Consider the following 72089-nt stretch of genomic DNA (forward strand, 5'->3'; position numbering starts at 1 on the left):
TTGATTGCTGACATCCAAAGCTAATGAGCTTTAGGGTTTAATTGTTTCTTTCAGAAGTTTTATTCATGTTATGGTGATACTTTCCTTATTACTTTCTAGATCACATTTAAAAGACAGCTGACAGAAAAACTGCCTTGGAATCGGAAAGAGTCCATGGCTTGCTCCAACCAGATTGTCATTACCTTTCACTTTGCGGCATTTCTTTCTCTACGCGATTGTTAACTGCGCGTTTCTAACTCTTCATTGCAGTTGATTGTGAACTGTTGATTTATACTTCGGCGTTAAAGACTGGTTCATTAGTGAGTGTTTTTTTTTCTGGAGAGCTTTCTACAACAGCCGTTGAAATTGCAAGAATGGTCATTTTAAGACGCACTCTTTGGCGTTCTCATCTGGAGACGAGGGTAAATTTCCCCAAAAATGGTTTAATGCCCCCTAAGAAATTTCAGTCTCGACAACTCCATGTGATACTCAATCAGAATAGATTGATATTCTACACCATTATGCTGAATAATGACCTAAATTGGCTTTGTTCTCCGAATCCAATTCTCCAAACAGAACTGTATTTTTGCGCCGTAATTGCAACTTTGTGTGGGAACAAACAAATTATTCAATTAACGTAAGAAGTCGTTAACATTTAGACCATAAAACAAATTAGGTCAAGTACTGCGAGGTCGGATATGAGTACCATATGAGACTCCAATTCAATTCAGTATAAAAAATTGTAGTTAAGAGCATTTTGGGATACGCAATTTGCAAGAAGATCTGGGTGAAAATTCAAATATGTGAAACAAAATTTTTTCATAGAAACATCTAATTAGGCTGGTGGACTACGTCACACAGCGTGTAAATACTAATAGTCTCAAAATGAACTCAGAAAACATCCTTGTGTGTTACTTGCCCCTTTTCAACTACCAAATAAAAAGGGAGGACCGCTAAAGAGTGTTTGCAAAATTTTCCAGGTCTACAAAAGACGAAAATCTGTTTCTTTAATACTAACTCTCCACCTGAATAAAAAGACTGAACATAAAAAATGCATTTTCTAAGCAAAACTATAAATCTTGAAAACTACCAAAAAATAAAAATCAAAATCTTTTCTTTTTGCGTATATCGTTAACAATTAATTTTCCGACATTGAAGCTTCGGTAGATAACCTTATTATAACCTTAATATACGGTTTTATTATTCCGGTTATAATAAAAGATAACATTATTATACGGATTTAAGAAAGAACATTATGAAATAATTTATTCTATAAGTTTAAATCACATTCAAGTCAGACTAAAATAATCCTCATCAACTTACGGAGAAACAATTGAGTCTTTTTTCAATCAATGTTTAATCGAATTGTCCAAAACGTTGAAAATCTGTTGAAGCAAAGAATTAATTAGATTGTTTACCACAAAAGCAATTTAATATCTTTCCTTGAGATGAAACCAAACATAGCTGTCAAAATGCATAAAATAGCCGCAATTGCTAAATAGATCTACAGTCCAAAACATATAGTAAAAGAGAGACCAAAAGGACACTTGTTTTCATTTAAAACTGAGATGTTATATTTTGATTCAAAATCGTATTAATTTCTATTAGCTGCCCTCAAATACCCCTCAATTAAAGTGACGCCCGCTCACTTGACCTGATCTCTTTGAATTGAAGTAAAGAAAAGGTCAATTCCAGAGCGAGGAAAAAATCTTTGAGAGTGAGTAAGTCACGTGTGATCAAAAAATAAATAACGCAAATGAACGAAAAACTATCTCTACTAAGAGTGAAAACCGCCGTCATGCACGCAATGCAGTTGAAATTGCATGAACGAACGAACAAAAAGCAGATTCGACGTGATTGTGACGTCATGTAGTCAACTAAATCGAGTCCCTCCCAATGTACCCCCCCCCCCCATATAAGTGGTCAATTAACCTATAGACCCCCAATCATGGTAAACATGCATACAAGGAGGGGCTATAATTTTTGTGGGGGGCTATAATGGGAAAGACCCCCAAAATCTTGACGACGATATGAAAAGCACGGCTGGTAGAATTCCGGAACTCGAATAGTCGGAACTTCACCAGCAAAACCATATCCACAGCTGAAACCATTGTTTTATCTTAAAAATGTTATTCTTTACCGCACCAGATTTAAAGAAACATGGTAAAAAATCTCTACCTTATAAAGAGAAAAATTGTGAGTTCTGACACCAATGAAAGTAGCTCGCATAAAAACAAGTACAAACTCATTTAGGAGTCATAAAAAACACTCAAAAATTTAAATTTAAAGACATAATTTTGACAGACGACACCCACTTGATACCGCAAACTTTCACCTTACTGAAAACGTATCTGTTGTCGTTGAAAGCTGGCCAAAATTCTTAGGATGGAGAAAAATTAATAGTCTCAAAAAACTCACAGGCTGAAAATTGTCACAAATAATGATGGTTCTTTTTTGAAGTCGGAGATCCGTAATTAACTCTCCGAATTAAAAGACACAATCGTAAATGATATTGAGGGTATCATTCTTAGAAACCAAACTGACTTAAAAACACAGCTCTTGAGAATTAGGGCAAAAAATCTTAGATTTCTCTATAGTTGCAGACAAAATGAATTCAAAACTATTTTGAATTTAAATACCTTGAAAAAGAAGGAACAGATTAACTCTCAAAAACAAGACATGATTTATTACAAACCTAGCATAACCTAAAATTCACATTCACAAAAACTAAATATCAGTCAACGTCTCTAAATTAATTCCAACAAAGTCTAGGTGCTACATTATATACGGAAGCAATCACAAACCAACAACAAATTTTGAAAAAAAATATCACAAAAGATATGTAAATATAAAATTATAACGAATAAAAATTAGTCACAATAAATATTTAGGTCCGAAGAGAATGCTAGAATGATACATGCTGGATTAAAGATAGTAAAAAACATTGCAAAACAGCAGAAAAAGCCTACTTTGTTATTTTGAAGAATGGCTCAGAAGAAAACCTGATCTCTTGTCTCAATGAAAAAAAAGATTGAAACAAATCAAAGATTGAAGACACGAAAATTTTGCAAAAATAAAAATTTTGTCAAATTGTTGTTAAAAGTGAGTTTATGGCACATTTTTTCCCTGAATTCCGAAGGCAGCACTAAAAACTAAACGATTTATCCATAACACAAAATTACAATCCGTGCCGATGCAGAGAACGACGTTCATGTAATTAATACTACAAAACTAACAAAAAGTGAAATACTGAACACAAACCGGAATAGCAAGTTTACAACTACATTAAATAAAGATTACCAAGTTAAACAGAAAGGCCTAAAGAATAAACTGTCAAAAAAACGCTGCAAAAAATACTTACTCTGTTAAAATGTCCTTTTAAAGACCCCAAAATTAGAGAAATTATTGAAAAAGTTTGAAAAAATAAAAGAAATATGGGACTATTTTCAACCTAAAAATCAGTATTAGGCTGTAAAAAACTTAATGTTATCTAATTCAGAGAGCTGCATTCTAATGCAGCATTGGTTTAGAAACTATTTATACAAAAAAAAACAAATTAAAAGGAAAGAATTTGAGCGAATAAACAGACAAAAAAATGGCCAAGCACGGTTGTCTTTATACGACACTCTCTCAAAAACACTTCAAAGTCGAAAAGTTATTCACTGAATGCAGCGCATAATCAAAAAACTTCTGTCGCTGAAAAAATTGGTTTATACGACACTTTTACTCGCTTTTGTCAAGAAGCCGTTTGAACCGATAGCACTTACGGTAAAAACTCAAGAATACTCCTCTTTGAGTCGTAAATCAAGAGAAGGTCAATTATCGCCACAAATATCGCTTTGTGGCTATTAATAAACTTATTTGCAGAGGACTGCTAATTGTTGTGCCATAGTGGCCAAGTTGAAGTCAGTTAGAAGTTTTTTGAAGATGTCGCTAAGAAATTTGTCGTCTTCTTAAGTTTAAAATTCTGCCAACTGTGATTGAGGACTTTGGCAGCAAATTTGATCAATATACAATTTTGATTAAAAATGAAAAAAAACATATTTTGAAAAAACAAAATTAGATAAAAATTAGGAACAGCTTTTCAGATAACTCAATTTTAGTTTGTCTCCAATCATTTGGTTTCAAAACTTTCCAGGCTAGAAGAAAGCTTAATTATCTGTTAAATTGTCCTTGAGGGTTGAAAACTGAAAAGTAATCGAAATCGTTCACATTTAGACTGAATCTATCCTCAAGTTTTTTATTACCAGCATTTACAACATCCAATATATTCGTATAGCACACAATCGACTCTTTTGATGCCATATTCGGTCAAGTAAAAAAACAACGCTGGAACATTGGTCAAATTGCTCTCTAACGACTGGCTGCTAGCTGAGGGAGGCTAGCTTTATTGTAATTGAGGGATGGTATGTCTCCATCGACCAACAAGCTGTAGGTCTCTAAGAAATCACATTTGGCTTTGACCTCTATCCCGTTTTTGAGGACGAAAAGTCAAATGATCAGACGAAAAGTCGGCGCGTATATACCAGCAGGACTAACATGGCCCAGAACGTAAATATGTCAAGCAAAAAATAGAATACAAAGAGCACAGGACTAATATAATTGCTACAAACTTCGTTCCAGAGCAATTAACTAGGCACTGTTCGAAAGACAATATAAACCGTGAAAAACGGAAAGGATCGAAAGGAAAGGAAAAACGGATGGTAAAAATCTAAAATTCAGATAAAATTCTAAAAACAAGAAATTGAAAACTTCGCTTCAAGGATTTCAGAAGTTTTCCAGTATTACTTCGTTTTTTTTAAAATTAACTTTTTTTTTCAATAAATTTTTTCACAACTGTTAACATAAGGATCTGTCAAATTGCCCAATTTGCGTATTATTCGAACGAAATTGCCAAATTTACGTATTATTCGAACAAAAATAAGCGACCTAACGGCGTTAAAAGGTTAGAAAAGCGGACATCAAAATTGAGGCCTGCTTTTGTCGAATCTGAGGATGGCCGCATTTTTTATTCAGAGCACTATTACATACCTCAGATCATTTTGATTGTCCAAAAGTGACTTGGAGCTGTTGCAAAACACGTATGGAGCTGTTGCAAATGTATTAAAAAAACCATAGCTTGATAAACCGAAAACGGGTTGATGAAAGGTTTGCAGGTAGTTAAAATTTATAATTTTGACATTTTTAGCCTTATTCCAACACCATTTAATGGATACTAGGAACAGACAGCTATGATGCGTTCCATGTCAAAATTGTTGACAAAACAAGTTGGGTAATATATACTCTCAATATTTTATAGAGATCGTGGAAAAATATATTTGCACTTTGAGATTCTTGTATCTGCAAAATATATAGCACTGTAATAGATTTAGGATTACCATTGTGAACTAAAAATACTAACTGCGCACCTTTTCAAAAGTACAAATAATCTTGAGTTTAAGGAGCAAAACACAACACGTGAACAAATCATTGAAGATTCATCAAACTTATTCAGTCAATCAATATTCACGGGTAAAGCCCGCTTCTGTTCATCAGTAAGAGTTTGATAGAAGTCACTGATCGGCTGATAAAACTGAGCACTTCTGTCAAACTGAAGCTGTATGAGAGTTGTTTCAGAGATAATGCGATCCAAAGCGTGTGTCCGAATGTACGCGTCACCCATTTGGTCACAATAAATTCGTGGGTGTTTGCAAAGCGGCCATTGGGTCAGGGTTCCCTCTTCTAAGTGTCGAATAGTGTCTATGATAGATCCAACCTGCTTCATTCAAGTTTTAGGGACATACGAAAATGCACAAAGTCTTGTCTATATGCGAGATCGAAAGGCTATCTATTATGAGCTCAGTAAATTTTATCTGAAATTGTGTACTTCGTTTAATTTCAAAAATAGGATTGGTTCAAAAAACGGGTCTTTCCCATTCGGGATTGAAAGTAAAATTGGATCCATTTAAATATACCTATTTCGAAAATATGTTAAAAGCCAACTTTTGTCTCTGAAATTGGTCCAGGATTATATCTGCAAGACCTGAAAAAAATTATTGGCCCTTGAAGATCGATTCTCAGAAAATGACAATTTTTTCAAAAATAGAAATTCGTTCAAAAAATAGAAATTCGTTCAATTTCAAAAAATAGAAATTCGTTCCATTAAAATGTTGAAAACCATTCCAATGCCCCTAGCAACTATGTAATAACATACTATCAAACACTGTAGGTGGTTACCTGGCCACTGAGGCAAGACAAATGTTTTTAAAAAACTTGAAATTGCAAATTTTATCAAAAAATTTCATGAATTCGACATGTTAAACTGTTGAAAACAATTCTATTGACACTAACAACCATGCAGTTTTCTATTCTGTTTTCTGGCCCTTGAGAATGAACAAATGAAAAAAGAAAAACAAATGAAAAATTTTAGCAAAACTTAAAAAGAATAGCAGATTTTATCAAAAAAATGCTAAAATTCGAGACATTAAAATGTTGAAAACCATTCCATTGTTACTAGAAATTATGCAGTGCCCCATTATCAAACCTTAAAGGAGATTCTATGGCCCCCGAGGCTGGAAAAACTAAAAAAAACCACAAAAATTTAAAAACTTTCAGAAAAAAATTGCAAAAATGAGTATCATTTTGCGTGTTTGTAGTACCAAAACATATAGCTCATAAAATGGTCATAATAAGTATTTTTGTCTCGCAAAAGACCTTCATCAACTTTTAAAAACTTCAACTTAAGACTAATCAAACAAAAAAATAAAAGAAAATCACAAAAAACGTTAAAAATTGCACCATTTTGAGCCCAAAAACTCCTAAAAATGACCTTTTAACCTTAAATTAAGGCCATCTAAGACACTTGAAGGACTACTTAAGCTCACTTTGTGCTTCTAATGAAACTTAATGCCCGCTGGGCTTTACCTGTTTATCCAGTTTTGAAAGATCAAAGTCATTGAAAAATGTGTGCAAACATCTTAAAAAAAACAGCGCCCCAATACAATTCAAATTCTTTGAATTGTAAAAAAGGAGAGCGCCTAAATTATAGCCGTTTGAGAGGCTGACGGCGGCTATTAATAAGTAATTATTATCTAGTTTTAATATTATTGTATTATTTTACATGGAATTTGGTTTGATTACTTGGTCGATTATTTTAAAAGGAAGCAGATTGATCATGTTCCTCGAGCGAGAATTTGATTCTCTTTCACTTCCGGAGGGGGTTCAATGTGTATTTCCATGACGACCTTTGGCAAATGTTCTCTCCCACTAGCCAACATCTCTGCTGCCTTATCACACTTGCAATACAGACTCGTTCTAAACTCGTGCTCCATCAGCGGATCTTGCTCGGCCTGAAAGTTCAAAAAATACCAATTAAACATCCTGAAAAGGCATTTTTTGAATGTACATTCCAACCAATTTACTAAAAGAAGGTTTATTGTAAAATTGGAGACACTTTTTGACGCTTTCACAAAACTGATGAAAAAAATATAGCACCAAAAGTTTTCAAAAACATAATAATGGGCTGAAATATTCAATACTAGTGATCTAATCATTTAAACTATCAAAGGAAGAAGTTATATCAAATTGAGCATCAATCTCTGCAGCAGTGACAAACAGCAACGACGGTGGTTCACAACATTGACCCTCATTTTGTTAAATTCTAAAAATTTCCATTGGAAAAATGGCTCCAATTTTGCATCAAATTCATTACCACGCGCCTGTTACAGAAAATACAGCTCACAAGAAATATTAACGAGTAAGCCACCCAAACACATCTTTGCCATCTGTCAAAAGAATTGTTTCGATCAGCTCACTAGTAACGAGCAATCTAATATTCCTTTGAATTATAAGATGCTAGAGGAAACGGATTCCATTTTTAAATCCTCGGCGGAATCAATACTGCTTTAAGAGACGTTCTATACCTAGAAAACGTTCTATAGGTTAAATTGAACAATTATCTCACTCAGAAATAATGAAATTTATTTACATATGTTTGAATAGAAAGAAGAGGTATCACGATTCGTTTCCAAATTGACCGAGACTTACGAGAAGCAATGGATTGTCGACGTGTGACTGCATTGGGACAAACTTCAGATGATATCTCTCTTTTGGCACAGGGGGTGTGAATCTGTTTGACAAGAGGTCTTCAACTGCAAGTCGGAAGTGTTGTCGTTGACAGCGCAACATCAGCAATCCTATTTCAAAACAAACACTTAGTTTAGGCAGTAATTCATCTTATAACATTTAGCAACATAATTTACTGTTTCAGCATCTTTCAAAATAGCAGGATTCATATTCGAGGCTTTTTATCTTCAGATCACATCAAAAATCTTTTCACGCAACCCATGAAAATAAGCAAAATAACGCATCCCAGGAATAAAAACTTTACCATAATAAAGATCTCAGCAGGCATCGTTAATAACAACTGTTATTAGAAAGATTTTTTTTCTAATAACTAACTTTTCAAAATACAAAAAAGTGTTTATGATACTAATATTGGCGGTTGTGGAGGAGCAAAACATAAAAATTCATGTTAGTTCCACAATTGTCATCATGCTAGTAAATGTCGAACAAATCAGTCCGATTCTTGAAAAACGTTTCAATTGGATGCTTGTCGAAGTGACGCATTTAGAGACTGGTCACTGGGGTTTTCCACGCGTTATACAGTTCAGATCAGTTTTATCTCATTATGTTACAGATTCCACATTGCAGATCCCTCGCCATGTGAATTTGTTCTCCTAGGCATTTTTATAATGTACTTTTTGTTAAGGGCTTTTCCATAATCCTTTAATACGCCAGAGAAGTTACTAGTTTTTTTCAAACTGGCTTCAGTGAATTTATATTCACTAACTGGCCAATTTTTCACCAATTTGATGAACGCATCTAGTCGACAACGACATTCGAGAAAGATAATCAAGGTATAAAAAACTGCATTTAAAATGTCGAATGAGCAATAATTGCATCAATTTAGAGGACATATTTCCGCTTTTAAAAAGAGATAAAATCAAAATTCTCCCTTTTCTCTCAGAAGTTGTTTTTTACAGCCCTTGTTCACACCTTACATTCTTGTTTTAATATTTGCCCCACTGATTGATACACTTATATCAAATCACAAAAAAATTCCTTCAGTAGTAGTAGGTTTTCGGGATTGTTACGTGATTCGTCACCCTCAGTTATCAAAATTTATTAGCGTCAGCTTTCCCAGAAGGCTGTAGCTGTGCACATGCATAGTATCCTTTTCCAGTTGTTACGACAACGAGATAAACCAAAAAGAAACGATGCTATCGCTTGGCGGCTATTTTTTGACGAACACATGCAAACTGTGAATAAACATTGAAACAGCAGAAATACAATCCAATTATTGATTGTACTAAGGAGGCGCAGTAATGTGCGTTTGCACAAAACGTTTTCACTCTGCTCTACACAGGAAACTTTCAAACTTCACATTGTTCGATAATTGGTTTCTGAGTCTAAAAAATTGCTAAAAACTCATAAAGAAAGAATTTTTGGCTTGATATCTGAAGGCCGATGACACCTACGGTTAATAAGACAAACAACAAAAAAGCAAAGAAAAAACATTTAAAAATCCGATGTCTTTTGAAAAATACTAAATACGTAAGTTTTGACTAAAAACTATTTAATAGAGTGAAATTTCAAAACTTTAGGGAGAAAATGGGATCTGTCATTGGTGAGACTACGTCATAAACTACAAAATGTAAATAAAATCAGAAAAACTATAGATTCACTCACTAGGGTGTTATGTAAATATCAACGGGAGTTGCAATTAATTCCTTTATTTACCATGTGAAAAGACAAAAGAATATTGTTTAGTATCAAAAACAAAAAAACAAAAAATTATGAAAAAAACAGTGCAAAGTCATGATACATCAGCTAAAATATAAAAACAAATAGAGCGTTTAATTTTTGCTTTAAAAGCAAGTGTATGGGTCGGGTCATGTCATTGATCAGACGAAATTACAAGTAGAAGAGAATAATTCCTATGACTACAAACACACATACAGGCATAAAATTTAAGAAGTTGCATCGTTTTTCAAGCGTCTGAAGACGTAACCTACTCACTCAGAAAATTTTAATAGTTTGATTTGTCCTACATAAACTAGCAGAGTACAACTAGAGAAACAAACAAGCGAAAACTTAAAATTCAACTATAAAGTGAGAAAAAAGAGTGGAAGCTATTAAAACCATAAGGGAACTTTGATTATTCTGCCAAGAAAGGACCACATAAATGAACCTAGATGCAAAAATCAAATTTCTTTTACTAACTCCTAAGTTTCGAAGTCATACAACTATCATTTAAAACCAAAAAAAGCCAGTCAACAGAAAAAAAATGTTTCACTAGAAAGAAAAGGGGGCGTGTCATTAGTTAGATGGAGCCACAAGTTAACAGAAAAAAACCGAAAAGGATCACAATTTAAAAACATAACCAACTAACGTCGGGCGAAATGCTCTCAAACGATCGGCGAGTGGTTGGCATTGGTAGTACCCAGCTTGGGAGAGATGCTAGCGTGGGGTTAGGGCTCGTAAGGCTGTTGAGAGGACTGGAGCAGTGCTTTTTTTGGTGGGGGGGGGGGGGGGGTGACTGACAGGTGGGGGGGGGGGAGGAGGGGGTGACTGACAGGTGGGGGGGGGTTAAAATTTTGGAATTAGGAACAGCCCTTAACACCATGAAATTGTCTCCTCAAAACAGTTTTTGGTGAATGCTTCTTATAAGGCTCTAAGCCCTTAATGTGACTGTATAAGGCTCTAGGAGCCCTTAATGCCCTCCACGCGGTACCCGTTTATCCCCTTATTGAGGACAAAAGTCAAATAAGTCAGACGAAAGATTGGTTAAGCAAAAAATCGCATAAAAAAGATCACAGGACTAATATAATTGCTACAAACTTCGTTTGAGAGCAATTTAAAAAATTTAAAAAAGTCATAACAGCCATTAGATATCAACTTACAGAATTAGATAGGTTCACTCATTCCTACTAGAGAAGCGAGTTGGATTGTGAACTGTGTCAAATGAGATTTAGTCAAGATTACAAAAACTACAGGCAAAACTGAAATTCACAGAAGTTGTGAATACAAAAGCTGTCGCAGTTGAGCATATAGACCCCCCCGCACTAAGATGGGGGTTGGAAATAAAAAAGGTCAATTAAGAGAGAGCCCTTCCCCTAAAAGGGCAGTCGGTCAACTAGGGGGCAGCAAGTTAACTCCTATGTGTATTTATAAATCCTGACAGTAGTCAAAAATTAAAGCACCAGATGCAAAAGATGAAGAAATAGATATGGTAAACAAAAACCTTTAGATGGGGTTGGAACAAAAACCGTTATATTATTGCCACAACTTCATTTCACAGCCTAGAAAAGTAAAAGTTGGAAACAAAATTATATATTGCCCGCATTACCGAATTGCAAGCAGCTTCAGGAATGTAAACCTCAAGTGTAGTTCTTTGGATTCATCGATAGCATTGAGAGGGAATATTTGTTGCTAACCTTTGACCTTTCCTTCGTCAGTGACACCGCAGTAGATCACACCACCGAATACAGAATTCAGGAAGCTGCAAATGAGAACGCATCTGTTTCATTTTAACCCTAAGTATTTAAAGTACCATAGTAGTAGTACTAGAAGTAGATTAGGCTTCGAAGTTCGTTTTTCAGGGTATTGCTCCCATTCAATTGTCCAGATTCATAAGTTTCTGATTAATGTTGCAGTTTCCACACTTGCATACAATGCGCCAAGTGCATTTGTTTTCCTCTGTGTACTGATCGCAGAAATAATGCCAAAACATTTTTGACACTGTATTTTTATTTAAGCTTCTACCATAATTTGAATAAACTTTGAGCACTAAATTGTAGAGAATTTTTGTCCGGTGGAAAAATTTTTGTCGCTTCTTAATAATCGATTTTTGTTTATTTGTTGACGAGTGGTACTTTCCTGAATACTGTCTAAGTTCGATAGTTCAACGTCGTATTTACCTTGTTTTAAAGCAATAAGGTATAATAAGTGGTGCATTTCAATATAAAGGCTGAGAGGCAACAAATTCAAGGTAACAAGTCGCTGTTCAATGCGACTTGTTACCTTGAATTTCTTTCATTCAATTTTCAATTTCTTTCATTTCAATTTCTTTCATTTGCGACTTATTCGGGAACCATGCCTGAGAGCAATAAGTAACTATCGGTACAACGTAACCTAAAAAGCGTTCAGTTTAGATTTTTGTTAGGAGCATTTTTCATTCCAATTTAGGTTTTCTGAAACTTGGAGCCCAAGGTCTCGCTGATTTTTTACTTGATCTAGCTTATGGTTGTCAATAGACGCCGTTATATTTCCCTTGCTGTTCAGGAGGTGAGTTTTGTTATAATTCAGTCTCATTTGATTTTCTTTGCACCAAGTTGACAAACTAGAAACTGCTATTACAGAAATTGTAAGCAACCATCTTCAGTTAAGGAAATGAGACAACTGATTTCATATACATTGCCTAGCAATAATATCAATGGAATATCGCCGAAAATTCCCGAAAAAAAATTGTAATGCACGCACTTTTTACACATTGAGAAAACGAAACAGTACCTGCAGATGGCTTTTGATAGAGGTTGTCGAGTGGGTCTACCACTATTGTCGTACTTGACAAAATTGGGCATTTCTTCGTAACCAAGGTTACGATGTCCTTTGAACTCGTGGGTCACGTCTTCGTCAAAGTCAACTTCCTCTCCTTCCACGTATGATCGTGACAAGTCCACATCATCCTCAATCTTAATCGCAGGCGCGATCATCGGATGCCCATCTGAAGAGCAATGCTAATAAAAAAACTGTCTTCTTTTTTGTCTTCTTGATCTAACTGGGAATTTTATCGGGCATTCCAATGGGTTACTTAAGGCGAACGTTGGCCTATTCTCAGTCAATTTGTGTTTGCGTTTTCTCATCAGAAAATATCCACGTCTGCAAAGAACTGCGAAATAAAAACCACATCTTCCCAACAGTTCAAAATTAACGGGTTCGGCGTTCTATCGGCTCTATCTAGTGGGCCACTCGAAAACCCAGAATTGATTAACCATATCTGATTAGCTCATCAAAGTTGAAACGAAACCGTTTAGAAACGAACAAGTTGTCGTCATAATTTCAAGAGATTTAATAAAATCATCATTGCTCATGGCGCATCATCTGCTTCTGCACAAACTGCAAAACCGATAAAAAAAGAACTTGAACTCAGTTGGATCAATAACTAATTGTGTAGAAGAAACCAATTTGTCAAATTAAACTTAATTCTGATATTTGAAACAAACGTTTTAGAACTTTACGTTCATCATCAGGTTAAAACTGTTTCACAAAATGTTAAAGGATAACATGAATATGTATTTACATTTGTCTGAGACCACAATTTAAACAATTCTAGGAAATAAATTAAAAAAATTAAATCGAAACTTTTCATTTATACAATATTTAGCCTACTTACAAATCATATTTAGGATCTATTATGTTTCGGCCCCCAGCTCAGTGAGCTTATAAAGGGGGGCGTAAAACAAACTGGGGGGGGGGAACAGAATAGATCCCATATTTACAGCCGTTATCAATTTATTTTATAACATTCCTATTCCTGATTTTTCGCTTTTTGACCATGTCTTTGTGTTTCTAAGGTAATTCTAAAGTTGCACTAACCCTAAGTATCTTTCTTGTGGAGGTTTGGCAAATTTCGTTTTTCCATACACAAATATTTTTCACTCCCAAGTCGAAATTTTAATTTGAACTAATAATTTAGCGTCTGTAATTTAAATATTGCTTTGGATTTTGAACTTTTGGCTGCGGGGACTTGGTCACTATCAGTTTCATTAAAACAATGCCCTGTAGTTTCTGCATGTGTTACAATTGCAAGCAATAGTCTGTCCCATTAAGTTGAAATGACCGAAAAAGCCAAAACATGCGATTGAACATGCGAATGAGCAATGCATACAAAGGTTTTCTGATGTTCACTTATTGCAAGTTTACGGGACAAACTGTATTTGCCCAGGGGAGATGTTGGTTTCGGAAAAAATCTAAGCAAAACGTGTCCCGCAAACTTGAATTAAGCGAACATTTCAAAAGCCACAGGTTAGAGTTCAAAGTTCAATTTAAAAATGTAGAAGAAAGAGATGAAATGAAGCTTGATGCTTATGGCATTGACTTTCAAAGGACCAAGATGCTAAGCAGTTGCATGTTTTTTTAAGGTTTTCGAACGTTTGACTATTTTAACTTAAGGGAGTCTCATTCCTAAATTCTTATGTACAAAAATTATTGTCAAAACTCGAGATACACGGGAAGTCAAAACGGAGGAGGCCTGCTATTTAATCAAAGTACTGACTTAAATTTGTAACTTTTAGTAACTAAACCACTAGAAGGTTTTGCCAATGAATGAGATGAGACTTAGGGTTCGTTCTTTCAACCAAGCTACCCGTGAGCGTATGAGCAAAAGCTAATTGAAATAATCGAAGAGTTTGATAAAAAAAGCCGGAAAAATATATAAAGCAGGTCGGAGTCTAAAATACGCTGACGTACACAATCAAATTTCTGTACTGTAACTGAGGACGGAAACAACGTTCTCATATCAAGCAGTCGATTCGCTCAGCGCGTAAACTTTATTTAATGCTGCAGTAGGATTCTCCTGGCGATTGGCAGAGTCTAAACCTGTATACTAGGCTTGTTAATAAAACAATTATGGCTAAATGAAATGAATTGAGCGACTAGTCACGAGAAGCAGAATGATGAGAATGAATCTCCAGGAAAAAAAGATAGTTATTACATGAACAAATAAGTTCCCGATGCGAGAAAAAGAATAACTGACATGCAGTTGAAATTGACTTGGTGTACGAAATTGACCAACCTTGACTTATGATAAATCAAAATTAAGTACATTATTAAATCAGGTACATCGTATATGAACTTTATTGCACTAATTTAAAATGAGTTTAATATGTATAACATTTCCCCTTTTTTGACAAATTTAAAATTTCACTATTGAAAAAGTTCAAATAGCAATTTTGATAACATATTAATACCTCTTCACAGGTTAAATAACAATCAACAGTATATCTGCTGGTTACAATGTTTGAGTTCTCAGAGTTTATTCAAAGTCAAAAATTTTCTCATATAACGGCGAATTGTCATCGGGACTTTGAGCTGCCGAGCGGATTTGGAGATCCGTGTGAGATACTATACAAATGACTGGCGAGGGATAAGTATTTGATATTGGGTCAACTTGTTTTGCGGTGTCGGCTATTGACAGCACAATTGAAGGTTGGATTGACTCAATGTCGCAAACTCGTATTTTCCTCTGGGGTGGGGCCAATTTGGATGACATGAGTTCGTAGATTCTACCTTGTACGTTTACCAGACTTTGGCAATGTCTGTTGTAGGACTTTCCAGCGTTCTGATATTGTGCAAATTTGCAATTCGTGAGAACTATTAGGAGGCGGAGCTATGCAGATGATTGACTGGTTGGAAGCAGGAACTGCTATTTGATCTGTGATTCGGTGAGCGAAATTTGCCGAGATTTTGGCCTTCGAACTCGCATAGTGCGAGTAGTTTTTGACTTTGTTGAAGATAATCCACTTGCATTATCTCGCTGGCGACGCTTAATCTTTTTGTCTCATGGATGCGCATGAACTACTTAACATGGCTGCCGATTTGGGTTTTTGTTCATTTCTCAAGAAGATGGGGCCTTGCTTGTTGCTATAGCCGTGCCACTTTGTTTTTCTTTCGAGTCGCGTTCCAAATATAACGATATCGCTATTGCAGACCGTTACCTTGAGTTTACCGGGCTGTCGAATTGCAAAAGTATATTGGCCCCTCTTCTGCACTACGGATCTATAGGCCAATAATTTGTACAATCCGTCTAAATTTTTCTAAGACTTTTTGTTGGGATGACGCTTTCTTGCTATGCTGTTCTGGACCAAAGATTCTTTCAGTGGTTTTGCCCAATGAATCTTGGAAGTTCTCTCCTCACAGATTCAGCATTGTTTGTTTCATTGATTATGGCCCACCTCAAATTTCGAAAGAACAACCGAGGAAAACGCTTTTAGTAACTAAACCACTAGAAGCTTTTGTCAGTGAATGATATGAGAATTAGAGTTCGTTCTTTCAACCAAGTTACCCGTGAGCGTATGAGCAAAAGCTAATTGAAATAATCGAAGAGTTTGATAAAAAAAGCCGGAAAAATATATAAAGCAGGTCGGAGTCTAAAATACGCTGTCGTACACAATCAAATTTGTGAACTGAAACTGAGGACCGAAACAACGTTCTTATATCAAACAGTTGATTTAGCCAGCGCGTAAACTTTATTTAATGTTTACAATACTGAAAAAATTAAATTATCAATTTTGATAACAAATTAATACCTCTTCACCGGTTAAATAACAATCAACAATATATTTGCTGGTTACAATATTTAATAAATGAAATGATGTTTGAGTTCTCAGAGTTTATTCAAAGTCAAAATTGTTCTCATCAAATGGCAAATTGTCATCGGGACTTTTATCTGCCAAGCGAATTCGGAGATCCGTGGGAGATACTATACAAATGACTGGCGGGGGATAAGTATTTGATATTGGCTCAACTTGTTTTGCGGTGCCGACTATTGACAGCACAATTGAAGATTGGATTGACTCAATCTCGTCAAGTCGCAAACTCGTCTTTTTCCTCTGGGTTGGAGCCAATTTGGAGGACATGAGTTTGTGGATTCTACCTTTTACGTTTATCAGACTTTGGCAATGTTTGTTGTAGGACTTCCCACCGTGCTGATATTGAGGAAACTTGCAATCCTTGAGAAATATTAGGAGGTGGAGCTATTCAGATGATCGGCTGGTTGGAAGCAGGAGCAGAAACTGTTATTTGGTCTGTGATTCGGGAAAAAGTTTGCCGAGATTTTTGTCCTTCGAACTCGCATAGTGCGAGCAGTTTTTAACATTGTTGAAGACGTTCCACTTGCATCATCTCGCTGGCGATGCTTAATCTTTTTGTCTCCCTTCTGGATGCGCATTAACTACTTAACATGGCTGTCGATTTGGGTTTTTGTTCATTTCTAAAGAAGATGGGGCCTGGTTTGTTGCTGTAGCCGTGCCACTTTATTTTTCTTTCGACTCGCGTTCCAAATATAACGATATTGCTATTGCGGAACGTTACCTTTAGTTTACCGGGTTGTCGAATTGCAGAAGTATATTGGCCCCTCTTCTGCACTACGGATCTATAGGCCAAAAATTTGTACAACCCGTCTAAGTTTTTCTTAGACCTTTTGTTGGGTTGGCGCTTTCTTGCTATGCTGTTCTGGACCAAAGGTTTTTTCAGTGGTTTTGCCCAATGAATCTTGGAAAAAAGACGGAAGGGGGGTTCCTTGTCTGCTGCATTTCGTTTTTTGGTTTACGCGTCTTCGGTGGTTTTACACAAGTTTTGCTCCAATTCTTCATCATTTCGATATGCTCCCGGTGTTCATTGGAACGAAGTTCATTGGTGTTACCTTTTTCTCGTCTAAATGGTGATTTAGTATTTTATCAAAGCTTAAATCAGAATACTTAGGTGTAGTACTAATATTGCTAAGCGTAGTGTTAGCACGACGACCGAACTGGGAATCGAAGGGCGATATCCCAATAGTTTTATGTTTCATATGAGAAGCTTGTAATTTTTTTAAAGTGCTTCTTTAATGCTTCTTTAATAAACGCAAGACTTTGTTTAATTCGACTAAACAATTGCCTGGTGATCTTTTGCTGGAGCTGGAGATTTTTTAAAGACTTTTAATGTAAAGTTTTTTACTTGATTGCCTATAAACAACGAACTTGATCTATTTTTAAAGAACGAGGTACTCCTTGAAATTGCGTACATTTATCTAAAAATTTTTTTACATTTGAAGCATTTGCATTGTTGAAAATTTCTGCGGATGGGTTTTTTAGAAAATCTATCTTTGCATGTTAAATTGTAGATTTTAAGTTCCTTTTTGTTCAAAATAGGGCTCGAAAAGTCTATTCGTTTTTTTTATTAGAGACTATAAATGGTTTATGTGAATGATATTGCTCAACATGTATAAATAACTTAAAGCTTTTATTAATCGCAGGACAGGGTTTCCACTCTAATGAATGGACAAGGAGATTGCGGTGCATGTATGGCCACCAGCAAGGTTGGGCCATACAACCAAGCTGCCAGGTTGACTTGCATGTAAGTCTTCGATGAGGGCTTCCTTAAGTACAGAGGGGATAGCCACCTTCTCATCCATGCAAACACAACCCCTACTGATATGGAGATCATGCTAAAAGGAATGAAGGTGTGGTTTAATTTGTTTCAACCTAACCTCATCGTTCAGTATAATGCAGCCTCTGACTTCGTTGAACTCTGCGTCTCTGCTTGTCAAGATAATAACAAGTTTTTATCGAAAATTTTTCCCTTAAAATTTTTTGTCAGGATTTTGATTATGTTAGAGTTTGATGGTGATTGGAGGTGTGTATTGGGTACGGTATCCGTCGTGACGGGTACGCGAGGAGAAGTTCGAGTTTAGGTGTTTGGTACAGATTTGCTGAGGTTTGATTCTTTTTTGTTGTTTTTGAAAGTGAAATCGCTGAAAAAATATCCGAGTAGTTTGTAGAGTTGAGTTGCGCAAAAGCAGTTCTTTTAAAGTTTACTAATTGAGCACGTGAATTAATTATAGAATTTTGATTTTGAGTGTTAATTTGGGAAAGAAAGTATGACTTGAACGTGATTGGCAGATTAGAGTAATTTGGTCGTAGAAACTGTAGTGAATTTTGGTAAGCGAGAGAGAGAGAGAGAGAGAGAGAGAGACGCTTGGATATAATTTCGCGATGCAAAGTTCAGTGTTTGAGTGCTATTTGGTAGAGCGGAATGAATAGCATTAGTAGTATGCGCTGCGAGTGGCGGTTTATATGATTGTAAAAAAATTGAGAGACGCAAAATTGGTATTTAATTGTTGATTGAAATTGTTGTGATGAAATGCAGTGACTGAAATTGTTGTGATGAAGTGCAGTGAATTCGGAAGTAGTTTTTCGTTGGGCGGGTTTTAAGATATTTTGGAACTAGCAATCTTCCGGTGCGGAATTACCATACAATTTAAGAGAAGGACTTTTCAATATTTTGTGAGTGATGATTTGTTTTGCGGATGAATTCAAATTTTACGCTGAATGTGCGTGTTCAATATTTAATTTTTTTATCATGAACATATTGTTGTGTAATTTGATTTTTTGTATCAGATATGCTGTCTATTTCTATAAAAATTCTTCAGATGAATGGCGGATCTGGTTTATTTCCTTTTGTGGTAATTTATCATCCGATTGAATATTTGATAAAGTAGCGAATACCAATTCTTCATCTTTTTTGAAATAAATTTTGCTGGTTGATATGGGTTGCGGGAGACATAATCTACTCAGCCAAAATTGACTCCGGGTGGATGTTCAATTTTAATTTGAAATGGTAAGGGGTGATCAACCCATCGTGAAAGACGACTATTATAGGATTTTTAGAACGATCATCTCTTAAAATTGAGAGAAGAGCTCGATGATCGGTTATATCTGCCAATTCGTTCCCACACAGGTAATCTTAAAAAACTCAATCAACCAAACTACTCCTAGCAATTCCAACTTATTAAAGCTATATTGTTCTTCACTACTATTTGAAAATCTCGAAGCAAATGACATTGCTTTCCAGCCACCAACTGATAATTGTTTGAGAGCTGCTCCAAGGCGTCTTTCGAGTTGTAGTGAAGGTTTTCAGTATAGTTTATAATTTGTTATCTCCAGAACTCGAATCTGCTTCTGATTAGATTTATCTGTGCTCTTGGGGTCTCCCAAGCCCTGTTATTTTTATCGCATGAGTTTTTATATGTGGTTCTCTAATGGAATAATCAGAGATTGGCTCGGTCTGGTACCTCAGCCTTGGAAACAATTGTTTCACAATTGGAACTTAAATTTGTATTTCATAAGCTCTCAAAACAGATTCTTCTGAAATTGCAGAACCTCAACAGTTAAGTTAATTGAAAATCCTGATAAACCTTACAAACAGACAAATTATGGATCGAACGATGCAGAATTTGCAAAATTTAATTCAACATAATTCAAAATTTTTCTCTATGGTTTTCGTTAATAACGATATTGTTCAAAATTGTCCTACGCTTGCAGTTTCTTCTTGATTTTTTTCCAATGTAACAATTATGTTCCCCTTAAAGATCTGTTGTTCAGAAAAGTGAAAGAGTACTACTGCATCGCTTGAAATTAATCCCTTCTATTTCAATTTTTGGTGTATATATTAAAACTTAGAATCAGTTAGCCAAAAATTAGGCTAGCAAAAGGTTCTCGAGATTTAAATAACATTTGTAAAATCATTTGGCTACAAGTAATATTGCGACATCTTAAAATTTTTGTCAGAAAATACAAAAAACCTAACTTCTCGTTCAACTCGCGAACCCACTTAAAAAATGGAATTAAATCACAAACTGGCAAAAATATTTGTCACTTAAATTTGTTTGCTTCGTGCATTTGAAGTTTAAAAGGACTGGGATTGTTAGTAGTGGGCATTCATCGGTGGTCAGTGGGCTGCGGTGAACTGGATCAAGTGATAGAAGTTGCGGTCTCAAGACTGTCACTCTGCGACTATGAAGTTAAGCGATGTAAGAGTGGGCCTGCAAGGTCGTAAAATTAAAAAAATAAGGGGGTAATTGGGTGTAAAAGGATGCCACAAAGGGGGGTAATGAGAGGTAAAAAACGCAAGAGTAGGGCGTAATGAGGGGGGGGGGGTTAAGCAACGCAAAAGTAGGGTTTAATGCGGGTAAAATGGTTCTCGAGCAGGTGGTTAAGGGATTCATTACCCAATCACTATTGTCTTGTTTTACCCACCATTAACGCTTACTCTTGTGTCATTTTAACACCTATTAACCTCTACTCGTGCGTCTTTCAAAACCCCATTAGCCCCTACTCTCGCATCATTTTGCCCCTAATACCCAATAATATTGTATTATTTCACCCTATTCCCCGTTGCAGCCACACTCTTACATCGTTTCACCTCCATGTCTACAAAGTTACAGCCTTGATCCAGCAACTTCTCTCCCCTAAGTCAATTTGCCTGATTCGCCTTAGAACTCAGACCACCGATGCCTGCTCAAATAATAGCCATCTCTTGTATATTAATTAAACATTTTACCCCATCACTCTTACATCTGTTTAACACTTTACATGTGTTACATCACTTTAGAATTACCGCTTTATCTTTTATTTTGGGGACGGGTGTTGAAACTTTTGCGAATTCACTCTAAGATTTCCCCCCTCACTCCCCTTTACTTCCGCTTTCTTATATAATTTATCCTTAAAGATACCCTCTAACAATTCGCCATTACTCCCCATTACCCTCTCATCTAAAATCGTTTTACCCCCTTAAATTAAACTTCGCCTGAATCGAAATTATTTTTTGCTGGTAATTTTTTTGGGGGTGGGTGAGAGCAAATCAAATAGTTCTCCTCTTACTCCCGTTACACATTAAACTAACCCCTAATCTTACATCTTTTCAGGGTGTTATATTTGGGGGATAGATTTTAAAAATTTCGCCCATACCTCCCTTACCACCCATTACCAACCTAATCTTGCTTCCTTTTATCCCCCTAAATTATCCCCTAATCTGACTTCGCTTTAGGGGTGATTTTTTTTTGGGGGGGGGGGGTAAAATCTGAAAACTCCGCCCGCGCATTACCACCCTTACCACCCAATACCACCCTAATCTCGCTTCCTTTTACCCCAACAAAAAATCCCTTAACCGTACGTCCTTTTGGGGGTTTATATGGGTATTTACGAAGAGTACAAGTGTTCCCCCTATTATCCGCATTACCCCTAATCTTACATTGTTTTATCCCTCTAAGATTACCTCCTAATCTTACATCTCCTATATGGGAATTTTTTTGTGGGATAGGGGGAAGATCTAATAGAACTTTAAGTCCCACACTCCCCATTACAAACATAACCCCACTTATCTCACCCCTTGTTTTTTGTGTGGAGCGTAAAATCTCAAAGCTTCCATCATCACTCACTATTATTGGCCAATTTATTCATAAAAGTACAACGTTTTACCCCCTAACGTTATCCCTAATCTTAGAACATTTAGTGGGGTAGTTTTTTGGGGCTAAAGTTTAAAACCAAGGGGTATTTTGGACAGGGGTCAATCGAAAGCAGTCCATAAACAGAAATGCAAGCAAATGGTGCCCAGGGTTTAGCGATGAAACGCGTTTTCATTTGATTTTTCAATTCAAATACGTGTTGTTAATGGGATAAATGACCTTTGGCATATTTGACGTTAATTTTTGAGCCACAGGAAGTAGGTTCCTTTCTGTGGATTAGAGCCTCAGGGATCAGTTATTGGACCCATTTATTTTCAATCGTAAAAAACTAAAATAGAAACAACACTCCCCAAAAGCAGTGAATATTGGCTAGATCGATGTTCCACTAGCCCTGTGCATAAGTAAGTCTATTGTATTTCCTTAATTATCCGAACCATTGAAGAGGCTCATCGAAGAGGCGCATTGAATTTTGCGTTTTTTTCGTTTAGAAGTATACGTCCTCTATTCACAGCTCTCTTTGCAACCGGTTCCCAGGTCGTCTCCTTATTAGGAGATTTCAACGACGAGCATCGTAAAGGTATTTAGGTTTTCGATACTTTCAGTGATTGTCCATACCGATTTGAACTGCCTAAGTGTCTTTCACGAAATAACTATAGTCAGGATGATATTCCTTTCTTCAAAACAAGTTGATTGAAGCTGTTGTTCCTTAGTTCGGTTCTCAACTAGTCCAGCTCCATTTTGTGGCGTATCCGCGCAATTCTTTAGCAGTATCAGTTCTAATTCAGGACTCCTAGGCAAACGTTCTTGTCATGCCCAACCTTCAGATGGACGTTTTCAAGCATAGCACCACGCAGTCTCCCATAGGCCAGTGTTGGCATGTGCAATCTTTTGAGACGGTCCCACTAAGTAAGGTCTCCGAGGTCAATGGCTTTCTTTGTTGCACAAAGATGAGCATTGTGCAGCATATTTGATGAGCATTGTGCAGCACAACGATGAGCATTGTGCAGCATATTATTAAATAGTTTCAGTGAATTGATTGAAAGTCCTGACAAGTGGAAATGGGTAGCCTCTTATCAGAGAGGATTTCAGTAGCCGGCATTGTATGTTTATGAAATGGTTTATATCATTGGTGCAAGTTCACTGAGAAATACGATTCAAGGACTCCCATATCAACAGAAGAGGCCACTATTCGGAAGCTTCTATCATCTTGATGGTTTGAGCTTCAATACAAAAAATCCAATCAAACACAAAGTTTTGCAATCCTACCTAGACGCAGGAGGTGCCCTTGAAAGAACAAGAAAGTTAGTGATTTGGCACGACGTTATCAATAATACACTAACACCTCACAAGAAAACAGAAGCCTGTCCGATATCAGAAACATTATCAATTCTCCAAAAGTACAAAACCCGTATCGAAGCCATTGTATATATTCAACGTTTTGGAGCTCCGCAGGCTCTCAACCAGTTGAGGTCAACTGGAATCGTAGTTATCGAAGCATTCACGCAGCTCATATCACACCGAAATAAAAGGAATGCCACGTTAATTAACAATTTAAGTCAACTCCATCCGTCAGTCAAACCGGAAGCTCGTCTACTATTTGTGGTTTGGAAGAAAAAAGCTGAACTAGACAATTTTGGTCCCAAGCAATTCAAAAAGTGTAGGCAGATACACAAACAGAACAAGCCCTCAAAGAAGCAATGACATAAAAAGAAACAGCAGACATCTTAAGTAAGTACTCTGTGTTCATACCGAGCCTTCTAGATCCTTTTTTGGTGGGGAGACGAGGTTTGAGAATTTGTACTTGCGACAATGCCTGAAGGCACACGCTCTAGAAGTCAATCTACCAAGTATCCATGCGGAGAATGTAAAAGCGAATGTAAGGACTCATGTCTTTCGTGTTTTGGCTGTGGCACATGGTGTCATTCAGAAATGTGTTCTGGTATAGCTGTCAGTATTTAAAGTTCGCTAACAAAGCAAAGTGGTTTAATTTGGTTATGCAAAAATTGTCAAGAAAGTGCAAAAAGCAAATTGACAGGAACTGATCAAAACTTTGAGATTCATTCAAAAGTAACACAAATTGAGACAAAAATGATGGAGAATAGTGCTACAATACAGGGTCTGCCAAAAACAAATGAAAAAGAGATTGAGATCAAATTAAAACTTCTCCAGAATAACTTTGAGGCAAAATTGGATAAGCTAATTGAGAACCAAGAGAAGCCAGCATTGCCTAAACCAACTTACCAAACTCCAAGTTTTCGAAGTATAATGCAAGAAACTCTATAGCAGCGAGAGAAGGAAAAAATTGAGATTGAAAAACGGGAACAAAACACCGTACTTTTCAGAGTACCGGAAAGCACAAAGGATAGCCCTGGAAATAGACAAAAAGACGACATTGAATTTTTCTCCGATTTTTGTATAAACGGTTTAAGCTGCAATCCGCCTGAAATACAGAAAGCTGTAAGGTTGGGCGAACCTCCCTCGCCAACAGATCAAATCAGAAGAAATAGACCTCTGAAAATTGTCCTGAGAGACAGAACTGAGAAAGAAGAAATCTTCAAATCCCTTAAAAACTTGAAAACTGCAGATCCTTCCTACAGAGGAATAAGCGTCTCGCCTGACTACTCTAAAGAAACGAGAGAGCTCATAAAATTCAAGCTATCTGAAGCACGCAAAAAGGACGGCGAAAAAGCAGAGCGCTAAATGTATTTCATTAGGGGCCCTGCCTCAAGACTTGAAGTCCAGCGTAGGAATAGAAAATACATGCCTCAGCCTGAATCTATAAATGACAGCTTCTGATTAAGAGGCTCGCTCAAGCTGCTCCTACTAAAAGTTAGAAGCTTACTTAATCTACAAAAGTGACATAAACTAATTGATTTTGTCTTGAAACACTCCTTTGATTTGTTACTACTAACCGAAACATGGCCTACAAGCGATATCAAGAGCTCATAACTGCTCCTATCTCAATATAATGTAGTTAGGGCTGATAGAAGGTCAAAGTACAAAAAATCTAAGCACGGAGGATGTCTGATAGCAGTATCAAACAACGTCAGCTTTACTGAAGTAGATATTCGCCCCCTTTCAGAGGCAATTCAAGAATCCCTGGTAGTTATTAAACTAAACCAACCTGACCCAGCCGTAATAGCTCTTTTTTATAACCCACCAAAAGGAAGCCCTATAGATCTCAACAAAACAATATTGATGCTATTTTTTGCCTTCTATCAGTTTTCGCTCATCAAAAAACTCTCTTTACTGGTGATTTTAACTTACCCGGGATAGGTTGGGAAATATACCAAACAAATGATTCTTATGAAGACTGTTTTGTAAACAAACTTATCGACGCTAATTTCAAGTAATGTATTATTTTCAACACCACTAATTCATCCTGTTTAGACTTAGTCCTAGCCAATGATGAAAGTCTGATAACTTCAATCAATAAATTAGACGATTTAGAAGACTCCTCTGACCATTTTTCGATACAAATCGAAATAACTGGTACATCAAGAGAGCCTCCAAAGAAACAAGAAAAATATTATAGCTATTGCAATTGTGATTTTGATTACCTAAATGAGCTCATTGCAAACAATCCCTTTGACCCCTACTATTACAGCAGCATAGATAAAAACAGAGATTTGTGGTACGAATGGATCTTTCATCTCATAGAAAAACCTACGCCTAGAAGAACTCGACGGAGACAAGGATTTACGCCGTGGGTATCATCTGAAACATCGCTCAAATTAAACAAATTCAGGACACTCAGACGTAAATCGGAACGTTGCGTGAATTTCTCTCCTTACCTAGCCACCCGATTAATAGAACTAGAAAAGCATTGTGCCAACCTGCCAGAGAGAGACCGAAGAGAAAATGAAGAAGAACTACTTTCAAGCAGAAACAGATATAGAATATTCAAATATTTGAAAAGTTTCCAATAAGAGAAATTCCCACCAAAAATTGTACATCTTGACTCGAATTCCGTTGCACAAAACAGCAAAGAAAAAGCAGAATTGTTCAACACGTATTTCTCATCAGTAGTTACTGATGAAAGTTATGAACAAATTGATGCTCCACCTCTTCTCGAAGCTGGTGGACAGAAAATAAACGTTACCGAGAAGGAGATCACCAAAGAACTGGAAACGCTGGTTGTCACAAAAAGTAAAGGTGCAGATGGAATCCCCCCATTCTGCTTAAGAAAACTTCAAAAACTGTTTCCAAATCGATTAAAAGTCTGTTCAACAATTTTGGAAGGTTAGAAGTGTTCCCGATTCATGGAAGCATGGTTTGGTTTCACCAATCTTCAAAGTTGGTAATAAAAGTGAAGTGGAAAATTATAGAACTGTCACACTGCTCAACATCATATCCAAAGTTTTTAAGAAGTTAGTCTTGAAGTTTTTCTCACAACATTTGTTGAACAGCATTACATCCTGTCAATTTGGTTTTGTACCGCGGAGGTCTGTAAACTTGCAGCTTATCTTGAGTTTGTCCAAATCTTTGAAAATCTTAGTGCATCAGAAGATTTCTGTTTCCTACTGCTCTTTGATTTCTCTAAGGCCTTTGACAAAATAAAGCATTCAGTTTTGATGATGAATTTAGCAAGGATGAATATACCACGAAGTCTCTTTTTACTTATTAAAGATTATCTGACTGGCAGAACACAAAGCGTAAATGTTGACGACTACCAATCTGAGAAACGTCTAGTCTCTTGCGGAGTTCCTCAAGGCTCTGTACTGGGACCTATCCTTTTCCTGATCTACCTTAACGACCTGCCAAATGTAGTCTTTTCGTCTCTGGCACTCTTGTTTGCAGATGATTTAAAACTGATCCATTGTTCCAAAAATGACAGTCTAGACAAGCTGCAAGTTGATCTAAACAATCTTCACAACTGGAGTGTCTAAAACTGCCTCCTTTTCAATTACAAAAAGTGCTCTTTTACACAATTTGCTTTCGGGAGTCGTGTCGCGGAGGTTGTACTTTCTCTAGAAAACAATTTGATCCAAGAGAAGATGGCCGTTAAAGATCTTGGGCTAACTATAGTCGACACCCTAAATTGGATAGAAAATGTGCGGAATCGAATAGCGAAATCAATGAAGGCGTTTTAGCTCATTCGAAGGAACACCAGCTGCAGACTTTACATGAAAACTAAGGTTCACTTATATAGAGCTATTGCAAGCCCGACATTAATGTTTGCATCTGACTGCTGGGAACTAAAGCGAAACGAGTATCAAATTTTAGAGCGGTTTAATAAAAAGGTCATGAAATGGATTACAAACAGAAGTTGTTACAAAGAAGCTATTGTTCAAAGCAATATACTGCCACCACTCTACCCTAAAGTCCTAAACGATTTTCTACTTTTTAGCAGCATATTGTCAGGAAAGTACGATGTTGGCTTGCGCAACTTTCATGTTATTCAATGGGCCGGAAGAAGATCTAGGGTTATACTGCCAGAGATTCGATACGAAGCGCAGAGACTCAATTTTTGGTACAGAACTGGATTTGGGGTGAACATCATCCAAAGGAAAATTAACTTCTTCGACAACAATAATTTTGAAGGAAGACTTCTAGAATTAATGTGGAAATTTTTCAATGAAAACTGGGCTGAGAATAATTTCTGTAGTTGGATCTTTTTGTGCCTGTGCAGAACTGTCGTGCAAATTCTATTTTATAAATCCGTGACTTATACTCCCAGTGAAATTGTGACAAAGCCATAATAATGAAATATTAATAAAATTCTGGTGGAGTGGGGAAAAATGTGGAGTGGCATACTCTGTTTGCGGCCTGATCAAAGCGCTGAAAATGTATCTGAGCAACATTTTGTTCAGATGGACAAAGATTCATGCAATCACTCCCATTATTCGAGTTGCCTCGGATGTTTTCTTGCAATGTATTTGTCAAACTTGAGTTGGTTCTCGATGTTGACACCCAAGACCACATCAATGCAAACTTTTGACATAACTGTCTCACTTTTCTCGCACATACGATACTTTTGCGTCAAAAATTAGAACAGCTGCGGTATCTAAAGAGGTGTCAGAACACCATTAGTCTCGCTGCTGCGGTATCTAAAGATGTATCAGAGCACTATTATGTCCAGATGCCCAAAACTTCTTGATATCAGTTCCACATTTCTATTGGCCTTGGCTGCTTTCTACGCAATTTGTTTGTCAAAAAAGCTGGTTGTCGAAGATGACACCCAAGTCTAACTTACTGTCCTCTTCTGATATTGTTGTCTTGTTGTTCTCTTTATCCTCTATCGATGTTCATTCGTTTCAGGTTTTCTGATTTCAAATTGTAAAGGCTTCGTTTTTTCACAATTAAAGAGAAAACTCCAAGATTCAGAAGAACCATTCAATTTGTACAAGTTTGAAAGCAGCACTTGGAGGTCCTCATTGTCTCTGGGAGCTTGGCAGTTTTTTAGGTCGTCAAAAAACATCTAAACTTGATTATCAATCAAAATTCGAAGGTCTATCATGTAAATAACTAAGAGGAGAGGGCCAGGAAGTATGCCTGGGACATTCCAATGTGAACTTAATTGAAAACTCACTGAGGTGGCTTGAATTACCACATCATACTGCTTTGAGTTGGGAAAGAGCTTTTCTGTCTAAGCATAGATCCTCCTTCCATTCCGTACGACTTGATTTTCAATAGCAATGCCTGGTTTGGAGCTCTATTAAACAGCTTTCTAAAATCTCAATAAATACAAACAACACCATGTCCTTCATTGAGATGCTCAGTCTACTCATTGACGACTTTTGAACACTCAAAGCTGGTAGATATTCTTTTCAAAAAAACCGTACTGTTTGCCGGGTCGTGGTATCACCGCTAAAATCGCTAAAAGATGTAAGATTTGCAGTGAATTTGAGTAAAAATATAAGATGTGCACTCAATGCGATGAATGCGGTGACCAAAAAAATTTAAGCGGTGAATTTCTTTTTTCGCCACTTAAGCGGCGAAAGAAAATTTTTCACAGCTACCAGCAGAATGCGGTGGAAAAAAATTGTCAGCGCTATTACCAGAATGCCGTGAAAAATAATTTTTCACCTCTATCAGCAGAATGCGGTGAAAGAAAATTTTTCATCGCTAAAATCGCAAACTTTACAAATATTCACCGCTAACTTCAAACGCTTATGTTAAATTCACAAGAATTTTGAATCAAGTGAGAACAAAGGGCGCAGTGGAACAAGAAGTTGGTGACACGCAGGAGGTGAGTGGTTCGAACCCGTGTCCTGACGTTTTTAAAGTAATCCGGTGAATGCGGTGAAAATTTTTTTCACCGCTAAAAACTGCAAATCTTAAAAACATTCACTGCCTTCAGCGCTTTCGTCCTGGTATCCTAGCTCATTTGTCCCGGTATCTCTCCGCAGATACCTTAAGATTTCATAGGGGAGATAACAAGACAGCCTGTCCCTCAGCAATACCCTACCAAAACACAAAGCTACATCTCCAACATGAACTAGTGCAAGTCCTGCGATTGCAGAATATCATCCTCTGATAAAGGATTCAAATGCTATTTTTGTGGCTGCACAATGAATTTTACGTAGATTTCACTGGATTTGAGGACGCGCAAATTGAAATCCTGGTGGAAACGGCTGCAACGGCTGCAAACCAAAGAAATTCAGCAATATTCGCAGCACAGAAGAGAACAGCGCAATGGAAGCAAATATCGAAGCTCTTGAAGCAAAGATGTCTGACTTCATGAAAACCATGGAACAATCTACTATCAAAGTTGATGAAATGAAAGCTCAAATGACGAAACTGAAGACAGAGTCACAACCACCCAGCAACAGCTAAGCAAGCAAAGTCGGTGCTGCGACGGCCGGCAGAAGGACCTTTAAAAATACTCCCAAAGAGTCATTGCGAATCAGAATCAAGGGCGTGCCCGAAGCACCTTATGATACAACAGACAGGCTCCAGGATGACAAGATGACAAGAAGAATGTTCTCGACATAATGGATCATCTAGGCGTTGAAGCAAAGTTAACCACGTTGACCAGACTTGGTCAAAAAGACCCGAAGAAAGGGTCCCGCGCCATCATAATCAACATTAATAACGAACTCGAGAAATAAGTAATGGTGAAATCAGGCCACAAGCTGAAAGGTTATTCCAGAATTTCAAACCTTGTCTTCACTACAGACACAACACACGATGCTGAATTCTACCGAAAGGCCCTCAACTGGTTCAGGATCGACCAGTCGAATGTATATGAATTGCTCCAAGAAATCAACATCAGGAAATTTACTGGATTTGATGGTATAGGGAACATGATGTTAAAGAAAGCCGACGATGGCATCTCTAAACCACTCACTTTTGTGTATCAAACCATTGTAAATAAAAGTTGTTTTCCAATCCTATGGAAGTCTTGCCTTGTGTGCCCAGTTTTCAAAGATGAAAAGAATGCTTCCTGCTATAGACCCATAAGCCTCCTAAGCTGCGTATCCAAGGTATTCGGAAGAATTTTGTTTGATCACATCTATTCCTTTGTACACTTCTCTCTGCATGCTCAACAATTTGGTTTTCGAAAAAAGCGATCAGCTATATTACAACTTGTAGTTTCCCTTAACAGAATCCAGCAGTTAAACGTCGACAAAGAATTGGGAAATTTGAGTGTCATCTATCTTGCACAATCTGTGTGTTCAATCTGACAAACTAAACAATACAGTGTCGTCGCCGCTCCAAGTAACGAGTGGAGTCCCTCAGGGCTCCATACTTGGTCCCCTACTGTTTCTCAAGTATATAAACAACTTACCAGATTCCTTCCAAGAGTGTTTTAGCTACGCAGATGACTACAAAATCCTCTTCAGAAATCAAAAAGAAGTTGAAGAAGGCACGAAAAAACTAGAATCGTGGTGTACTCCTAACAACATGAAATTAAATGCTAAAAATGCAGTCTGGTTGTAATCAAAGGTGAAATGACTGCTACACTACAAAACCAAGATGTTACCAGATCTTGTTTACAAAGAGACCTGGGTCTCCTAGTAAGTAGGTCATTGAGCTCGACTCAAAACTGTACTACTAGATCGAACAAATCCCTAAGAGCCCTATTTAAAATCAGAAGGAATGTCTCGGCACCATTGTAATACTCAGCTCAAATCCATGCGTAAACAGGTTATATCATTCCAATCCTCACTTTCAGCTCTCAAGCCTATTATCCCAGCGTCAGCTCTCTGAAAAAGTTGGAAAAAACCCAAAAGCACGCTACAGATTGGTTCTACGGGTACAATGACAACTATCAAGACAGCCTACTTCGCTGCAATCTCCTACCAGTATCCCTTTACATTGAATGGCATGATGTACTTTACTTGCAAAAGATACTTAACGGCAGAGTTGATATTAAACCCTCAGCACTTCTGACTATAAATGAAAACGAGTCAACCAGACAGGGTCAGCGTAACGAACTAGCTGTGAACAGCGCCCGAAGGAGAAACTCCGACGATAAATTGGTCAGACGTGCCAGCATTTTCTACAATATCCTATCTCGAAATAAACAGTGCACCAATGTAAAGCTGAACAGGAGCTCCCTGACGAACATCTATTGGCAATATTTTGTTGAATGTTACAACAAGAAAGCATCTTGCACTTGGAGAATCTTATGCCTGTGTGGCTCATGCAACCCTTACGGGAAACTCACAAATAGATATCACCAAAACTGTAAAAACAAAAAGCACTCAATCGGGATGAAAGATGCCCCTGGAACTCGAAAAGCCTATTACTACTACTACTACTACTACTACTACTACTACTATTCAACGCTAAAAGATGCGGGCGCTTTGCGGTGATTGAATGTTTTTTTCACCGCTATTCACCGCTAATCTTACGTTATTTTTTAACTAAACCTCGACCCGGGTTGTCCGAAGTTAGATTTTTTACTTTTAGATGGCCAGTAGCAGATATAAAAACCACAAAAAGCGTGATACTTCTACTGAGGCGTTGACAATTTAGTGTCATCTTAACGTCCAAGAGCCTGGGATGAAGCGAAGGGATCTCTTTAGAAGGGCGACATTGTTTTGTTCACAGATGGATACCCAGGATGAATTCCGCGACCCAAGACAAGTATGGGCCAGACGGACCTGGACCGCGGACAGGTGGGTCCGGTGCGACCGAGCTCATAGTCTGGACAAATTTTCGGTCGCGCCACTCCGTCTGGCCCATACCGAAATTGGATCTGTTCTGTCTGGCCCATACCTGAATTGGGTATGTTTGGTCTGGCCAATACCCAAACATCGGTCTGTTTCGTCTGGTCCATACTCAGGCTTCGGTCTGTTTTGGGTCTGGTTCTTACCCAATCCTCTGTCTACTTTTGATAAACTGGAGACCACAGATTCTCTTATGGAAAGCTGTCTAAACTCAACCATACACTAAACGAAAAATACACTAAATGGAATACTAAATAAAGTTTGTTGTCAACAGTTGGGTTTTGTTTTCTTTGTCAAAACTTTCTTAATTGGTTTTTCCTTAGATGAACTAAATAGTGCATACATCAGTTTTTTTGAAATGAATATATTATAGCAAAAGGGTAATGCAAAATAAATATATTATAACTCTGTCTCAGGTCTTGGTTCTGTTCGGCTGGCCCAGTATTGGCCTTGAGTCTGTTCGGTCTGGCCCAGGTTCTGAGTTTTTTCGGTCTGGCCCGGGGTTGGTCTTGTGTCTGTTCGGTCTGGCCCAGTGTTGGTCTTGGGTCTGTCCGGTCTGGCTCAGGTATTGAGTCTTTTCGGTCTGGCCCAGTGTTGAACTTGGGTCTGTTCGGTCTGGCCCAGTGTTGGCCTTGGGTCTGTTCTTTTTGGCCCAGGTTCTGACTCATTTCGCTCCGGCCCGGGGTTGGTCTTGGGTCTGTTCGGTCTGGCCCAGTGTTGGCCTTGGGTCGGTTCGGTGTGGCCCAGGTACTGAGTCTTTTCGGTCTGGCCCAGGGTTGGTCTTTGGTCTGCTCGGTCTGGCCCAGTGTTGATCTTGGGTATGTTCGGTCTGGCCCAGGTACTGATTCTTTTCCTTCTGGTCCAGGTTGGTCTTTGGTCTGTTCGGTCTGGCCCAGTGTTGGTCTTGGGTCTGTTCGGTCTGGCCCAGTGTTGGCCTTGGGTCTGTTTTTTTGGACCAGGTTGTGAGTCTTTTCGGTCTGGCCCAGGGTTGGTTTTAGGTCTGTTCGGTCTGTCCCAGTGTTGGTCTGGGTTATGTTTGGTCTAGCCCAGTGTTGGCCTTGGGTCTGTTCGGTCTGGTCCAGGTACTGAGTCTTTTCGGTCGGGCCCAGGGTTGGTCTTTGGTCTGTTCTGTCTGGCCCAGTGTTGGCCTTGGGTCTGTTCTTTTTGGCCCAGGTTCTGAGTCTTTTCGGTCTGGCCCGGGGTTGGTCTGGGGTCTGTTTGGTCTGGCCCAGTGTTGGCCTTGGTTCTGTTCGGTCTGGCCCAGGTACTGAGTCTTTTCGGTCTGTCCCAGGGTTGGACTTTGGTCTGTTCGGTCTGGCCCAGTGTTGGTCTTGTGTATGTTTGGTCTGGCCCAGTGTTGGCCTTGGTTCTGTTCGGTCTGGCCCAGGTACTGAGTTATTTCTGTCTGGCCCAGGGTTGGTCTTAAGTCTGTTCGGTCTGTCCCAGTGTTGGTCTTGGGTATGTTCGGTCTGACCCAGTGTTGGCCTTGGGTCTGTTCGGTCTGGCCCAGGTACTGGGTCTTTTCGGTCTGGCCCCGGGGTTGGTCTTTGGTCTGTTCAGTCTGGCCCAGTGTTGATCTTGGTTCCGTTCGGTCTGGCCTAGTGTTGGCCTTGGGTCTGTTCTTTTTGGCCCAGGTTCTGAGTCTTTTCGGTCTGGCCCGGGGTTGGTCTTGGGTATGTTCGGTCTGACCCAGTGTTGGCCTTGGGTCTGTTCGGTCTGGCCCAGGTACTGGGTCTTTTCGGTCTGGCCCAGGGTTGGTCTTTGGTCTGTTCAGTCTGGCCCAGTGTTGGTCTTGGTTCCGTTCGGTCTGGCCCAGTGTTGGCCTTGGGTCTGTTCTTTTTGGCCCAGGTCTTTTTGGTCTAGCCCAGGGTTGGTCTTTGGTCTTTTCAGTCTGGCCCAGTGTTGGTCTGGGTTCCGTTCGGTCTGGCCCAGTGTTGGCCTTGGGTCTGTTCCTTTTGGCCCAGGTTCTGAGTGTTTTCAGTCTGCCCCTTGGTTGGTCTTCGTTCTGTTCGGTCTGGCCCAGTGTTAGCCTTGGGTCTGTTCGGTCTGGCCCAGGGTTGGTCTTCGGTCTGTTCGGTCTGGCCCAGAGTTGGTCTTTGGTTTTTTCGGTCTGGCCCAGTGTTGGTCTTGGGTATGTTCGGTCTGGCCCAGTGTTGGCCTTGGGTCTGTTCTTTTTGGCCCAGGTTCTGAGTCTTTTCGGTCTGGCCCGGGGTTGGTCTTGGTCTGTTCGGTCTGGCCCAGTGTTGGCCTTGGGTCTGTTCGGTCTGGCCCAGGTACTGAGTGTTTTCGGTCTGGCCCACGGTTGGTCTTTGGTCGGTTCGGTCTGGCCCAGTGTTGTTCTTGGATCTGTTTGGTCTGGCCCAGTGTTGGCCTTGGGTCTGTTCTTTTTGGCCCAGGTTCTGAGTCTTTTCGGTCTGGCCCGGGGTTGGTCTTGGTCTGTTCGGTCTGGCCCAGTGTTGGCCTTGGGTCTGTTCGGTCTGGCCCAGGTACTGAGTGTTTTCGGTCTGGCCCACGGTTGGTCTTTGGTCTGTTCGGTCTGGCTCAGTGTTGATCTTGGGTCTGTTCGGTCTGGCCCAGTTTTGGCCTTGGGTCTGTTCTTTTTGGCCCAGGTTCTGAGTCTTTTCGGTCTGGCCCGGGGTTGGTCTTGGTCTGATCGACCTGGCCCAGTGTTGGCATTGGGTCTGTTCGGTCTGGCCCAGGTACTGAGTGTTTTCGGTCTGGCCCGGGGTTGGTCTTGTTCTGTTCGGTCTGGCCCAGTGTTGGCCTTGGATCTGTTCGGTCTGGCCCAGGTACTGACTCTTTTCGGTCTGGCCCAGGGTTGGTCTTTGGTCTGTTCAGTCAGGCCCAGTGTTGATCTTGGTTCTGTTCGGTCCGGCCAGTGTTGGCCTTGGGTCTGTTCTTTTTGGCCCAGGTTCTGACTGTTTTCCGTCTGCCCCTTGGTTGGCCTTTGGTCGGTTCGGTCTGGCCCAGTGTTGTTCTTGGATCTGTTCGGTCTGGCCCAGTGTTGGCCTTGGGTCTGTTCTTTTTGGCCCAGTTTCTGAGTCTTTTCGGTCTGGCCCGGGGTTGGTCTTGTTCTGTTCGGTCTGGCCCAGTGTTGGCCTTGGGTCTGTTCGGTCTGGCCCAGGTACTGACTCTTTTCGGTCTGGCCCAGGGTTGGTCTTTGGTCTGTTCAGTCAGGCCCAGTGTTGATCTTGGTTCTGTTCGGTCCGGCCAGTGTTGGCCTTGGGTCTGTTCTTTTTGGCCCAGGTTCTGACTGTTTTCCGTCTGCCCCTTGGTTGGTCTTGGTTCTGTTCGGTCTGGCCCATTTTTAGGCTTGGGTCTGTTCGGTCTGGCCCAGGTACTGAGTCTTTTCGGTCTGGCCCAGGGTTGGTCTTTGATCTGTTCGGTCTGGCCCAGTGTTGGCCTTGGGTCTGTTCTTTTTGGCCCAGGTTCTGAGTGTTTTCAGTCTGCCCCTTGGTTGGTCTTGGTTCTGTTCGGTCTGGCCCAGTGTTAGCCTTGGGTCTGTTCGGTCTGGCCCATGTAGTGAGTCTTTTCGGTCTGGCCCAGGGTTGGTCTTTGATCTGTTCGGTCTGGCCCAGTGTTGGTCTTAGGTATGTTCGGTCTGACCCAGTGTTGGCCTTGGGTCTTTTCGGTCTGGCCAAGTGTTGGTCTTTGGTCGGTTCGGTCTGGCCCAGTGTTGTTCTTGGATCTGTTTGATCTGGCCAAGTGCTGGCCTTGGGTCTGTTCTTTTTGGCCCAGGTTCTGAGTCTTTTCGGTCTGGCCCGGGGTTGGTCTTGGTCTGTTCGGTCTGGCCCAGTTTTGGCCTTCGGTATGTTCGGTCTGGACCAGGTACTGAGTGTTTTCGGTCTGGCCCACGGTTGGTCTTTGGTCTGTTCGGTCTGGCCCAGTGTTGGTCTTGGGTCTGTTCGGTCTGGCCCAGTGGCGGCCTTGGGTCTGTTCTTTTTGGCCCAGCTTCTGAGTCTTTTCGGTCTGGCCCGGGGTTGGTCTTGGTCTGTGTGGCCTGGCCCTGTGTTGTTCTTGGATCTGTTCGGTCTGGCCCACTGTTGGCCTTGGGTCTGTTCTTTTCGGCCCAGGTTCTGAGTCTTTTAAGTCTGGCCCGGGGTTGGTCTTGGTCTGTTCGGTCTGGCCCGGTGTTGGCCTTGGGTCTTTTCGGTCTGGCCCAGGTACTGAGTCTTTTCGGTCTGGCCCAGGGTTGGTCTTTGGTCTGTTCTGTCAGGCCCAGTGTTGGTCTTAGTTCTGTTCGGTCCGGCCAGTGTTGGCCTTGGGTCTGTTCTTTTTGGCCCAGATTCTGACTGTTTTCGGTCTGCCCCTTGGTTGGTCTTGGTTCTGTTCGGTCTGGCCCAGTTCTAGCCTTGGGTCTGTTCGGTCTGGCCCAGGTACTGAGTCTTTTCGGTCTGGCCCAGGGTTGGTCTTTTGTCTGTTCGGTCTGGCCCAGTGTTGGTCTTGGTTATGTTCGGTCTGACCCAATGTTGGCCTTGGATCTGTTCGGTCTGGCTCAGGTATTGAGTCTTTTCGGTCTGGCCCAGGGTTGTTCTTTGGTCTGTTCAGTCTGGCCCCATGTTGGTCTTGGTTCTGTTTGGTCTGGCCCAGTGTTGGCCTTGGGTCTGTTCTTTTTAGCCCAGGTTCTGAGTGTTTTCGGTCTGCCCCTTGGTTGGTCTTGGTTCTTTTCGGTCTGGCCCGGTGTTAGCCTTGGGTCTCTTTGGTCTGGCCCAGGTACTGAGTCTTTTTGGTCTGGCCGACGGTTGGTCTTTGGTCTGTTCGGTCTGGCCCAGTGTTGGTCTTGGGTCTGTTCGGTCTGGCCCAGTGGCGGCCTTGGGTCTGTTCTTTTTGGCCCAGCTTCTGAGTCTTTTCGGTATGGCCCGGGGTTGGTCTTGGTCTGTGTGGCCTGGCCCTGTGTCGTTCTTGGATCTGTTCGGTCTGGCCCACTGTTGGCCTTGGGTCTGTTCTTTTCGGCCCAGGTTCTGAGTGTTTTCGGTCTGCCCCTTGGTTGGTCTTGGTTCTTTTCGGTCTGGCCCGGTGTTAGCCTTGGGTCTCTTCGGTCTGGCCCAGGTACTGAGTCTTTTTGGTCTGGCCCACGGTTGGTCTTTGGTCTGTTCGGTCTGGCCCAGTGTTGGTCTTGGGTCTGTTCGGTCTGGCCCAGTGGCGGCCTTGGGTCTGTTCTTTTTGGCCCAGCTTCTGAGTCTTTTCGGTCTGGCCCGGGGTTGGTCTTGGTCTGTGTGGCCTGGCCCTGTGTTGTTCTTGGATCTGTTCGGTCTGACCCAGTGTTGGCCTTGGATCTGTTCGGTCTGGCTCAGGTATTGAGTCTTTTCGGTCTGGCCAAGTGTTGATCTTTGGTCGGTTCGGTCTGGCCCAGTGTTGTTCTTGGATCTGTTTGATCTGGCCCAGTGTTGGCCTTGGGTCTGTTCTTTTTGGCCCAGGTTCTGAGCCTTTTCGGTCTGGCCCGGGGTTGGTCTTGGTCTGTTCGGTCTGGCCCAGTTTTGGCCTTCGGTATGTTCGGTCTGGACCAGGTACTGAGTGTTTTCGGTCTGGCCCACGGTTGGTCTTTGGTCTGTTCGGTCTGGCCCAGTGTTGGTCTTGGATCTGTTCGGTCTGGCCCACTGTTGGCCTTGGGTCTGTTCTTTTCGGCCCAGGTTCTGAGTCTTTTAAGTCTGGCCCGGGGTTGGTCTTGGTCTGTTCGGTCTGGCCCGGTGTTGGCCTTGGGTCTTTTTGGTCTGGCCCAGGTACTGAGTCTTTTCGGTCTGGCCCAGGGTTGGTCGTTGGTCTGTTCTGTCAGGCCCAGTGTTGGTCTTCGTTCTGTTCGGTCCGGCCAGTGTTGGCCTTGGGTCTGTTCTTTTTGGCCCAGGTTCTGACTGTTTTCGGTCTGCCCCTTGGTTGGTCTTGGTTCTGTTCGGTCTGGCCCAGTTCTAGCCTTGGGTCTGTTCGGTCTGGCCCAGGTACTGAGTCTTTTCGGTCTGGCCCAGGGTTGGTCTTTTGTCTGTTCGGTCTGGCCCAGTGTTGGTCTTGGTTATGTTCGGTCTGACCCAGTGTTGGCCTTGGATCTGTTCGGTCTGGCTCAGGTATTGAGTCTTTTCGGTCTGGCCCAGGGTTGTTCTTTGGTCTGTTCAGTCTGGCCCCATGTTGGTCTTGGTTCTGTTCGGTCTGGCCCAGTGTTGGCCTTGGGTCTGTTCTTTTTGGCCCAGGTTCTGAGTGTTTTCGGTCTGCCCCTTGGTTGGTCTTGGTTCTTTTCGGTCTGGCCCGGTGTTAGCCTTGGGTCTCTTCGGTCTGGCCCAGGTACTGAGTCTTTTTGGTCTGGCCCAGGGTTGGTGTTTGGTCTGTTCGGTCTGGCCCAGTGTTGGTCTTGGGTATGTTCGGTCTGACCCAGTGTTGGCCTTGGGTCTGTTCGGTCTGGCCCAGGTACTGAGTCTTTTCGGTCTGGCCCAGTGTTGGTCTTTGGTCGGTTCTGTCAGGCCCAGTGTTGGTCTTGGTTCTGTTCGGTCCGGCCATTTTTGGCCTTGGGTCTGTTCTTTTTGGCCCAGGTTCTGACTGTTTTCGGTCTGCCCCTTGGTTGGTCTTGGTTCTGTTCGGTCTGGTCCAGTTCTAGCCTTGGGTCTGTTCGGTCTGGCCCAGGTACTGAGTCTTTTCGGTCTGGCCCAGGGTTGGTCTTTTGTCTGTTCGGTCTGGCCCAGTGTTGGTCTTGGTTATGTTCGGTCTGACCCGGTGTTGGCCTTGGGTCTGTTCGGTATGGCCCAGGTATTGAGTCTTTTCGGTCTGGCCCAGGGTTGTTCTTTGGTCTGTTCAGTCTGGCCCAGTGTTGGCCTTGGGTCTGTTCTTTTTGGCCCAACTTCTGAGTGTTTTCGGTCTGCCCCTTGGTTGGTCTTGGTTCTGTTCGGTCTGGCCCGGTGTTAGCCTTGGGTCTCTTCGGTTTGGCCCAGGTACTGAGTCTTTTTGGTCTGGCCCAGGGTTGGTGTTTGGTCTGTTCGGCCTGGCCCAGTGTTGGTCTTGGGTCTGTTCGGTCTGGCCCAGGTACTGAGTCTTTTCAGTCTGGCCCAGTGTTGGTCTGTGGTCGGTTCGGTCTGGCCCAGTGTTGTTCTTGGATCTGTTCGGTCTGGCCCAGTGTTGGCCTTGGGTCTGTTCTTTTTGGCCCAGGTTTTGAGTCTTTTCGGTCTGGCCCGGGGTTGGTCTTGGTCTATTCGGTCTGGCCCAGTGTTGGCCATGGGTCTGTTCGGTCTGGCCCAGGTACTGAGTGTTTTCGGTCTGGCCCAGGGTTGGTCTTTGGTCTGTTCGGTCTGACCCAGTGTTGGTCTTGTGTCTGTTCGGTCTGGCCCAGTGTTGGCCTTGGGTCTGTTCATTTTGGCCCAGGTTCTGAGTCTTTTCGGTCTGGCCCGGGGTTGGTCTTTGGTGTGTTCCGTCTGGCCCAGTGATTGTCTTGGGTATGTTTGGTCTGACCCAGTGTTGGCTTTGGTTCTGTTTGGTCTGAACCAGGTCCTGTGACTTTTCTATCTGGCCCAGGGTTGGTCTTGGGTCGGTTTAGTCTGGTCCAGTGTTGGACTTGGGTCTATTCGGTCTGACCCAGGGTGACCAAGGCCTGTTCTGTCTGGCCCATACCTGAATTCGGGTCTGTTCTGTCTGAACCCCACTGTCCGCGACCCAAGTCCGTCTGGCCCATACCTGTCTTGGGTCGCGGACTTCCTCCTGGGTAATAAAAAACAACTTGCCGTCTTGTTACTGTGCAGAAAGCTTTAAATCTAATTTTAGGAGCGCCCTCAGAGGATTAGCTCCACCATTGCTATCTTGGATTTTTGGGAGTTCAGGTTATCTATTCTTCTGCGTTTGTTTTTCAGTTGGCTTATCGACTTATAATGTTTTTTATTTTGGGTTCTGATTTCAGAACAATTATTTACCAGTCGATTGAAATATATAGTCTTTCCCATTATAGCCACTCATATTTGCGATCAGATAACCTACAGCCTCCGTCAGCCAATTATGGTAAAAATAGCATAATAGGGGCTAAATTTTCAGGAAGTTCTATAATGTCAGGGAGAATCAGGTAGCGCTATTTATTGATTCTTATTAGTTTTGACGTCTGCTCGTGAATCACGCTCTTTTGTCGTTGATTATAGAGGAAAGAGTTCCCTTTGCAACGACCAAATTCGAGACTCAAGAGCTACATGTTACATATAATTCTGAAAGTTTACAAAAATTTCCTACAGAACTTTGTCTCATAGATGTGTGGCGTTCGGACAACGGAAGGCAAATTTTACGGCAAATTTTTTATTGTAGGAGCCCATTGACGGCTTTTTTTTGCAAAATGCCAGCCATTAAATAGACCATATCTGCGCTTCTTGTTAAACCAAAGTAATAGTTCAATACCATTGCGTTCGTACTATAATAGCCTAATTGATGCTATTTTTTTGCGGACAAGAACAGAGTTGAGAATCTCACTGATACTCATTTCAGCCTTAATTTTTCTATTTGATTTAGAGCAGTCTTTTTTCTTATCTCATATATAAAAACCAGGTGCTGTGTCTCTGCTTCTGGTGTTGATAGAGATCGGGACTTGAATGCTACACTGATCATTTAGGACGAATTTTTGCCAGTCGGTAATAAAATTTCCACAACAAAGTAAGTATCACTAAATATGGATTCTTGCAGGACATTAGCTTTGAGGTCTCATGTTCTTGTTGTTGATAAAAGAGGAAAAAAATTTGCCTTGCAGCGGATAAATTTGAGTATGCTTATTGACATCATTATTTACTTTGCTGAAAAAATTGCTGAAAAAATTCAGATCTTCGTTTCTTTGATATGATTATGCGATCTTTGGAAAACGCAAATCAAGTAACCACTTGAAAATTTGTTTATAGACATCCGTCATATATCAGTTGATTGAATTTCTTTTTTGACCATTTTGATTTAGTTTAATACACACTATTTAGGCTCACCCTCTAACATCTAGAAATAATAGGTGCGCCGTTCTATTTTCTTTTTATGTTCTTTTTATTTTTTGTTCATGTGTCTTATTAATTATTTTTTCATTCTCTTGAGTTCTCAATGTCCAGTAAAGTAGCTAAATTATTATTATCACATCTTTTCAAATCTATTCTTGGAAGACAAAGCCTTTTTTGCTAGGTAATAACTACCATTAAACTTGATCTTCTTTTTCGATTGAGGCTTTGACTGATATGCATTTCAGTTTTTTCTATATATGATTCAGAGAAGTTTTCTTTTGTCTCACACATAATTGAATTTTGTTGTATCGCAGCTTCTGGTGTTGATAGAGACTAGGTCTTGGAAAGCTAAACCGAACTTTTAGGACAATTGTTTGCCAGTCGGTTAAATTTTCTACAATAAAAAACTGCCCGCTAATATCGGTTTTTAAATAACAGTAGCTTTGACATCTCACCTTGCTTGAGGCCAACTTTGCGTTAATTAAAAGGAGAAACTTTCATTTCCAACGCCTAAAATTGAGTCTCAATCTCGACATTATATCACAACTTGCTTAAAATTTTTGCGGAAACTCTTTTATTTCTTTTTGTTTTAGAGGAGTATATGCGCCCTTCGGAAAAGGTAGGTTAGAACTACCAGGAGGCATTAATTGATTACTTTTATTTCTATCTTAGTCATTGAGAAATAATTCTATCTCAGTCATTAATGTGATCGCAAAGCTTACTCTGTGTTAAAATAAGATTATGCTTCAATGCCAATGTGTTCCTACTGTTATAGACAAATTGATGCTACTTTTCCACTGACGAGATCAGAGTTGCCAATCGCATTGATACTCATTTCAGCCTTACAAATTCTTTTGATTGAGTTCAGTTTCTTTTCTTTATTTCAGAAATAATTACCAGTTGCTCTATCTCAGCTTTCTGTGTTGATAGAGATAGGGAACAGGAAAGCTGAATTGATTTTTAGGATGACTAATTGCCAGTCAGTTAACTGTTTTTACGACAAAATGCGCATCACTAAATATTGTTTCTTAGCGGACAAGGGCTTTGACGTCTAATCTTGCATAATGCTAAATTGTTGATGATTAGTGAGAAAAGAATCTCTATCCAGTTATCATGTTATAAATTGCAGTTTTTTACTGCTGAAAGACTTTTTAAAAAATGCAGTTTTTTACTGCTGAGAGCTATGTATGTGACTTTTAGAAAACTCAGATCAGATACCAATCGGTAATTTTATTTGTAGGTAGCTGTCATATATTAGTTGATTGAGTTCATATTTTGACCATTATGATTTAGGTCAGTCTATACCGTTTAAGCTCACCTTCCAAGTCCTAGGCACATTACACGAGGCGTTTTACTTGTTCCAATCTTTTTGGGTTTCTGGTATGATAACATACTTCTTTTCAAACTTGAGCATGAAAAGCAAAGTGTATATCATGATTCGAAATACACCATTAAATTTTTTCGCGGATACTCGCTCCGTAATGAAGCTCAATCACATACCACAGACAGAGTCAGTCAACCTCAGACGAACAAACTTTGGAAACAAAGTTTATTTGCACATTTCGACATAATTTACCTGCATCAGACCGGTGAAGTACAGGATGCAATACAAACTGGCACTGTTGGCGAAAGAAGACGTCGCATTGGATATTTTGCTGATATTTTGCTTCGCCATAACCGGAATCAGTTTAGCTACTACTAGAACCCAGTTATGAGTAAAGAATACCAAGATCCTCAGCCCAGTCAGAAGGTGAGCGTAATGCCAGAAACCGTCAACTAACAGAAAAATTGGCAAAATAAGTAGTAAAAACCACGGAAATTGATGTACTATATGCAGAATAGGTCTTGGACACTTGCAGACCGAAGGACAATCTTGCTGTTGTAACTAAGTAATGGTGTTGAAGTCAGACGTATGTTCGACTGAAAAAACCCTTATTCCCTAGTTGATAACTATCATTTGGGGGGCTTTCATGCGCCCACGTAACACCACATTTGATAGGCATATCTTTGTCCTCAATAAACAATTAAAAAAAACGTTGGCTTTTCTCTGTCACATCAAATTACTTAGAAGAGAACTGCGACTTTGAAATTAAAGATAAAACAATAATCAGGGATGTCTTCGTAACTAAACTGATCGACCGTGAGATACTAAGGGAAACTCATTAAAAAGACAATCGAACCACGGGAAGCTTTTGAAATGGCAAAACATTTGTAACTGGGGATGAGAAAACAACGCCAAAACAAATCCCACGGCAACACATTGCCTTCGATGAGCACTGATTTTGTCGATTTTCAAACGAACTATCGCCCTACATACTGTTCTGAAAGAACTCCATCCCAAATTTTTACCCTCACACACTGGTATTAACTGTTTAAATAGTGTGCCTTAACTGGGACTTGATACAGGTGATACGATTAACAGGTGATACGAAAACATGCATTGAGTGAAGAAAACATTACTATAAATTTTCAATTCCCAATCTTTATTGATAAGTAAAGCAGACCCATTGTGGGCTCCTTTTACAGCCTTAAGGTATATAGAGCAAGGATACTTATTTCTGCGCGCGAAGTAGGCTTACCTATAGTTCTCAGACTAACCGACTCTGTAAAACACTGAAGATAATTTTCTATTATTACGGTGGTAACAAAGTACAACACCGGAGTCAAGAGTATATACATGGTGTAAATAACTAATAGACTGAATACAGTTAGTGGAGTTCTCTCTATATAAAAAAGAATAGTGTCTTCTCAGTCTCTAATTGAGGTGTACATCCAGTATTTCTAATGCTGCATCCATCCGGGGTTAAGAGTTTCAAATCCGGATTTGTGAACTGTAGCAGAAATACGTTGGATGTTTCGTCCTCGTTGAAAGGTGGGGTGAAGAGTTGTCTCCTCTGAAGTGGAGCTGTGACTTGAGCCGTTATCTGAAGTCAGTGAGGGGTCGTCAGTGAGGGGTTCGTTTTGATCTTGTAGAACCCGTTATAGGGTGTGCTGGCCAGTAACGTCAGTCCTGTTTAGAGTAACCAACTGCTCTCACTGTCATATAGTGAGGATTTGTTCCAAGTTGGAGGATGGCTTAAAGTCTGTAGACTCTGTCTGGTTTGTACGGCTCGAGATTTCTGTTTATCTCCATCTGGTACAAGGTTTGAACCCGTCGAATTTACCAGCTTACCTTCTGGGGGGAATCCATCTTTTATCTACTGTGTGAGCTACTCTTCCTATTAAATTTATTAGTCAAATTTAATGCCTTCTTTAATAAGTCCCGACCGGGAGGAAGAAGTTAAGAACTGATCCTAATCTTCATTTGTGTTGAAGAAGAAAGGAATATAGACGAAAAGAATATCATATAAGGAAGAAAATAAAAAAGAAAGATTACATAAAGAGTGAGTTTTGAGAGGACAGTGAGTCTGAGTTTTGTGGGACTGTGTTCCCAGTGTTCCCGAAAATGTTATGTAGGGTTGTGGCTTAAGTCCGATATTCTATTTCGAAGTCCGGAGCTCGATTGTCTGGGTCCCAGAAAAATTCCAAGAATTCTTCTACGTGCCAGACAAGCAGCAAGGGCACGGGGGTGGAGGTCGACGTTGCAGTGCGGCTGCAACGCAAGAAGATGATTGAAGATTTTTGTTTCTTCTTGTGAGGGTTGCCGGTTGTCTAACTTGTCCGCCATCCAGTCCCTGTAGAGGAGGTTGAAAATGTGTCCTTGCATAGACGTCGTGGCTCCTCCTTCTACATATTGTAGATACTTGATTGGGACGAGGATTGGACGGTTAGCCTTCGAATATAAGGGTCAAAATAAGAAGTAATTCTTTATGGGGTCGAAATTGCGAATAGTGCTTTCAGCCTTCACAATAATTAGGTTGAATTATATAGCTATAATTCATATAATAGGGTGAAGTCAACTTAGTGTTCGCGTACTGAAGGCACACTTTATTATGGATGAGTGGATTAGTCCTGTGAAAATGGTGTTTTACAAATAGGTAATTGTGGACCGTGTGAAGCGTCTTCACTCTGTTGACCTTATGCGTTTGATTATTTACATCCATCTGGGTGGGATGTAAAAAACCAATTGGAGATAGAAGGGATCGTACTTCTGATCAATACGATAGGGGGCGGTGTTGCGAGTAATGAATGTGATGTGGTAATGATTCTGGCGGTCCGAAGGAGCGAAGAAGGATTTCGATTGGTGCCAGAAACGTTCTGTGAAACGATGGTTAACTGGAAAGTGGAGAGACTCTAGAGGGAGTCATTATCTTGTTCCTCTTGAACATATGCCTTCTCTATTTGTCCAAGAGAGCAGGAATTTGCTCTACGTTTAAGTGTGTGTTGCGGTGGAGTGGATGTATAACTGATGCGCTCTGGACGTGGATTCCTTGAACGGTATTGATACCAAGGGGATTCGTGAACACGTGGAAACGAAAGTTGGGGCCCTGGGATCGGTGGATGATACCTTGAGTGGGAACAAAGGCATTTCTTCTGCCACGGGAAAATGGGGGCTCAGAACTTCTTGGGGGGCTTGAAGTGTGATGCACAGGCGGTTGTGAAGCCTGTATGGGAGAGAAACAAACTAGATAAATGCTGTAGCTCGTGGACGTCTTCTGGTTGAAGGATCGGTTCATGGGTAGTTGTCCGTCGATGTTGGTCGATCGTAAGAAGGTGGTTGCGGAAAAAGTTGTTGTGTTCTAAGAAGCGGTATTGCCAGGCCGTACCGCGGTAACGATATGGGTGGACGTTGTGTGTGAGGTGTGGGCATAACCTGTGGCTCATGAACCAGTGATTGTGATCGTGGTCGTGATCCACGGATTCTAAAAGAGTACGCCCAATTGGGGACAACCGTCTCTGGTGTGGAGCAGCCTGACTGTTCCGCTGTGGCCACTTGATCAGCCCAGGAAGGAGTTGTTGAAGGCTGGCAGTGTGTTAATGCTGTGGAAGTCGTTGTGTAGGTAGTCGTGATAATTGGTGGGAGTCTGACACAGTGTGGACATCTTGTAAGAGTAGCTCTTGTGACGAGTTTAGTGGTCCAACATGAACTGATGGAGAGCTCGCATCGCTATCTATGTACAGGTGAAGTTCACTTGAACTGGAAAAAGATGTGGCCGGTGAAGGCAGTGGCTTCACCCGCGCATAGTTCGCTGTGTTCACAGACTCTGGATGTGTTGATAATTGAGCCATTGTGAAGAGGGCTGGTGTTAGCATCTCACATACTGGCGCTGGTACTGGGTGTGGCAGCACCAACGGGTTAAGAGTTGAGAGCAAAATGTTCTCAACCGCCAGCATGTTGAGGTCGCATGCCGTTGGTTCGATATTTGAATGAATTGGTTAACCTCCTTCCTGTGTTGTGGAGACTACTGTGGAGTTGCGAAAACAAAAATGTGTTAGATACGAGTGCTAGGTAGGTTTAAAATGAGCTTTTCTGGAATTTCCTGGTAATCAGGATCATCATCCAAAGAATCTATTGAGAGTGAAATACCATGTGAGCGTTTGCGCTTGCTTGGACGAAAAAGGTGCAATTGTATGCACTGAGAATCAAATTATTTTTGTGAATCTATTGGTAATCTGTAGCATTAGTAGATAGATGTAGGGAAAGTAGAAGTGTGGCGTTTGGTTGAATTATTGTGTACTGGAGAAAAGAATTTCTTATAGAAGTTTTCAAACCTTTTGTGTAATAAATTCAATTCATTTTGAGTGTGTGGATTTCAAATGTCGACAGAGTGTCTTCGTTTTTGCAGAGATGATGGTGGTTTACATTGTGTGGAATCAGATTGTGATACATGGAATATGGTTTGTGTAAATATTTTAGCCAATTTGATATTGGGGCCTAAAAGTGGTTTAAGATTGTATGTGTTAATTGCACTACGAAGAAAGCGAAATAGGCACTGAAAAAAAATAAAAACAGTCCATATTATGGCTATTTTTTTAATACTTACCACGGGTATCCAAAGATTCCTATTAGGGATTCTTTTAAATAGTTGCCATTAAAAAAATCACGCCGGTCAAGACGGCGGAGTGAGAATTCTTTTCCGTTAATAAAGAGTTTGTTGAAGTAAATGTTGTTTTCAATTTGTAATTGTGACAATTGTGCTTGTAATTGTGCTTGGTTTGCAAGGTCTGCAAAATTTACAGCTTGTGCTACTTCAAATTTCTCTGCTGTGTCATCTATTAATTGATATAATTTCATCTTATCTATAGATTTAGTCCAGTCGTGTTGACTGTATATGCCAAGTTGTTGTTCGGCAAAATCTGCGTGGTTGAAGCGGTTTTCTATTTCGTCAGGCGTGAAAGTTCTGACGGGATTTCGTGTTAAGCAATATGTGTCATCGCCGTCTGCGTCTATTGAAATTTGCTGATCAAAATTATCAGTTCACATGTTGCTTTAATAGACCAAGGGAAGGTCTTACGAGTGACTTGTTCTACAAAATGTAGTATACTTTGTTTTGGTAGAATATGAGAATTTGTTCGAAACATTAATTTTCTAAGACGTAGAGAGGTAATGAAACAACTTTACATTGAAAGAGTAAAATTACATTCGAACTTCTGAGTGTAACGAATGTGTGTCGCTGTACTGTGACAAAATATCCTACGAGTAGCAGTTTTTGTGTTAAAAAGATAAAAACCGATTGTTTAAGATTGCGGTCCAGATCGCAAAGTTTTTTTTAAATAGATAGACTCGTGTGGTCCATTTCTAATGACACTCGGCTAACCATATAGTCAAGTTTTACATCAATCCGCGCATTTGGGTGTACAGCACCACACCAATTTTGTTTTCCAAAAAGTTCATACTTTTCAGATTTACGATAAACTGTGATTCTTGTGGTATAACATATCCGTCTCGTATATAAGCTTAGGTAAATGGTGTGATGGGAGGTGCGCCTCAGGAACTGTTAACTGTACATCTTTAATTTCAGCTGAAGCTTTACCGGTTACAAATTTAAAGCCTTCATTGTATTGAATAAAATTGTCTTGGTTTTGTGTGGCATAATATGGGCGATCTTCATTACTTTTGTATAAAGGTTTTGTGAGAACTTCAAAAGGAGAAAGTGCGGATTCATCATGAAGTTGCTTCTGAAAACGACTAGAATACATTTGTGCGTTGTGCTGGTGACCTCTATTTGTTGCATTATCTGCGAGTGTTTTAACGAAATAGCGTTTTTGGAATTTGATCATTCGTGCTTATGATCTTCTAACATTAAAAATACGGCAGTGGTTTTCATGTTCCCAAATAACTGTGACTTTATTAGCATGATTTGGAGGACAGTAGTTTCGTTCTAGATCGCATTTTAAACGGATTTTCCCGTAGTAAATGTTTTCTGACTTTACGTCAAAGCTAAGTGTGATGTTGGATAATTGAAGTGACCATCCTAGTGTGTTGAGGACTTGATATTCGTGTTCCGGTTTTCACAAGGAAAATTAGCTCCGGGGTTATCGGTAGCAATAGGGATCCATTAATAGTCCCCACGATTATAGACCATGCTTCCGTGTTGGAATGCAAAGGGTGGATAGCAATCGAGTTGGAAGTGGCCTTGTTTGGCTTCTACATTCGCTTGCCAGCGTGGGTCATCGAGTACATCAAATTGTTTTATTTGTGGGTGGTAGTGGTGTTATGAGGACAACGCGGGCAATTTTTCTACGAGCTACAATATCTGTGGGAAAGAAAGGACTTTCCATATTGTTAACATACCAATTATCGTGATCAAGCCTGAAGCTTCTTTTAAGTGCGATTTTGTGACAAAAGTTTTCTTTGTCGCTATGTTTAGCGTGTATGATATAGGCTGCTACTTGAAGTGCTCAAACTTGTGAACATATTTGCACTTGGGCTCGGAGTATTTGAAAATCTGCTGGTTTGATTTTACATTCCCCAATTTTACTGAACCTAATATAGTGCATATTTATGATATGTTTTGGGGAACAATCATAACGTGTGACTGTAAGGTCGTGTACTCCTGATTTAGGTGTGGAATTGTTGTGTTGATCTACTTTAATTGGCTGTTTTATTGGAAGTGGATGTGAAAAGAGTAAACTAAACAAAAAAAGAAATAAATTTGTAACGGACATATGTAAGAGAGTCCAGAGTGAGGATTGTGGGAAACAAAATCTCCTGCTTTCTTCTTCGGGTATCTATCAAATTTATAGTGCATTTCTTGACAGATAAAGGGTGACGGAATTGTTTTTACTCTGAAAATAGTTGCTGCAGAAGCTTGTGGGTGAAAAATTAATTTGTCTTTTTCTACAGTATTTTTAACAGAAAATGTGATTTGTGACTGTTTGAGTAGATCATGTGCTCTTTGTTTCTGTACTGGTGTAATTTTATATGGTTTTGAGATTCGTTGATTAGCCCAGGTATGGAAATGTTGTTCGTTATTATGGTTTCCGAAAAGAGCGCGAGGGGGAACAACAAATTTTGGATCAAGTTTAATGGTAGAGTTGGATAAATTCTGGTAGTATCTGGGTGTTTTCCGATACAGTGCTGAGAATGTTGATCTGGATCAGGTGATGATGAATTACAATTTATTGTGACTATAGGTGGTGTACCTTGGAAACTGAGTGGTAGTGAACGTTGAAAAGACGGTGATTAAATAAATATAATAAAAGAGTGATCCCAATGCGCTTGTGAGAGTAAGCAATCAATATTAGAGATTGGTCCTTGTGTCGAGTTAAAGGGGTTGTTCGCAACTTGTGATGGAGTGGGTGAAGAAAATTGAGAGCTGAGTTGGTCCAATATACAAGTGTTAGAAGTTAGGCTAATATCTTGTGGTATATCACTAATATTTAAGACAGTGTGAATTGGCTGTAGCAATTCAGAGCTATGAGTTTTATCTGTGTTCGAAAAATTTCTAGGTTGAGTGAAAAATTGCGGATTGTTTGATTAGTTAAATATTTTGCGGAGTGGTGCTAGTGGTGGGGCAGGTAAAATAGTTGGCGGTTGAAGTGTTTTGCTGGATATAAAGCTGGAATATGGTAGCAAAGTTTGTGTGTTTATTTGGTGGGGTTGTTGTTGTTCTGCTTGCGTTTGGTGTATTTGCGTTTGATTTTGACGTGAGAAAATGGGATTACTAATTGTGGGGTAAAGTGGTGCTAGTGGTGGGGCAGGTAAAATAGTTGGCGGTTGAAGTGTTGTGCTGGATATAAAGCCGGAATATGGTACCAAAGTTTGTGTGTTTATTTGGTGGGGTTGTTATTGTTCTGCTTGCGTTTGGTGTATTTGCGTTTGATTTTGACGTGGGAAAATGGGATTACTGATTGTGGGGTAAAGTGGGGGGAGTGTCTAGTAGGACGAGGTCTATCTGCAGATTTGGCAGTAGTAATGACTGAGTATGGGGGTTCCTCGATTTCATATGCTTGTGATTTTTTATTAAAGAATTTAAATGATGACTTTTTGGGGATGGATTGTTTGGTCGCTTCACTGAATGAGCAACTAGGTGGTTCTGAGACGTGGGGAGCACTTGGGTTAGTGTTGGATTGTTGATTAGAGGACGCAATTGTGATGATAATTTTTGGCCCAGAAGGGGCAATTATCACAATTATAGATTTTATAGTACGTGGAAGTAGGAACAACAAAAATTAAAAGAGTTAAAGTAGGTACATTAGCTGGAATTGCTGTGAAGGGTGACTCTGTTAGGATGACATTATGAAGATAGATGAGATCTAAAAAATCAGCAGAGAAAACTGTTAACAATTCAGCAATCGTATAGTCTTTTCGTTCAAATGAAAGGATAGTGTGTGTGTATATGGTTTCACTTTGTGAGTTGTTGTTGTTTTGCGATTTGTTGGTTTTGTTCATCCAACCTATGAAGTTTTTTAATATGATTTATATTGTACGAGGCTGGGATAGCGTCAAGATTAATGGTGTATACAATGTCTGGATAGGAAAGTTGCGATAATTTAGGTGTTGCTTGTGGGGGAAAGACTGGGAGAAAGAAAAGAGCAATATGTTTGCTATTAAAGTCTCTAATATAAAAAACGCATTCACAGCAAGTGTGTGAATATAAAATTTGATCGAGATTGAAGAAATTATCTTTTAAGCGAATTTGATTTGGTTTAAAATTTTGTACATAGCGGAAAGTATCGGTGTATGGCCTTCTTTTAAATAGTACTTCCATTCTGTGCTGTGAAGTAATTTACATACCCGTTAAAAAAAGAAGATATAGTTTGCTTTCAGTGCTGTGAGAATGAAAGTGTAGAGGTGAGATAGAGTTGTGTTTCTGTTAGCAGTGCGCTGGAGTGCTCCGTAGAGCTAAGTCTTTTAGATAGCGTTGAAAGAAGGTAGTTAAGAAAGAACTGCACTGCGTGATAGTTCCTGAAATTAGAAGAGAAGAAGTGAGGATTAGAGTTAAGAGAGAAGCTTAGAAAGAAAAATTTTCTAAGTTTAAAGTTGAGAGAGTGGTTTAGAAAGAAAATTTTCTAAGTTTAAAGAGACTGAATTATCGAAAGCTGAGAGATGTTGAAGGAAATTTGATTTAAAGAGAGAGAGAGAGAGAGAGAGAGAGAGAGAAAGAGAGAGAGAGAGAGAGAGAGAGAGAGAGAGAGATAAGCAACTAGGTTGAGAGAGTGATAGACTAAGAAGTGATTTTATACAATATGATATAGCCTAAAGCTTTTTTTCGGGGGAAAAATTACCGAATCATATCTTGGCAAAAAATTGAGATTAGGGAATTCTTCCCGGACAGAGCCGTAGATCGGTTGGTTGTTAACTTAATTTACAGTTATTTTCCTTTTTATTAGTTTCGTGGGGAATGGCCTGTAATCCCTTCCTTTCATTTCCTGATGGAGGGGTTTTTGTGGTTCTACTAGAATAGCAGGTGAAGAGATAGCTCGTGTGCTTTTTTTTACTATACCAAAGAGCTTTATTATTTTTCCAGTGAAAGTAATTGTATTAAGGGAGAGAGGGGTGAAAGAACTATCCGAATTATCCTTCTCGTGTAGGAGAATGAGGAAATTGTATTTCTATTGAAATTATAATTATTAGGTATTTAGTAAGTTATGCTAAATTGTATTTGGCTAATTAAAGCGGGTGATTTTGTATATAAAGAGGAGTGATTTTGTGTATATTAAGAATAGTGGTTGTATGTTTTTGTAAGTTCGTTGTTCTTGAAGCCGAAATTTTTGACTGTGGTATAAAGACTCTATAGCCTTTCATCGGTTGGCGTCGAAGACGAGTTTCTCTTGTTTTTTCGAAGGGCTGTCGGAGATAAAATTCAGACAAACTACAAGGTGGTGGGAGGGGGAAGCTATTTGTAGATGGCATGTCTGGGATGTCGGATAATATGGCACAGTGTTTCTTCTATGATGGGTATTTAGTTTACCAGAGAAATCTTCTAGTTTATAAGTAACCAATGTTGGGTGTCAATTATTTTGTAAGGTCCAATTTTTTGTGGTTGGATCTTTTTTGATATTCCTATTTGGGTAGCTTTATTTAAAACTAAAACATAAGTATTAATTTTATGTGGTTGCGCCGTTCCTAAACGTTGGTTTATGAACGTGCGTAAATATTTATTCTGGTTTAAAAAGTTATGAACTTCGTTATAAACTTCTTATTGTATCTTTTCGCAATTGAGAAACTAATTTGCAAAGGTTCTTTTTTGTATTTTTTAATTTGCGGCTGATGACTGAGATGATCAGTATGTGTATGCTTGGGTAATCAATTACAGAAGATAGGTATCTGTAGTGGAAGATAGGTTAAACATTATGCGTTTCTTTTGCTTTGGTTTCTGTTGAAATACCAGTTCATATGGTGATAGATTCATATTGGTTCTAACTTGTGAATTGAATGCAAAAGGAAATACTTTTACTTTCTGTGACCATGTGTCGTATTGTGCGTCAAAAACTATGAGAAAGAATGTGTTTAAGTGGCGATTATTATTTTTGACAAGTCCATTTGACCATGATGCGTATGGCGTTCGTGGTTTATATTGTACATTATATGTGCAGCAAAAATGTGCAAATTCTCTGTTAATATATTTATTTCCGTTATCTGTTACTAAATTATAGGGTATTCCAAATTTGACAATCCAATGGTAAAAACACACAGTGAGTGCATTTGTGGCATCATTTTTGGGAGAAGGGTGAAGTACAACGTATTGTGTGAATGCGTCTACGATCACATAGACGTAAGAATTCCATCCTTATACGGGGAAATTAGGCCTTTTGTGTCAATTGAAATACGATGATTGAAGTATGGTGAAACTTCTAAAAATTGCTGTTATGAAGCCATGAGGAGGTTCGGCATAGATTTGCTCGTTTGGCAATTCAAGCAATCTTGTAAAAGTTTTGCAATCCATGTTTGAATATTGGGAAATAGTAGTTTTCTGTGATTGTAACATGTGTTTTTTCACGACCAGGATGACCTGAAAGATCGTGAGAATGCGCAACATGAAATATTACTAAAAGAAGAGAAAATGGCAGACAAATTTTGTGAAGTTGTTTCTTGTATGTAGTACAAGAGATTATTCGTTTCGTTTATACTTAAATCTTGGAAACGTTGGCAATAGTGTAGCAATCCTTTGTTTGCGCAAATAGCTAGTGAAGGAAAGCAGGGGTGTTTTTTGTATCGTTTCCAGAGGAGAAGTTGTCTCAAAACTGGGTCTTGTTGTTGTGCTTCATACAGAAACGTGTCATTTAGTTCTGTTTGTTCACTATAGAACAAGTTGCAAAGTTCTGGAGATTTTAGTATAAAATCATCCATTGCTGGAAGTGAGAATTTTATGGTGATCTTTGATTCGGCGTAATTTGCATCTTGAGTAAATTGAGTAAAGGGACTAATTTGACTAAATTTTTTATTTAGTGTGATATCCGTATGTTGTATAGTGGAATAAATTTCTAGTTTTAAGTGATTGTGCCTAAATTGTTGTATTTTGTTTCGGTGTAGTTGTTCTAAAGTCTGAGCTTTAGTTTGAAATTCGTTATACGAGACAGGAAGATAGATATCATTCTCTATTTGTACTTTGAAATAGTTGTCTATGATCTGTAGGTAAATTGGAAAGTGTGGTCAATCTAAAGTATTGTCTGTAGACACTGTGTTAATATTTTCTTTTGATACAGCACAGTGACACTGTATAGGTTGGGTATTTCGATTGTGTGTCATAAAGAACTTAATGAAATCTGGAATCTCAACGGTTTTCAGACGGTGATCGTCTTGTGTTGTTGTTGTTAGTGAACGACTCATTAAATCTGGAAGTGAAAGATTTCTCCCTTCCTTCCAAACTATGTGTAAGTTTGGAAAATTGTTTGGTATTAGCTGAAATTTATAAACTTTGTGATAGGGTTTATTTTTTGTGTGAATAAAAAAAAATTGACATGTGATCAGTGTATAGTAATATAGGGAGTTTGGATCCTTGGATAAGGAATTCATATTCTGAAAGTGCATAGATTTTCTCTGAGCATTCGCGAAGAATGTTTGAGAGTCTAAGTTCTGTGGTAGAAAATGAACGGGAATTTGCTAATACTAACTTCATTTTCTCAAATTGATTTTTTTCGAGATGTGCAGCTCCAATGCCGTAGTCAGAGGCATCGCAGAGATTATAAAAGGGTTTTTCGGAATTAGGAATTGCATGGCGGAGTGTTCGTCTGTAAGTTCTTTTTTTACTCTTTCAAATTCTTGTTGTATTTGTGGAGTCCATTTGAAGTCTATTGTATTCCGGAGTTGAAGATTCCTCAGAATAAATTGTTGGTTATAAATATATTTTGAATTGAACGTAAGAAATCTGGCGTGTTTTTGGTTTTTTTCGTTGGTTCTAAATTTAATAAACTGTCTCTTTTTGATTCGAGCGGGTGTATGTGATTATCTTTTATTTGGTGTCTTAAAAATATAATTGAATCTAAGAAAAAGAAGGATTTATCTGGAGCGGCTTTGAGGTTTAAGTTTTGAGAATGTGATATTGATCAAGTGTTTGTAACATTGTGGCTGTTGTAGTATCTTGAATGAAGACATCATCAAGACATGTGACAATTTTGTTTTCCCGAACGAGTGGTTTGAAAATGTTACTCATAAAGGACGAGGAAGCTACTGGGTTGATTGAAATACCATAAAATAGACGTTTGAAACAATATTGATGTCCAGCTATTACAAAATTTGTGAGTATTTGCTATGGTTTATCAAGTGGCATTCGGTTGTATGCGCCGCCCTTGTCAGCTATAGAGAAAATTGTTCCTTTAATATGTGTTAGTATAATTTGATTTGGTTCTATGGGCCAGCTGCTTTTTTGTTTTTTCAATCATTGTGTTTAATTGACAAGCATCTAAAACAATTTTTAGTAATTCTCCTTTTTTAGCATAATCACTGGGTTGATGAAAGTGTTTCCCGTAGTGAGGGAATCTGTATTTACATGTGCCATATTATCGAAATGTATCAAGATATCGAGTAAGTGTTGTACTCGATCTTGTAGTTGGAGTGTTATACGAGTAGCTCTTTGCTTTTTAAATATCGCTGTTGCTTTTAAAGTGAGATTTAGTTCTACTTTAATTTTACCGAAATTGATTTTAGATGTTGCGTAGCATTGTTCAAATCCTTTAAGAAGTTGTGCTAATTCTTCAAATTTTTTTTGGGTTAGTTCTGTATGATCGAAATTGAACATAGTGAGAAACTCTCTATACAATTATGTAAATTTTGAGACGTCAAATGGTATTTTGAATTTTTTTGTTGTGATTTGTTTTCGTGTTCATGTTGCTTATTGAGGTTTATACAATAAAGTTTTTTTGAGTGTTTCCGGTGTACCTTGTTTAAGGTAATTTGAGGTATAAGCATCCATGAATTCTGTGAGCTCATTAATGCAGTTTTTTTTTGGTTGTCGTTAAGTGAGACGTCTTGTTGTGCATATCCGTTTATTCTTTTTACAAGGGTCAGAGGCTGATCAAAGGGATTTTGGATTAAAATTTGGATAAACGATTGATAAGTATTTTCAAGGTTGTTAATGTCCATTATAGAGAAGAACATATTTTTTCGTAGTGTTATAAACGAAAATTCAGATGCATAGAGGATTGTACCGTTGACAAATTCATTTTTTTACATTCGCATGCGGTCAAAGAATAATTTAGGATTCTATGTTCGAAAGATTTAAAATACAGTTAGCGATCACTTATGAAAGGAATTAAGCGTGAATAATATGGGGGTGGTTTCATTGAAGAGTCGTAAAATCTTAGTAAGGTAATATTGTCATTGTTTTTGATCTCAAGTGTGTGAGATGAGCATTTAATTGAATCAACATATTTTTCTGGGAAGGTGTTCCCAGGATATTAAATTTTGTGTTAGATACATGGAAAGTGAGTATAAAAGAGGTATTTTTAAGAGTTCAATTCTCTGATACATCTGGAGATAGAACAAGTTTTACTGTACCGATCGATTGTAAACGAGAGTTACAGTAAAACATCGAGAGTTACAGCTGCTGAGAGGACAAATGATGATGCTTTCAGCTGTAGTTTGTAATATTGTTTCAATTCATGCAAACTGTCATTATTTAATACGTTGAGTGTTGCACCGGAATCTAGTAGAAAATCTATTTCAAGATTGGGTAGAGAAATTGTTTTTGTGTCATCGATTGTTTGTTGCGTATAAATTGTTGGTGGTAGTACGCAAATATTAGTCTTACATTGTTCTGAGAGTTTGATGGTCTTGGGTATGGTGAACCGCTTCTATATGGTGGTTTCAATTTACTATTACCTTGATAAGGTTTTGAGTTAGATTTCGAACTTATTTGGGCTTCTATGTCTTACCGCTTCTATGTATTACGGTGTTCTCTACTGTTACTTTTAGAACGATGCGAGAACTGTAGTGGTTTATCTGTCATTTTGTTTAATGTGACTTGTTTGTTTGGAAGGGTTTGGTTCCCTTTCATTGCTTGGTTAAAAATATGTTTCTGAAAACTGGGTTTTTCAATGTGTTTCGTGTATCTTTTATCAACGCATATAGAAATGTTTTGTCCTGAGCGTGAACACTTTTTGCAAAATTTTAGGAAGAGTGGTTTTCCTTTAAAATTAGGATTATTTGCGTACTTGTGTTGTACTACACTGATTCCCTGGGTGATATCGTGTTCCATCATGTGTATATCATCTACTCTGAGATGATCAATATCTAAAGAAAGGTTATTAATTTGTGAAAAAAAGTGGAGTCTGTATTGAAATTGTGTCTATCTATGTGTGTTCTTGTGACACCTTCCTGATGTAATTTTTCTACTAAATTGTGCAAATGGAAATTGTGGTTCCAGTGCGGTTGGTTTATGGTTTGCAATTTTTTTGAATTCTATTCTAACCAGCTGTGGATTAATTGCTTTGACCAGTGCGTCATTCATCTGTGCATTACGCATATCTGGGGCGTTTTTAACAAATGCTTTTCGAGTCATCTGTTCAATTATGAGTGCTAATGTTTGAATTTATGCACCATAGGCACGTGTTATGCTCTCTTATAAGAGTTTCGCTTGTGTTTGCGATTGTTGGTTATAACTTTTTTTGAAATTCGCGGCAAAACTCTTGCCAGATCTTTTTTTTAACTCTAGTGGTAGATGTGAATACCATTGTTGTGCTGGTCCCATTAGGGCCATTTCTATCATGGCTATTTTTTTCAGAAGGCAGGCTTCTTGATATGATGAATCAGTCTGTTCTGGTCCTGCTGTCATTACTATGCTTGCTGTGATAGCATTTAAAAAATCTTCCGTTGTATAGGTAGGGTCAGTACAATCAAACGGTCTTAGAGACTGTTGCATGGGTACCAAGCCTCCTAAGTAAGGGTACACCATTTGTGTGTTTCGGCGAACTACAAGTGACGGTGTTTTTGTGGACGCCGCCTGTAGATAAAAAGGAGTTGGAGCATTTGTGGACTGTTGAGAGTTTTGTGAATTAAATTGTTTTACAATATTTACTTATTGTTGTGGGGTTATCTGGATATTCTGGTCATTAGCCATTGTCGGTTGTGTTGAGTTATTTAAAATGATAGATTCTATATTAAAATGAACAGAGTTTGTCTGTGTAGAAGTGGTGAAGATGTGTTCACATTTGGCAGTGTAGTTAGGTTTGTGTTCAACGAATCTGAATTTTGTGTCAACTCAGTCGAGTTTACAGGTTGTCTATTTTGCGTATTCTGATAAACATATGTGTTATTAGTAGTATCATTAGTAACCTTATTGTTGTTATTATGACTATTGTTTTGGTCCTTACCTTCGGGGTCGATTAATGTATTTACCGTATGTGATGAAAAAAGTGATCCATCATCTAATAAAGCTGAGTTAAAATCTGTTTCTGTAGTTTAGCTAATACGAGTGTCTTTTTGTTGAAAATGAATAATGGTATCCATATTTTCTATTGATGATGCTTCCAGAGACGTATTTGTGTTTTCTGGAACATTTGTACAAGTAAATGGTTGCGTTTCTGCATTGTAGTTTTTATTTTCTATATTATGGTGATTGATGGGTAATGTTTGAATAGTTTCGGATGGTATTGCCGGGATGTTTATGAAATTCTGTGGAAACCAATCTGGGTCATAAATATAATGGAGTGTTTCAGGTAGTTAACGTATTTTTGTGAAATGTTCCTGTTATCAGTTTGTGGCTGGAAAGATGTGTCTCACCAAACTTTTCCAAAATCTTTGTATATACCAAGATAAAAGAGTAAGAGTCAGAAATTTCTTCAATGTTCAGGTCTGCATCTTTTGCAGAGCTTATGTATATTTAAAGAAGATGGGTGAAGCCTTCTATTTCCTGTCAAAATATTTTGAGTACGCTTTCTCTGCGTGATTGTGAGGCAGTAACATTAAGGGTGAGTTCAAGACGTTTAAAAAATTCAAAGGCAGATTTTCGAAATGCACGTTCTCTATCCAAAGGTTGTATTTCTGACCACACTCCGTGAAGGAATTCAAATAGTGTGTCAGATAGTGGATTAAATAAAGTATCGTATATAACAGAGGTATACGTGTCTGTTAATTGGTCTCAAATAAAAAGAAACGAGCCCTTTGTGAGTTGAGCTCCATAAATTTTAACCAAATTTGAATGAAAAGCAGTTCGTGAAAATTGTGATGCTTTTTCTGTTAAAGAGAGGAGCGGCTGTTGCTCCACTGCCAAGTATTGGTATTTGAGTTGTTTTATTGTGTTTAAGTGTATGTTTTGATTAATCTTGGTTTTGATAGTGCTTAACCTCAAAAGGTAAAATTTCGCGTGCTAGGCGTTTGTTCTGTTGTGTAAGAACAGCTAATTGTAATTCATCCGAACGTGTTTGGACGTTAGAGGAAGGTTGATCGACGTGGTGATGCATTTTATTTATTTCTGTGTTTAAATATTAATAATTGGTTTTTATAGGGGTTGTGTTCCCCTTTTTCCGAAGTTTTAAGTAAACAAAAGTAAAAAAACTATGTAATCTAGTTAGAGAAAATAGTGTGTTTTTTTTGAGTTCTTTTTACGGTTACAGTTTGGTAACTCACTGGTCGCACCAGTTAAAGCAGACCAGATGTGGGCTCCTTTTACAGCCTTAAGGTATATAGAGCAAGGATACTTATTTCTGCGCGCGAAGTAGGCTTACCTATAGTTCTCAGACTAACCGACTCTGTAAAACACTGAAGATAATTTTCTATTATTACGGTGGTAATAAAGTACAGCACCGGAGTCAAGAGTATACACGTGTTGTATCTAATTAATAGACTGAATACGGTTAGTGGAGTTCTCTCTATATAAAAGAGAAAAGTGTCTTCTCAGTCTCTGATTGGATGGAGGTGTACATCCAGTATTTCTACTGCTAAATAAGGCATGCAGAATTCCTTGAACACAGAAAAGAAAAGACCAAAACAATATCGGTAAGAAACTAGACAACGCACTGGAGAACAGAAATTCCCCATGAAATTTTGTGCACTTCGTATAAAAAAGCAAAGACTCCTTTTTCCTATTTCCTAGAGTATAGTAGTAGCAATTAAATAGTTCTGATGACAATATGGTAGCCATAATAGACGATAGTGGGGAACAGATTGAGTCTTTGAACAAGCTAATAGCGAACATAAATATAGCAATATAACTGTTGATTGATTCTGGAAGTAACTGCAGTAATTTTAACACGTCCAAAATGGTGGGGAGCTTGTTACAAGCAACCTGGCTAAGCGATAAAAACCAACCACAAATCAAACTTTTAATAAAGAACCAATCTTCAAACAGAGAATATTGGTAGCGCATCCCTGAGGCGAAAAGATATCAATTTGGTGTCTGATTGACTCAAACCATTGGTTGCAGGAGACGTCTTGACAGTTTGGGCTTGGTTGTCACTTAAGTCTCATCTTCTGCCGCGTTAGTTAAATCAGTTAACAAAATCAAAACACAAAATCCTTACACTCAAATTACGTATAGCAAAGACTTTTACCAAGCTTATTACCCGTATCGGATATTCAAGGCCTCGTATAACACGTTCATGAAAAATTTTGTGAAAATTTTATCCATCCATAAAAAGAACGCCGATTTCCGATCAATTTACAAAGAAATTTAAGGTAAAATGAAATAGTTAAAAATAGCACTTCAAAAAGTTGTCAAGTCGTTCTGATCAGTTTTGTGTTTCCTTAATCATTTTTACAGTAAAAATAGACCAGAGTAGTGGATAAAACAAGGGATTCAACCACCAGTAAAATTTGTCCCTTTCTCCTAACGCTAATCGCGCATGTGGAATCGGGCCAAATTTTACTGTTTGTTGAATCCCTTGTTTTATCCACTACTATATTCACAACTATAAATACATACTACGCGCACAATTGTGTTCAAAAATGTACATAGCTAGTATAATTTATGCAATTCATACACTAATATCCAAAAGTTCTCAAAGCTAGATTTAAGCTTAATTTCATATCTAATATGCCAAACTGTACTGAAATAAATCAGGTTAATCATCTCACAAAGTTTTTTTCAATAGAATCGGATGGACTGAAAATAACTCAAAATTGCTTAGAATTGGATAATAAGAAACAAGTTTCTTTAAAATTTTTGACTTTAACCAGGAGACGATTGATCTATGATGTTTAACTGAGTGATTCTATGTACCTGGTTACATTTTTGAGCCGAGTCTTGGGAGGTCTTGATAAAAGGTTGACTCGCCTTTACCACGCTACGGCAGTACTGCTCGACCTTTCTTAATGGCAACTGTGGGGGAGGGTGCAACTACAGAATGCTTGAACACTTTTAATTTTAATTATTAGGCTGACTGAAGTCTAATATTAAGCTGATTGAACAATATTAATGTATCATTTTACAGTTTTTGTAGTGAAGTGAAACTCATGATGAATAGCCAAAAAGTGCCGTGGAGAATAAAGGTCCCCATGTGGAGAATTATTCTAGAACATTCCTTTTCTAGAATATTCTCACATGATTTTTAACTTAAAATTAGTTATCATTTCCCAAGTAATTACATGTCTTAATGTAAAATAATAATTAAATACTTCTATCAAATTGAATGATTTGTATAATCTATTAAAAATTAAATAAAGATTTTAATAAATACTCACTTTACTAGCTAATTTTTAAGGGTATCTTATATTCGAAATTTTCACTTGTTTTCATTCTATTAGTGGTGGTGGCTTTCTTTGTCAATGGCGGTGGCCATTTTAGCATGACATGCACTTTTCATTCGATCTGCTAAGCAGTGTAATGCGATGTTAAACCAAGCTTGTTGACTTCTTATACTATTAGCGGTTGCTAAATATGAAAGAAAGCGAACAATAATAGCACAGTCAAAAACACTGAGATCGGTGGAAACACAGTGATTAGCGTTTTTCTATGTCTTCTTGAATATTATACTTATAAACATGCTCTCTGAATTGATTTCTAGTGTGACCATATCTATATCTATGAAGATAAATACATAGTCTACATTTCCTATTTCTAAATCTATATAATGATATATGTTTATAAACATTACACATACTACACGTTAGATATTGATCAGGATCAGAATAATGATATCCCAAATGTTCTATATAATCTTTAACCTTAACCATATTTTTACATACATAACAAGAATATTCTAATTCCTTACAATTATTACAACATTCTTTCCAAGGTTTATTTATACACTTATCACATTTCATTTTCATTTTTCGAAAAATTATTTTTTGATTATTTCCCTAAAAAAATACAACATGTCTCTATCAACTAATACTAGTGTCATAAACTTCTGCGATGTCTGTAATCTATCCTTTGAATCAAAGAAGGCTTTATACAGGCATCAATCATACGATCTCAAACATAAGGAACTATTGGAGAAAATGTTTGAGTCTGAAGAAGAGGAAATCTCGGAGAGGGTGTAAAATTTGGATGAAGATGATTATATTATTAAAATTAAACCAGCCACTAAACCTAAAACTAAAACTGAAGAGGATATCTACACCAGAATTAAGTATGAATGTAAAGAATGTCATGAAGAATTTAGAAGTAAAGTAGCTCTAACTACTCATTCATGTAGTCACAATCGCATGTATCTAGAAAACACAGAAGACTTCTATATGAACTCAAGTCAGAACATGAGAGAATTTTATATTACTGATAAAGGTGGGAATTACATTGAAGATATAGATGAAGCAACTAATTACTCTTCAGAAGAAATTAAAAACTGTTACCAGTTTCGTAAAGTTAAGAGTTTTAAATATAAGATCACGGGTGAATGTGATTATAAGAAGAGAACCAAAGAAGAAGTTAAAACTACTAAATTATTTTTCAATGCTGATTATATGAATAATAATGCAATATATGAATATGGTGACTTCAATCGGTGGCTAGATTTCGAAAAGGAAATATATGAAGGTTATGGTTATGATTTTGAATTTCTTGGAATAAGAAGTATTCAGTTAAACATTGAACCAACTAAAGCATCTATTGGTAGTTATATAGATTTACCTCCTGATCTCAAAAACTCTAAATCGATATTAAATATACGTAGTTATAAATACAATTGCTTACAACTAACTATAACTGCTTGGCTACACCCCGCCCCACACCATGCAACTCGAAAAAGTCAATATGTAGATAAACTAATTGACCCAAGACAACAACATGAAGATGATTTTGCTTATATAATAAGAATACAGAAATTGTATAATATTAATATTTGGGTATACACACCTTGTGGTAATGGTAAAATAGAATTGTTTAAACAAGTGGATGATTTTAATAAAGATAGAAAAGATGTAAGAATACTAGTTTGGTAATGGTTGAGTAATGGTCAAATAGAACACTGTGCCCTAATAAAAAATATAGAAACCCTGTTAGAACGACCAAACAAAAATAACATAAAATATTATTATTGCGATAGGTGTACCTATTGGTTTAACTCACAATTTAAATATGATAAACACGAAGGCAGCACCTCATTCAAACCAGAGATTGTTTGTCCTAAGAAAAAACATATTACTTTTATAAATGAACACAAACGTCAGAATATAAAAAATATTTTAACTGCCGATATAGAATGTTGCATTACCGATGTCACAACTAATGACTGTAAATATGTAATAGCTGAACATATTCCAATAGCTGTGGGTTACACCTGGCAAGGTAACTTCAAACACTACTTCGGTCTAGGCTGCATCAAAAGATTTGCTAGAGATCTATTAGAAATAGAAACTGAGAATAATTTCAAACATAATGAAAAGATGATATTCACAGAAGAAGATAAATTATATCATAAAACTAATAACACTTGTCATACCTGTAGTAAAACATGTATTAATAAAGTAAGAGATCATTGTCATGAAACTGGTAAATATAGAGGACCAGCATCTAAAATATGAAATCTAAGATACAAACAACAAAACTTCATTCCAGTAATATTCCATAATGGCTCTGGCTATGACTTCAACCTACTATAATGTGAACTCTTCAAACAGAATAATGATAAAAGAAAAGTGGATAACATACCACTAGCTGCTGGTAAGTCTAAGATGTTTAGCATTGGTTGTCTCAAATTCTTAGATAGTTAAAACTTCTTAGCCATGTCTTTAGATCAAATGGCAAAGATATACGGTTGTAAAACTAAAACATTATATCCATATGAATACTTTGGTTTAGAGTAGGATAGTAGCAAAGCTACCTACCAAGAAGTTATAGGTAATCTAAAAACAGAAGATTTTAAATCCTCACTACATAATAATTTACCAACACAAGAAGAAGTAGATAACTTTAATAAAGAAAACAGTTATATAACTGGAAAAGATCTAACTATAGAGTATTTACAGAATGATGTGGAAATATTACACTTTTGCATGAATGAATATGTTAAACTAAGCATGAAAGAATTCAAGCTCAATCCCCTACACTATGTAAGTCTCCCAGGTTATAGTTTTGATTGTTGGTTAATGTCAAGTGGTGTAAAATTAGATACATTACAAGATAAACAAATGCTAGATGATTTTGTTGGAGCAAAGCGAGGTGGTATATGTGTTTACCTACTGTTTACTAATATTCTAGAACTAACCATTAATGATGATAGAAAGTTAATTGAAGTTGCTATTATATTATATAACGAGCTTTGCTAATTTTTATAACAAATAATGATAGACCTAATTCATTCATTACATCCATATGGTTGGTAGTTAGTATATTATAAACCATTATCTGAGCCATATATTTTTCCATAATGTCTCCCATGATTGTATTCTTATATAGTGTAGCTCCAGCTATTATATTTTTATTATATTCTAGAAATTTTATTATCTTCTTAGCCCCATCTACATATTTAGAATAAATTGAAATTAGTAAATCATCATGATTTGGTTCCTTAATATGATCAATAAACTCATCTATAGTATTACAACGTCTTTTACAAGCTAAACATCTTTTTAGATTAAGAGAGAAGCTGTTTTGATTATCCATTTTTTATTCTTTTTATAATTTTTCATTACATATAAAATGACTAAACTAGATAAACTTATAGAATTAAATAATCTAGAAAAAAACAGAAGAAATAGGTTAGAAGATAAATTCAAACAACAAGATTATTATGGTGAAATAAAAGATTTATTTGATCCTCTAACCAAAACTTTAAACGCAAACAATGAACAGAATCTGGCATTAAGTGAACAAACAATAAGAGCAATAGACTGGCAAAATCAAGAGTTAGATAAACAAACTAAGATGATCGAGCAAGCTGCTTCCCAGTCTAATGAAACTGCTTCCAAGATGGGTGAAACTGCTTCGCAGATTGGTGAAACGTTAAAGGGGACTCAAGATATAGCACCAGTTTTTGTTGATACAAAGACAGCCAAAGTTTTTCATGACATGGGGGCTCAAACTAATCCTCAATTAAAATTACAACTCATAGATTTACCTACTAGGAGATATAAAATGAATGGTGTTGATATAACTCTAGAGCAGAGTGCATTTTTAGTTAGGGATAATGTATATGAGTTTTCAGAAGGATTTACTGATTTTCTTACAAAATCAAATGTAACATATGATGATAATGTTGAGGAAGATGAAAACAAAATTAAAAGGTTTTTAAAGGATATTAGATATGATTTAGGAAAAGGGGATAAGAAAAGTGCTAGATATAGAACAATAAAACGTATAATGGGGGCAAAAGATGATGTAAATGGTAGGGGATTAAATAGCAACCCAGACCCAAATAGTTTAATAGAAAGATTAGAATTATTAATACTAGAAACAAAAGCTGGTCATGATGGATTACATGATGAATTGCTAGATATATCTAAGCAACTATTATCTATGAATATTATTAATAAAGACTAACTAGATAATTTTGTTTTTAATTATGGTAAATGAGCGAAGTTATCAGGGAACCTGCTTCACAGATGACTATGTCCATAAATAAAACGATAGAAAAACAACAACAACAACAACTAGCTAAAGAAGTATTCAGTCCTCGAATAACAAAGTTTAGAAGACAAAGAATATTACCAATATATAAAGATGAAACCAGGTCAGCTGATTTAATTGATAAGTCATCTCTAAGTAAATACAACAATAAATATAACTTTATATTAACAGTTATAGATATATTCACAAAATATGCATGGGCTATTCCTTTAAAGAATAAATCTGGTTTATCTCTAACTAATGGTTTTAAAATAGTATTAAGTGAACATCCGCAAGGTGGCTCTGAACCTAGAAAACCAGAAAAGTTATGGGTAGATAGAGGTAGTGAGTTTTACAATAAAACATTTAAATCTTTACTGAAAGAATATGGAACCGGCAAAGCCGCTTCAGGGATAGAGCTATATTCTACTTATAGTGATTTAAAGGCTGTATTCATAGAGAGAATCAATAGAACATTATTACACATAATAAATAAACCTATGTTCATCAATGGCGATGGTAATTGGGTAAATATTTTAAATGATGCTGTTGTAACATATAACAATAACATTCACTCAACAATTAATATGACACCAGTTGATGCTTCTAATAATCCTGATAAAGTTAAATACTATGTTAATTCTACCAAAGCAAAACCAAAATTTAATGATTATGTTAGAAATGTAGATAAACGTAATATCTTCTATAAAGGTTACACTTCTAATTGGAATAGAGAATTGTTTAAAGTGAATGAAGTTCTAAAAACACATCCACCAACATATAAAATAGAAGATATTAATGGAGAGATAATAGAAGGTAAATATTATGAACAGGAACTATTGAAATTCGAGTTTGATTTTGAATCTAATAAAAAGGTTTTGGAATCCTTAAATATAGACCTACGGTCCTAAGCCGGCAAGGCGGATTTATTTCTGATTATAGATAAAGACAAGAATTAGATTTAAGCAAGCGAAACGTCATATAGGGAATGGAAACAACTTAACACTAAGTAAGGCTCGTGGGTTATTCCTAGAAGATAATGATGGTATTGATATGAAGTATACCTATAAAATTACAAATGTTCATCCTCCTAGAGATGAAAAAGATGTTGTTAATAAAGAGTATTGTGACAATAACTTATTATCCTCTTCTAATAAAATAGACATTTTAAGTAGAAAAATAACTGAACTAAGAAAGGGTGACTTTGATAAAGTTACAACTAAAACATTACAACTAATTGAAACACAAGTTAATGAAGAACTAATTAATGTGTTTATTGAATCAACAAATGAAGTCAGAAATACTGTTAAGTTTTGTAATAAAGTTGCTGCAGATACTATCTCTAAATATAATCAATTAAAGCAAGATTTTGATAATAATAAATTTAATCAGAATATAACTAACATACACTTAGATGAAATGTTTACTAACGGTCTGAGAGAAATGAAAGAATACAATAAATCTCTTAGAGGTGTTATAGTACAATATATAATTGCTATACTTTTACAAAGTAAGTTACTTCATAAGAAAGAGAAAGACAGACTTGAGATGCATTATAGTTTTAATCAAGAAGATATAATGAAAGAAATAGAAAGAATTTTTACTAATGAAAATAAGCAAAGCAATGACCGATCCAACAGATTACTATATCCAGATTTGTCATCAGTATCAGAAAGATTGATAAACGAAAAGATTCAAGCTAATAATAAATTTAACAACAATATTAACCTTTTAAAAGATATTAGAAATTATTATGAAACTGAAACTAATAACTATAATAAGAAGTTAAGTAGATATACGAAGTATATTAACATAGCTGAGATAACAAAAATAGTATTATCGTCAATAGCAACAACTGCAACAACAACATCAGTTTCATTAACAGGTATAGGATTAGCTTATTCTATACCAACAGCTTTTGCTACAGCAACTGTTTGTGGTTCATTATCAAAAACAATAAATAATAAAATTAGAAATAAAATTATAAAGTATTCACAAATGTATATTTTGAGTAAACAGTTTAGTGATAAGTTTAATAAACTATATACTAAATCAATGAATGATAATAAAATAGATAATGATGAGTATAATGAATTTGTTAAGTTATATGAGGATTATAAGAAGAATAAGAAAAACAAGCTGAGTATTTTTTTAGATTAAAGATATTAGTGCTTAGTAATAACAATGTTTTTAGTAATAACAATATTAGTATTAATATTTATCGATAAATATATAATCATAATCTTAGTTATAATCATAATCATAAACAAAAAATAATCATAATATAATCATAATCATAATCATAATCATAATCATAATCATAATCATAAACATAATATAATCATAATTATAATCAAATAATTATCTTTTCTTTGTATCTAAGTATAACCCTCTTCCTTTTTTTACTACTTTTATACCTTCACTAGTAGTTGCAAATTTATTTAAATCAGGTGTGGCTGATAAAGCAGCTCTAGGGTTTCTAGATGCAGCTGCACTTCCTATTTTACTTGCTATTTCTAATGCTCTTACTGGATTATTAGCTACTTTCTTTCCAAAGTTAACTGTAGCCCTACCAACACTTTTAAAGAAATCTTTAAGTCCTTCTGCTTCTATTGTTGCATGAGATACTGTCATTGATTTATTCCTTCTACATAAAACAAAATTACCTTTTAACATCTTAGTTCCTTTTGAAGTAATAGCTCCTCTTATATTAACAATACCACTATAATGTCTACCTACAGCACAAAATGAATTAGTTTTGAACTTATTTAAAAGACTCATTTCTATATATAAAAAATAATGGAAGTTAAAAAGTATAATCCCTTTGTTATTATTAAGCCTAAGCCTACGGGTTCCACCCGCGAGCGAAGCTCGAAGACTAAGCCTAAGCCCAAGGTTAAGCCCAAGCCCAAGGTTAAGCTTGAAGCTAGAGGCTTGGCTCTAGAGAATAAAAAGAAATTAGACATTATTTATGCTACAGGTTTTGTTAATTCTAATAAGAAATAGTTAGGTATTAACAAGAGTAACAATTAGAGCTGACGAGCTATAAAAATAAGTATAAGTATATGGTTATGTATAAGTATAAGTATATAATTATAACAATAACTATATCATACTATAATTATAAATTATCGCTACAGTTATATCTAAAATTATAATTATCGCTAGAGTTATATCTTTGACTTAAATTATAACTATGATATAATATCAACCATCTTATTACCGTCACTATTCACACTAATAATCTTTCTAGTTAATACTAATGCATGACATATAACATCTGCAACTACAGCACTAAATTTAAAATTAAGGTGTATTGGTTGTGGACCTATATGATCTCTGTGATATCTAGTATCGAATACATATATTCTATAATTACTTTTGAATGTTCTATGATTTATATATGGTTTTATATTATGTGGTAGCCCATTATAATCTTTATTAAAGCTAACAATCTCTTTAATAGCCTCATTATAATTATTGGTTCCATAATTAATATTCATTCTATCCTCGGGATAAAACTCACTACCAATCTTACAATAACATTCAGTAACATTCATTTCATCAAATGTACTTGCATCATGAGTTTGTTCATTAACATTATTATTTTCAAAACGAACTATTATATATTGCGGTATTTCCATACCACTTTCCATACCAAGATCAAACAAGAAGTTAGTAGCATTGGGTACATTCTTATAAAATGTCTTCCTTTCATAATAACTAAAGTCTACAATATTCTTTTTATTTAAACCCTTTTGCACAATAATTCTATTATCATTACTAGGATCAATACTAGGTAAACACCATGATATATCTCTAATTTCTATATAACCATCATTGGCAACTGCACCAGGATTAGCATTAACTCTATTTAGAGCTCTATCATTATTATTCCTTTTTAAAATTAGTTTAAATCCTAAACCATATATAATCTTTTCTAAATCATTTACGAAACCAAATAGATCACTCATCTTATTCATCATATACATATGTCCTCGTTGTGCAGCAATATGGTCACCTTTAAGTTGACTATCTCTATTGCCCTGATTTCTAACAAAACCACTCTCATATTAATCACCAGTACTAGTTAAAAACTTATACATCAATAGATTAGGATGACAATGATTTTTATATTCAATAGTCCTACCACCACTAGTTTCAAGCTTAATTGAACTAAACAATGCCATCATACCATAATTAAATAATCTGATATTAGCATCATTAGCAAATACACCACCAGCATCATCTGATACAACAAACTCTATCTTTAGATATGAATCATGTATATTTAAGTGATTCTCTTCTCTATTGAGTATGATATTAATATTGGTATTAACAGTATTCATTGTTGCTAGATTATTAGTTTTATATTTTATAATCTTACTTTTATGTATTTCATTATTATAACCATAAGTTGTATCCAAATTAAAATCCATTTTTATTAGATAAAAAATGACAGACAACTTGATTTTATATGAACTACAAAATATACACGAAGCTTTAACTAAAACTAAAGAAGAGTATACACTTAACTTTAGAATGATAAAACAAACAGAAAAGTTTAACTTTAGTGAACCTATACTTAATACAACAAAATTAGGTTTAATTAGATTATCTGTTTATAATTCGGTGTTTAATGTGAATAGGAGAATTAATCAATTCTTTTATGCTAGTACTGTTATAGAATATGATGAAGTTTTACCTCGGGCTCTTAGCTCTGACTCTAACCTTAACCCTATCTCTACCTCAAGCCCAAACATTACATCTATAATTAATCATAATTATAAAGGAATCCCGTTGCTATATTCAACTATTACACCGGGAGCATATGAGTTAACTGACATAGCAGAATTAAAAAAAGAAGAAACTGATGGTAATGTTATAGTAGAACCGGATAAGAATACGATGAAATGTTTAATGGAAATAAAACAAGGAGCACTCAGCTTTGATATAGAAAACTCGCTAGCCTCATTACTAGGATTTAGAAAAATAATTTATAAAAAAGGTAGATAAAAATCTCAGAAAATTATTGATATTATGGGTTTTAGTACTATTAACATTCATTGTAATGTGATATCTGGAGCTAAAGATAATGGTAAAGATACAGACATACTATATACTTTTAATCTAACTGAACCACCAGGTTACTTGATAAATATTATACCAACTAATATCTTGTATCAAAACGTAACTAAAGATAGAATAGAATATATAGAATTTCATATTAAAGCTGAGCATGCAAGACCTATAGACTTTAATGGTGATGTATTAAGTTTTACTTTACATTTGATTTAGACTTATACTTATACTTACACTTAGACTTATCTGTGAAGCAGGTTCCCTGATACTTATACTCATACTTATCTGCGAAGCAGGTTCCCGGTACTTATACTTATACTTATACTTATACTTAGAATTGTACTTAGACATACACTTATCTGCGAAGCGGGTTCCCTGATATTTAAACTTAAGCTAAACTAAACTATAAAACTCTTCGATCCCAATTAATTCTTAGTTTACCATTAATATTTTTATTTTTAGTTATATCAATGACAATATTTTTATAAGGCTCTTTCCATACCTTATTACATATATTAGCAAAATCACTATAACTAAGATCAACATTATTAAAGAAATCTTGATATATAGATATGAGGACTTTACCTCTCTGTTCAAATAAAATAAATAGATTACAGTTCTCTCTAACACTCTGCCTATCCAGAGAGAACAGGTTTTGATTAAGACATATCATATTACAGTTATTATGTCTACCTCTACAAAAGTATTCATTGATAACTGGTTCTTTGGCTCTAACATCATCGAATATCATTAGTTTCTTTAAGTCTTTGGGTAGTTTATCAGGAGATGGTAAATCTTTTATATCTTTAATAAATTCAACATCTGCTTTTGGGTTTATTCTTTCTATACCATGGTACTGATCACCAGTAGGTCCAAAGATGTATAGCTTATCAAAGTATATACTAGCTAGAATTAGTTTTTTCAATAAGAATGTCTTACCACATTCACTAGGACCAGATATTATACATCTGAAGTTATCTGGGAATGCGGCTTCAGTGATTATATCATCATCATTTAACCATAAATATAGATCATCATTTATGTTTACAGATATCGGTGAAACCGCTTCACGGATATTAATAGTAGGACTATTACTAATGCTCTTAATATTGCTATTCCTATTAGATTTACTCCTTTGATGTTTTTCATCAAATAGATATATAAAATTATCATTATCATTATCACTATCATT

General features: G+C 37.6%; 1 protein-coding gene across 1 annotated transcript; it reads right to left on the reverse strand.

The window, feature by feature from the left end:
• Positions 1 to 5247: 5247 nt before the first annotated feature.
• LOC142352220 (schlafen-like protein 2) lies at positions 5248 to 12904 on the reverse strand. The gene is made up of 5 exons (XM_075404659.1): positions 12532 to 12904; positions 11457 to 11521; positions 8005 to 8153; positions 7139 to 7307; positions 5248 to 5718 (listed from the first exon to the last, which is right to left on the reverse strand). The coding sequence occupies exons 1-5, from the start codon at positions 12732 to 12734 to the stop codon at positions 5474 to 5476; spliced, it is 831 nt and encodes a 276-aa protein (XP_075260774.1). The 5' UTR covers positions 12735 to 12904; the 3' UTR covers positions 5248 to 5473.
• Positions 12905 to 72089: the final 59185 nt, after the last annotated feature.

The sequence above is a fragment of the Convolutriloba macropyga genome, chromosome 13 (genome assembly GCF_964194025.1).
Source record: "Convolutriloba macropyga chromosome 13, txConMacr16.3, whole genome shotgun sequence".
Taxonomy (NCBI): Eukaryota; Metazoa; Xenacoelomorpha; order Acoela; family Convolutidae; genus Convolutriloba; species Convolutriloba macropyga.

What these genes read in the sequence shown, in the direction of transcription:
- LOC142352220 (XM_075404659.1), bottom strand. Translation starts at nt 12,734, where the DNA reads ATGATCGCGCCTGCGATTAAGATTGAGGATGATGTGGACTTGTCACGA. An exon ending in CTATCAAAAGCCATCTGCAG is followed by an intron (nt 11,522 to 12,531) that starts GTACTGTTTCGT and finishes TCTCATTTGCAG; the next exon opens with CTTCCTGAATTCTGTATTCG. An exon ending in TCGACAATCCATTGCTTCTC is followed by an intron (nt 7,308 to 8,004) that starts GTAAGTCTCGGT and finishes TTGAACTTTCAG; the next exon opens with GCCGAGCAAGATCCGCTGAT.